The sequence below is a fragment of the Aegilops tauschii genome, chromosome 7 (assembly GCF_002575655.3).
Source record: "Aegilops tauschii subsp. strangulata cultivar AL8/78 chromosome 7, Aet v6.0, whole genome shotgun sequence".
In the NCBI taxonomy this organism is placed as follows: Eukaryota; Viridiplantae; Streptophyta; class Magnoliopsida; order Poales; family Poaceae; genus Aegilops; species Aegilops tauschii.
This window is the reverse complement of record NC_053041.3, coordinates 42,168,940-42,241,028: the sequence shown is the minus strand read 5'-3', so window position 1 is coordinate 42,241,028 and position 72,089 is coordinate 42,168,940. Positions and strand designations below refer to the sequence as shown.

General features: G+C 44.1%; 2 long non-coding RNA genes and 1 other non-coding gene across 3 annotated transcripts; all 3 read right to left on the bottom strand.

Annotated features, from left to right (window-relative positions):
* Nucleotides 1-36,951: 36,951 nt before the first annotated feature.
* On the bottom strand, nucleotides 36,952-37,023 carry TRNAG-UCC (transfer RNA glycine (anticodon UCC)). Its single transcript has one exon. It is a non-coding gene; the product is annotated as a tRNA-Gly (tRNA).
* A 19,732-nt stretch (nucleotides 37,024-56,755) lies between these two features.
* Nucleotides 56,756-57,512, bottom strand: LOC120968423 (uncharacterized). Its single transcript, XR_006666139.2, has 3 exons — nucleotides 57,380-57,512; nucleotides 57,201-57,293; nucleotides 56,756-56,903 (listed from the first exon to the last, which is right to left on the bottom strand). It is a non-coding gene; the product is annotated as an uncharacterized lncRNA (long non-coding RNA).
* Nucleotides 57,513-58,095: 583 nt separating this feature from the next.
* Nucleotides 58,096-58,735, bottom strand: LOC141026539 (uncharacterized). The gene is made up of 3 exons (XR_012188788.1): nucleotides 58,627-58,735; nucleotides 58,405-58,493; nucleotides 58,096-58,231 (listed from the first exon to the last, which is right to left on the bottom strand). It is a non-coding gene; the product is annotated as an uncharacterized lncRNA (long non-coding RNA).
* Between the last annotated feature and the right edge of the window lie 13,354 nt (nucleotides 58,736-72,089).

The following is a 72,089-nucleotide window of genomic DNA, read 5'->3' as shown; positions in this document are numbered from 1 at the left end:
CACTTGGAGGAGAGGCGAAATACGTGAACGTCTTGATCGGGGGGTCTGTAATATAGCATGGGCAAACAAATTTCCACGAGCGGCAGTAATCAACGAAGAACATGTTCATTCTGACCACCGCCCAATCGTACTGGATACAGATTACTTGGATGAAAAGATCTTTAAACGACCAGAGGGGCGGGTTAAACAGTTTGAGGCGAGGTGGTTGAAGGAAGAGACGGTCACTGAAATTGTTAAGGCATCTTGGGAGAAAGCAAGACTTGTAGGTATTGGACCGTCACTTGCTGATCGTACGAGAGCAGTACATGCCGATCTACATACCTGGGACCGGGAAACTCTAAAGGGACCAAAGGTGAGAATTAGGAAATTAAAAAAAGAATTGGAGAGACTAAGGCGGGGTCCATTAAATACGGAGTCTCAAGGTCGTCAGAAGGAAATTATTGTGCTAACTGAAAATATCTTGGATCAAGAGGAAATTTTCTGGTTACAAAGAGGACGGGCGAACTGGTTGATGCACGGGGATCGTAATACGTCTTTTTTCCATAATGCTGCCACGGCTAGGAAAAAGGAAATAATATAAAGAAACTATTAGATGAGTCTGTAAATAACAGAAAAGGATTTGACGAATCACATAACTGAATATTTCACAAAGCTTTTCACATCGGAAGTTCAGCATCCGAATCAAGAAGTTTTATCACTTGTGCGTAAGAGAGTGTCAAACGAAATGAACAATGCTCTACTTGCTCCTTATACCGCGGAAGATGTTCGCAAGGCTTTATTTGATATTGGAGACTTGAAAGCTCCAGGACCAGATGGACTCCACGCTATCTTCTATAAAAGGTTCTGGCCCATGCTAGGGGAAGACCTAATTGAGGAGGTTCTGAAAGCAATCAACACATGTACTATCCCCAATGTTTGGAATGATACTACAATCGTGATGATTCCTAAGATTAACACACCAGAAAAGGTATCCCAATTTAGGCCGATCAGCTTATGTAATGTGGTATACAAAATAATTGCAAAAATGCTGGCCTCTCGATTGAAGACCCTTCTACCAGAAATTATTAGTCCAACACAGAGTGCTTTTGTACCAGGTAGATTGATAACGGATAATATTTTAGTGGCCTACGAATGTTTTCACACAATCAAGAATAAAAGAGAGGGTAAAGAGGGCTTGTGTGCTATAAAACTTGACATGCACAAAGCCTACGATAGAGTCTAGTGGGCTTTTCTGAAGGAGATTATGCTGAAATTGGGTTTCCGACGAGAGTGGGTTAATTTGATTATGCAGTGCGTCACAACAGTAGAATACAAAGTAAGGATAAATGCAGATGAAAGTGAGAGTTTTAAGCCTAGTCGAGGGTTGAGACAGGGGGACCCGCTATCACCATACCTATTCTCGCTGTGCACAGAAGGGTTGAATGCCTTGCTCTCACATGCTAAGGAGAACGGGAACATATCAGGAGTTAAAGTCTGTAGAGACGCCCCACCAGTAACTAATCTACTCTTTGCGGATGACTCGTTGATCTTGATGAAAGCCAACCAACATAATGCGGCGGCCTTGAAATCAGCACTAGATTTATATTGTGCGGCGTCGGGACAGCTGGTAAGCGTGGAAAAGTCTAGTATTTTCTTTAGCCCAAATACAAAGGTAGAGGTCAGAGAACACTTGTGTACAACGCTCAATATAATGACGGAGGCCCTGAATGACAAATACTTGGGCTTGCCAGCAAATGTGGGCGTTGATAAAACAGACTGCTTTAAATTTCTGATTGAACGTATTGTTAAGAAAATTAGTGGTTGGAAAGAAAAACTACTATCTGCCGGGGGGAAGGAGATCCTGCTCAAAGCTGTGATCCAAGCCATACCTACCTATGCAATGTCGGTCTTTAAAATTCCTAAAAAAATTTGTAAAGGAATCATTGACGCGATAGCGCATTTCTGGTGGGGATACGAGGAGAACCGGAGGAGGATGCACTGGATGGCCTGGTGGAAAATGTGTGTACCAAAAACCAAAGGAGGAATGGGATTCCGTGATATCCACTGTTTCAACCTGGCTCTGCTGGCCAAACAGGCATGGCGTCTCCTTGATAATCCTGATTCCTTGTGTGCCACTATTCTAAGGGCCAAGTACTACCCTGATGGCGATTTGCTGAATTCCAAGTCAAAGCATGGTGCTTCCTTCACCTGGCAAAGCATTATGGCAGGCATTACTACTCTGAAACGTGGCTATATTTGGCGAGTGGGAAATGGACATAACATCAATATTTGGGAAGATGCATGGATCCCAAATTGTACCACTAGGAAGATTGTGACTCATAGGGGGGGACAATTGTTATCCAGAGTGGTCGATCTGATTGACCCTGTTTCCAATAATTGGGATGAGGACCTGATTATACAAACTATGTGGTCCATTGGCGCTCAACGGATTCTTTCAATCCCACTTTCGCAATATAACATGTCAGATTTCATTGCTTGGAGTTATACGAAAAATGGTATGTTCTCGGTACGGTCTGCTTATTCCGTGGAGTGGAATGATCAGTATGGGAGTAAACTAAAACACTCTAACGGGATGGGCCGGACCACACCTAACCCTATTTGGTGTCAGATATGGAAATTATCATGTCCGGCAAAAGTCAAAACGTTTATATGGCGTACGTTACATGGCACTCTCCCATGCCGGGCAACACTTGCTAACAGACACATGAAGGTCTCGCCCCTTTGTCCTACTTGTTCTCAGGGTGTAGAAGACACGAAGCACATGCTTTTCCTATGTACTAAAGCAAAGGAGGTTTGGAAGAGGCTAGGAATAGATGAGATTATTGATAGAGCTTGTGAGGTTGATCATGCTGGAGAGGCGATACTGGAATACCTTTTAGTTCTCCTAGATCAAGACTTGCGTATTATGGGGTACCAAAATGTACGAGAAATGATAGCTATTTCAGCTTGGTATCTATGGTGGGAGAGACAGAAATTAGTGCACAAGGAAACAACTCAGAATGCAACTCAGATATCAATGGGGATCATAGCCCTCACATACAATTTTGTAAATGCATCATCTTCAAAGGCGTCCATGAAAAAGGAGGGTTGGCATTGTCCCCCTAGGGGTTTTGTGAAACTCAATGTTGACGCCTCTTTTGACCAGGACATGCTAAAGGGTACGATGGGGGCGGTTTTGCGAGACGACAAAGGTAGGTTTATTGCAGGAGGAAATGGAAAGATTGACCATTGCGCGGATGTTTTGATGGCAAAAGCTTTAGCCCTCAAATTTGGACTAACACTAGCGCAAAGGGCAGGGTGCAATCGCCTAACATGCATGGTCTCAATCAACTCAGATAATCTAGAGGTGATTGAGACCATGCAGGACGGAGGACAGTCAACGGGTGCGGCGGCGGCAATTTTCGATGACTGCTTCCACTACGCATGTGATTTCATCATGACTAGATTCGAACATTGTAATAGAGAGGCAAATAAAGTAGCACATGAACTTGCTAGATTAGCTAGATTTTCTTCAACTTCAGATTGGTTCGAGGAGCCTATCAGTGAAATTGTACTCATCCTCATAAACGATGTATTGGTTATTTCTAATGAATAAAGCTTCGTTTTATTTCAAAAAAATAGTCTAGGTCCACATGTAGGCTCTTTACACTTTCTTTTATCCTTTTGGCACTATAATAATGTTCTACTCCCTCCGTCCGGAAATACTTGTCATCAAAATGAATTAAAGGAGATGTATCTAGACATATTTTAGTTCTAGATACATCTCTTTTTATCCATTTTGATGACAAGTATTTTCGGACGGAGGGAGTAATAAATAATGGCTACAAATGATCTATATCTGTGAGGGAGATATGGTTCTTGTCAGTGGCGGAGGACGGCGAAAGATTAAGGTGGGGCAAACTTAAATAAAATATCAAAATGAAAGTACAATACAATATCAAAGTAATATATACACTATTTAAAATTCAAAAAAAATCTATACACTATTTATTTTATTTTATTTTTTTGTGAGGAGAACTTTCGATCTATTATCATGGTTTAAAAACGTCACCGTGTTGCTGCCATCTGGGCGCCCACGCAATGCATGTGTGTTGTTTGGGGATGCCTTTGACCCACCGTCTGCATGTCGGCCGCACTGCTGCCTGGCTAATCCACATGGTTCGTGACTTTTTTTCCTTTTGATTGAGTAGAAATACATCGTTCGTGCCAATGTCATTGATATCGTTCTGGTCGGTGGCGCTAACAGATTCTATAGCTTTTTTTTTTTTTTTTTTTTTGAGAAACGTTTTCGCTATACTAGCGCCTAGCGAGAAGAGACTTTGGTCCAGTCTAACGAAGGACCCAAATAACACGGCCCACATGCACTGCAACACCGGCGGCTAGGCCCGTTCTATCTCGTTTAATTTTCCCATATGCTCAACACTTTATTTGTCCGTAGAATCCTCAGATGGATGGATTTACAGGCTATGGATCGATTCCACCGCATTGGACAAACAAAACCGGTTCATGTTTATCGGTTGGCAACATCGAATTCTGGTGAGATATGGTTAGGGCATGATCTTCAGGCTCTTGCTTGGCTGATTTTTGTGGCATCGGGGCTTATCTCCTGATTGTTGCACAAACGGATTATTAAGAGAGCTTGTGGACAGCTTCAACAAGATGCCACCAAGCCTAACGCCTTAGATGTAAAAAACTGATGTCCAGAATATAAAAGATTGCAAAAAATCATTACCTAAGTGGGCTGCCTCCTCCTCAAGAAAAATCTAGGGTTCCCCTGCCTCCCGCCGGCGCCCTCGGTGGTCCACCTCATCTCCGATGGCCTTAGGGCCATGGCGACGGGGTGGATCTCGGCCCTTACTGGTGGGAGGGCTCTGTTTTCAGTTATTTCTTCGTGTTTTGGTAGGGATTGTGTCCTCAGGAAGACGAGACAAATGGTGTGTGTAGCAAGCAGCTGCCGCCTAACATGGCTAGCATGAGTGGACGGTGCCGAGGTGTACGTCTTGCTGCCGGCCATCCAAGTGAGCGGTCGCCGCGTAGCAATACTGATCGATGCCAGTGGATGCACATGAGCTGCAAGAGTAGCTCGTGCGACGTATACCAACTCTCTGTGAGTCTGTCTATGTGAGATGGCCACATGAACGACAGCGGCGACACCAACATCAGCCGCTCTCCTCGTCGTGTGCACGCACCATGGCGGCGCGGCTGCCGGAGCACGACCCGGCGGCCTCCGATATGTCATGCGTGCATGCTGTGTGCTTGGCTGCTAGCGAGTGTGCGCATGCGTGTAGTGTGCGAGTGTCTGCATGCGTGGTGCGTGTTGTATTAATAACATCGCGCTCTAGTTATTCAGCGGTAACGTTCAGCTGGTTCAGTTGGGTAGCTCGCTTGGGCGCTAGCGACGAGTTTCCTATTCAGTTCTTCCTTCAACTCTATAAACAGGTGGGACCTGCATAAAGGTACAGAGAAGACTAGGCTGCTTATTTGCCACATAGGCAGTTTGACCGGTCAAAGTGTGCAAAATACGAATTTATATGGTGAGCAGTGATCGTATAGTCACCTTATGTCGTATTTAGTGACTGTATTGACCGTATTCGGAAGTACAGGGACCAAAGTGAACTATCGACACAAGTACAATGACCAGTGATGCTTTTTACTCCTCATGTTTTGGCGAGCTGTGTCCTAGCTTGTGCTCGTTCTTTCTTCCAAGCTAGAGCTAGGCAACCTATGGCATTGTTCTGCTGCTCTGTGATGCTATATCTTCCAGGTTTTGGTGTAGGACTGCTTAGCTTTATTAAGTATCAACACAGAAGAGGTTGTGCGTGACGATGATGAAATGCTGTTACTCCTGCTGTGCTGTGTTTCGTGGCAAGAATCTGGAGAGAGAATCCAGGGCAACTATTTTGATCGTTTGTTTTTATTTTTTCAGACTCGCCTAGTTAGAACTTCCTCCATGTCAAAATACAGTGCATATTAGTCTTCAGTCAAACTTCCATGAATTTTGATAAAGTTTATATAAAAATTATCAATAACTACAATATCAATTCAATACCCTTAGGTTCATCATGAAACGTACTTTCGTAACAAACGAGGACGGAGTTTGGTAAGAGTTGATGTGAAATAAATACATCACTGAAAGAACTCTATCATAAGTGATGGTTAAACCTACAAACTACCGATTCTAGAAGGGTTTTCTATGAGTTAAATACCAACTCCTTAGTTCTTTTTTAGGGAAAACACCAACTCTATAGTAGGGATCCTTCACAGTAAGCGGTGGCACTAACTAGTAGGAGTACTCTCTTTGTCTATATACTTAGCATATTAGCTTTGTCTCGGCTCAAACTTTTTGAACATTGATCAAGTTTATACAAAAAACAAATTACCTTTCAAAATACCAAATCAATACCACTAGAGTCATTATTTAACATATTTTCATATCATACATTTTTATTGTGAAATTTTAGATTGCTTTGATAGACTTGGTCAAACTTTATAAAGTTTGTTTAGGTCAAAGCTAATATGCAAATAAAAAAAGCAGCAATAAGCGAAGTAAATAAAAACAAAGGGAGCATTGAGGGAGCTACATGTCAGGAAAATGGGCCACGGCCTGACAAACCCATAACACACAGTGCATTATTGAGAGTAAACTGGGCCATGGGAGAAAAATAGTAGGCCTTCCTTTGTATTGGCCCGCTTAGTTTTGATTGTGTAGGCCTGCCACTGTAAGGGGGTACTATATTTTGGGGAGATCCCAGGCTTGGACGCACGCTTCTCAGTTAGCAATACCCTTCACTGTACATTGAACATCTAAACAAAGACTACACTCAGCCTAGCAGTGGCGGCGAGCAGGGGCCTGGCCCCCCCATCGAGCGATGCATGTAATTAGCGATACAAAAGCAGATATTCTCCACGTATATACATACTCGGCCCCCCTATCTCTCTCAACGCTAATTTTTAAACAAAGGGAAAAAGGCCCAAGTGAAGCCCACTAGCGGCCAGGTTGGCGATTGCAATCTCTCCTGGTTTGGGCGTTGCGTTCCCGCTTCCCATGTGAATAGCCTGTACGTGGATTAGAACGCAGAAAGTAGTACTAATTGATCAGATTTTGCCGTCACGCCGTACTGATCAGATCTACTAGTACTGTAATTAGTTCTGTGCCCTCGCCCGCCCGGCCGCCTCTGCTGTCCATAATGCCTCGCTGCTCCCGGCGGGACGCAGGCTTCTTCACTTGTCAAACCTTCCGGATCCAACCAACAGAAACTAGCCAGGACCAAGGTTTAACACTTCGGTACATCACACCCATTTACTAATCTCAATTCATCTTGTATCACTGTTGAACTTATACATCCATTTTTGTTGTTTAATTGTTTTGTTTGTGTGATTTGTGATGCTATGATTTGATGAATAATTCCTATCTTGTCCTAAAAATTATTGTGATCTTGACGCAAATTATTTTGTATGAGTTTTCCTATTTGTGATTGGAAATTTTCCTATGTCGAACTTATCCTATATAGCTAACTGAAAGATTGCAATTCAGCAGCTATGAAGAGAAAAGCGCTGCCAAACACCGTTAAGATTAATTCATTTTTAAGCCGGTTGCTTCAACTTCTCGAGCTACTGAAATTGTTAATGAGGCTAATGTGCAAGTTACAAATCCCGGTCCAATTGACACTCATGACCAGGATATGCCGGACCTGGCAAATGTTGCTGAACAAGCAAAAACATGTAAAATTAGGGATGCCACTGGACAATCAAGATGAAGCTCGAATTTTCTATATATTTGAGGGACCATATAAGCCAAGAAGTTCCCCCAAACACTCTAAATGTTAATTTATATTTTAAGCACCACCAAATGGGAGACGACTTACTTGGGTATTGCATGATCATATATGTTGAAGGCAATCTAGCGGTTAAGTTCTTTTTCCAATGAATTTTTCTTCATCTTATTGGCAGTTGTAGAGGTTAAATTTAAACTCATACAACCGTATCCATGTTTTGTAGCGTGCGGCGCATATTACTGTATGATAATAGTTATTTTTTCGATTTATAAAAAAAGTTATGAACTTGACTGGCCCCCCCTATACCAAAATCTGGCTCCGCCCCTGCAGCCTAGCATAGAACAACAATGGCTAAGGAGAAGAAGGACTGCACTAGGAAGCACACAACAAATTCCCCGCGTCTCTCAGTCCCACGGGATGCTGTTTGGCTCCCATCCAAAGGCCATCAGTAACATGGTAATTGACCTGCTTTATCTCTATTCGTTCATCTCGTCAACTTTGCAGCAAGCCAGCAACTATAGGTGCTACTCTCATGTTTGTTCTATGCTACCGCGTCTACCTTTTATAACATGGTTTGGCTAGGTCCACATGTAGGCTCTTTACACTTTCTTTTATCATTTTGGCACTATAATAATGTTCTACAATAACGGCTACATATGATTTATTGCATCTCTGAGGGAGCATCTGGTACTTATCAGGGGCGGAGGACATAGAAAAGTTAATGTGGGGCGAAGTTAAATAAAGTATCAAAATGAAAGTATGATATAACTTTAAAGTAATCTATTCACACTATATTTTTATAGAGAAAAGTATGTTTTTGGTCCCTTAAGTTTACAAAAAGTCGACGTCTAGTCCTTCATGTTTTTTTTGTCGACATTTAGTCCCTTATGTCTCAAACCAGATACATTTCATCCAAAACCAGAAATGTGGCAAAAACCGTTGACGTGTCACTTTTTTTCTCTCTCCTTCTCCCCTTTCTTCAAACATGCACCTTGTCTGCGTTCGCCCTGCACAGCCATGGCTATGTTGCCGAGGTCAAAGCCGCCAATCCCGCGCTGGTGGTCACTGCACCACGGCCACACGCGCACGAGGACGAGCCACACTTCACCCTCGTCCCTTGCCACCTCCACGTTGGCCCCCCTCTCCGCCATGACGCGCACGCCGAGGGGCTCGTCGTGGACGAACGGGAGCATCACAGCGGGTGCCCGAACACGAAGCTCTTCACGGTGGAGCCCCACCCGTAGTGCGCTAGGGACGCGTCCGTCACGCCTTGGGCGAGCTCCACCAGCCACCCTGGACCATGCCACAAGTTTGACGTCGAGGTGGGCATGCCGTGCTCCATCCAGCACCTCCTGAAGTCCTGAGTGATGGCATGTACGAGCAGCTGCATGGGCCGACCGTGCGGAAGCTGGGCGGGCTCTGGCGGCCGGAGCGCCACGGGGTGGTCGTGGGCGTCACGACGGCTAGATGGCAACGAGTGAGAAGTTGATTACGCTGCTGGATTGTGAGAAAGAGCACGCTGAAGAGGTACGGGTGCTTCGGGTTGCCGTGTTGTGCATGGGCCGCATGCCGGCCATGAGGCCATCGATGCAGTCCGTGGTTCCGATGTTCCTAGGAACGCGCAGAGCGGTGCAGCGAGCCCTTCCATGGCATTCGTTAGCTCGGGAGGCACGTCGACAGAGTCGGTGCCGTCCGGCAGTCCATCCATGCATAGCAGCAGCCGTGGCACGATAGCGGAGATGAGGCCACAGGTGTGAAGGCAACAGCGGGAGCCTCGCGAAGTCCTGCATCGTCGTTGATGTGCTGGGTGAGCGCGCACACATTACTAGGAAAAAGCCTATACACAGAATCTTACCAGCAACGCAGTAGTGCGCGCAAACAAAACTCGCTGCTGAAATAAATATAGCAGTAGCGCGCCCGCTTTAAGACGCGCTTGAAAGTGCATTATATCGACTAGAGGGGGAGGTGTGTGTGTGTGTGAATAGGCGATCTTTATGAATTCTTCACTGAGGAATTTGCCAGTGAGGAAATTCCTTAGCGAAGAACTACTTGCAGCGGAATAAGTACTCAAAAGTATGCATAGCAGAACACAAGCATGGTCATCATGATGAAATGAAGACAAGCACAGAGTACAGAAAGCGTAAACACAGGATAGCACAGGATGAAGACAAACAGACTGAAAAAATTGAACTGAGGAAATTAAGAAAGTCTTCAGTCAAAGTCTTCAAACACAGATATGAACAAGTGCACAACACAGTTATGAGGAAATGAAAGAGTTGAGAAAATAGAACCAGTTGGCTTGGTGAAGACAATGATTTGGTAGACCAGTTCCAACTGCTGTCTCAGTTGTACCTTTGGTTAGGGCGGCTAGGTATTTAAACCTGAGGACAAACAGTCCCGGACACCCAGTCCTGAACACCCAGTCCAGTACACCTAGTCCTCACCGTATTCCCCTTGAGCTAAGGTTACACAGACCTCGCCCAATCACTCATGGTAAGTCTTCAGGTGACTTCCAAACCTTCACAGACTCGGTCACTCGGCGATCCACAATTTCCTCTTGGATGCTCTAGACCATGACGCCTAACCATCTGGAAGAAGCATAGTCTTCAAAGGTAACAAGCGTCGGATCCACGCAGGATCAATCTCTTCAGTGATGCTCAATCACTTTGGGTTTGTAGGTGTTTGGGTTTGGGTTTTCCTCACTTGATGATTTTCGTTCAAAGTCCTCGGAGGATGGGATGCTCTCAAATGACAAGTGTCAGTTTCTCTCGGAGCAGCCAACCAGCTAGTGGTTGTAGGGGGCGGCTATTTATAGCCTAGGGAGCAGTCCGGCATGATAAGACATAAATGCCCTTAAATGATATGACCGTTAGGTGGGTAGATATTTTGGGACAGTTGGCGTATAGCACAGCAACGGTCGGAAATTTGAGTATCAAATTCCTCAGGGCTATCATGTTCCTCACTGTGTAGGCAATCCGCACTGGCGAATTCCTAACTCCTCAGTTAGAACAAATTCCTCAGAGACCAGAAGAACTTCGTCTCTGTCACTGAAGAATATGACTGAACTGTATGAGATTTCCAATGGCTTCACTCGAAGGGATTGATAGGTGTAGGATTTTGAGTTGAGCATCACATGGAAATTTTTCCTTAGTATTTCCTCGACCCCCTTTAACAGTACGGTGTTTCCTATGACTCAAGAAAGAGAAAATGAAACTACGTAAACAAAAGTCTTCACGCTTCATGCTCCTCAAATGAATACCAAGTCTTCAAGATCACACCAATTTCTTCACTTTCAAAGTCTTCAGAAAGTCTTCAAAAATCCAAAGTCTTCAGTCGAAGAACTTCATTTTTTAGGGGTCAACTTTCTCTGTAAATATTAAACTCCTCATAGACTTATAGACCTGTGTACACTCATAAACACATTAGTCCCTTAACCTATAAGTTTTCAATACACCAAAATCACTAAGGGGCACTAGATGCACTTACAATCTCCCCCTTTTTGGTGATTGATGACAATATAGGTTAAGTTTTCAACAGGGATAAACATATGAAGTGTAAATACTGATATTGAGGAATTTGATTGCAAGATATAGAAGAACTCCCCCTGAAGATGTGCATAGTGAGGAATTTGCTTTTGAAGCAATGCACACTTGAAGAGTTGAATCATGGAGATCTCCCCCTATATCTTGTAATTCATACACGCATTTGACATAATATATGAAGAATTTGAAATGCATGATGAAATATGGTGACTGATGTAATTCATCATGCGTGCAATGACATTAATGAGGAATAAGCATGCAGAAGAAACAACAAAAGTATCAGGCCACCATAGAGTTTAAGTTTACAACTCTATCCAACAAAGTCATCAGAAGAACGAGAGTTGTAACTTAGGAAAAAAACGCCCATATAATAGACCCGCTTGAAGACTAACTCAAATTTCTCCCCCTTTGTCATCGAATGACCAAAAGGTTCGAAAATGAGGACTAACGCCCCTGAAGAATATCAAGTTGATGAAGGAGCGTCAGCGTTGTCGGGGTCATTTGTTGTAGTAGGGCCTGCCGCAGTGTCGTCCAAGTCCTCATGTTCATCAGTGTCACGTGATGAAGAATAGGAGCTGGCCACCAAGGAAGGAACTTTGACCTTCTTGTACTTCTTCGGAGGAGGTGCAGCCCAGTCAAGATCTTCCTTGAGACCCATTTTCTTCAGATCTTCTTCACCATATATGTGCGACAGAACAGCCCAGGTGCGGTTGAGGGTTTCATGAAGGTAGTAGTGGTTTTTCTTCACTGCATTGTGGGTAGCAGTCATGTTGTGAAGAATTGAACCAAACTGACGTTTGACCCATTTATGATTGCGATCAACCTTCTGGTGAAGACTGAGGAGAAGCTCACGGCCAGTCATCACCCTGGGTGCTGTGCCTTGAGGATTTTGCTTGGGTGCGTTGCCGGCAGAGTCATGGGTGGCAGAGTCGTCATTGGTGGAGTAGGATGCAGCCTTGCGAAATTGACCATCCAATGGACGAATGCCTTCATCAATTACAGCCGTAGCCTTGCCCTTTTCATCAGCTGAAGAAAATGTCCGTTTGAGGACTTCAATCGGGGCAAGTAGCTGCAATGGTTCAGTGTATCAGCTTTGTAGTTGAGTGAAGACCTTGTTCTGATGAATCTCATAATCCACGGTGCATAAGGCTTGAACTCAAATGGTGACATTGCGACATTGGCCAGAGTCCTCATGAAGAAATCATGGAAGTTAACGGGAAAGCCATGAATGATATTGAAAAGCAGATTCTTCATGATGCCAACGACTTCTTCTTCATTCGAGTCGTGGCCCTTGATAGGACTCATTGTCTTCGTCAGAATGCGATAGACAGTCCGAGGCACATACAGCAATTCCTTCACAAGGAATTTTGTTCTTGGGGCCTGACCTGGCTTCAAAGGCTTCATCAGCACTTGCATATAGTGATCGGTAAGCTCAGGTTCATTGTAGATGCAACATGCACCTTCAAGGGGCGGACTGAGAGGCAAAGCACGAAGCAATTCAGTAGCTGGTGCTTTGTAGTGAGTGTTTTTAGACATCCAGTCCAGCACCCATGAATTCACATCTTCAGAGTTGCCGGTGATGTGCAGAGTTGCATAAAATTGAAGAATTAGCTCTTCATTCCAATCACATATGTCAGCGTCGTAGAGAACATTGAGGACTGGCCCGAAGCATGGCAGAGATTCCATATCCACGTGAGGAATGTGCTAATGATCTAAGACTTTGTCTTTGTTAAACAGCACTGAGGAATAGAAATTTGCCTGGCTGGCAGTCCAGAAACGCCTCTTCCTTATGCGAGCAGAGTCATAAGGGTTGTAATCAGTGAAGAATATGTGCTCGCCGAAGAAATCATCAGCCTTGAATTTTTGCTTCCTTGAGAATGGATCCTTTGGCTTGGGAAGAGGAGTGTCAGTCAGTTGCATGATGACCTCAGGAATCGCAATCTCAGGTTCTTCAGGCTGAGGAATTTCTGGTTCCTCTTCAGTGGCAGCCTGGTTCTTCAAATCTTCATTTTCATTTTCTTCAGCACTAGCGGCTGGAATGTCTTCATGAGCTTCATCAGATCCCATTTGAACTGTAGTGGCTGGGGACTGAGGAATTTGCTGCAGTGGAGTGAAGAGTGGAGAATTGGGTGCCGACTTTCCCAAAAGTCATCATTCATCACTGGTGTGGTACAGCCAATGTCCACATCTTCTTCTTCAATTTCTTCAACGCCAGCCTCTTCAGCAGTAAACTGAGGCATAGGCGAGGAAACTGTGGGGGTTGAAGGGATTTTATCCACTTCAATTTCTTCATCCATCTGCTCTGACGAAGCAACAGAAGGATTTTCTTCATCAGATCCGCTAGGGATCACATATTCTTCATCAAAATGGATGATTTCCTTTGATGGCATGGAGGAAACTGGAACAGCATCAATTGGATTAGCAAATGAGCTTGTCAATTTCTTCATCTTCTTCGATGCTGAAGAATCTGAAGGAGCTGATGCTTTCCTTTTCTTCACTGCTGCACACTCTGTAGCCTTGGTCTTCTTCACATCTGATGCAGATGGAAGGATTGGAGTTGGTGTAGGCACAGGAGGAGCAGAGGAATGTGGTTGATTTTCTTCAGGCACAACTGATGCAGTTGCCTTGACCTCTTCATTTTCTTCAGGCGCACCACTAGTGGGTGCCCTGACAGTTTCATCAGCGGCTGGAATGCAGTCATCAGCCCTGGAACTCACATTTTCTTCAGCAGCCTGATTGTCATCAGCGGTGCTGGCATGTTCTTCAGTTGGCTGAGCAGATGCTTCAGCCTGAGGAATTTCTTGTTGCGATGGGGCTGCAACATTTGAGGTGAACATCTTTGTCAGTTTGATAAACCTGACCTTGGCTCCTTTCCAATCAGCATAGTAAGCATTGAAATCATCGTTGAGGACTTTGATTTCAGACTGGATCTTCACAAGTTCATCAGTTGTCATAGAGACAACGTTGTTCTTCAGGAATTTCTCCTTCCTGTACTGTGCTTTCTTGAGCTGCCTGGCCTTCTCAAACTTCCATTTCTCTTCTTGTATGAAGGCAGTCAGCATATGACTTTGACCAGGAGTCAGCTTGAAGTCAGGCATAGGAGTGTTTGGGTCCTTGTGCCAGAGATCAATGTAATCGAGGATCAACTTTGGATCCAAAAGCAGAGGCACATTTGTGCCCTTGGCTCTAGCGGCCCTGACTTGCCTGTCTCTGATGATTTCAGCAAGTTCTTCATCATCAGCTTCGTCTTCTTCAGACGACACTTGGAAGGCGACCTGCTTCTTGTGAGGACTTGGGCGAGAGCCTCGTCCAGCAGTGGTCTTAGTCTCAGCAGAGAGGGTCCTGTTGAAGAATTTGGTGCAGCTGAGGAACTAGCTGAAGCTCCTGAGGCAATAGAGATGCCTGTAGTCCTTTGGCACGTGGCAAGATGCACAGGTGCAGAGGATTTTTTTGAGCAGCTGAGGACTTTGGAGGAGCAGGAGCAGCGTGAGGAATTGGCCGTGAGGGCTTAGCCGAGGAAATTGGCCGTGAGGGCATTGAAGAAGAGGCACTTGGCTTGTGCGCAGGCTTCTTTGCCATGGATTTCTTCGGCCTCACAGAGGCCTCAGCAGCAGCAGTAGTGGAATCTTCGTTGAATTTCTTCACTGCATCTTTTGCCTATTTGGCCAACTTGGCCTGTCGCTTGGCCCATTCTTCAGGAAACTCCTCACCGCGTTTGATGCTAGTGGGATCTGCTTCTTGGCCAGGTGCCAATGGTGGTCTTGAGCATGGAGGAGTAACAGCGAATTTCTTCATCTACTCTGGAGTCACATATCTGTACTCCCTCCACTCTCTTGCCCATCTCCTCTCAATCTTTTAAATGCGCACTTTGCGCTGATTTTTATCCTCCTCAGGGGGTGTGCAGTACCCAGCATAGATGTCCTCAGGGATTTCAAAAGCAGTGTTGACCTCAGGCCTCTTTCGTCCTTTCTGTGGCTTCTTACCGTCAACCATTTTCTTCAGATGAGGAATTTGAACAATGGAATTCTCTGAAGAAATATGCAACTTTTCTTCGAGGAACGCTGCAAATGGGTTAAGTTGATGAGAACCTAGTGATTCAGCAGCGGACATGAGTACCTGTGAACAGAGTATAGTTGCGAGGAATTTGGAGAGGTCATATGCGTTCTCAGAAGGTTTTTCAAAAAGAACAACTTTGAGGAATTTGACCAGATGAGTCTTGAAGAATTTCACTAAGCGTTCTTAGTCCTAGGTTTCAGAGTTGTACAGATCAGAAATCCGCACAATTGAGGAATCTTGAAGAAAAATTATTGCTTAGAGAAACGAATCAAGAACAGATGACATGTGATGTGTTTAGTGTGTGAAGAATTTGAAGAATAAACACCTTTTGAAGATTTTGCAGAAATCATTTGAATCAAAGAGGGCAGTAAAAGTAACTTTTAATTACCCTGAACGAAGAACACGACGAACTGTGAGGTGGAGAAGTGAAGTTCGTCTGTGCAGATCTTCCACGCCCTAACTCGGCGGAGGAAGACGGCTACGGCGGCGGCGGAGTGAAGATTTCCGCGGCCGGCGCGAGTACGACGGCGACGAGGTCGAGGCAGTGAAGCTCTTCCTCACCGGCGACGATGAAGTAGCGGCAGCGCTAGGGTTTGAGAAGCTTGAGCTGGAGAGAGGTCGAGCGAAGTAAAGGAAGTGAGGAAGGGAGAGGGGGTATTTATAGCCACGGTGAAAAATGGTTCGCCTGAAGAAATTGGACGAACGTGCCCCTGACCCTTCTCATTCGCTTGACATGTGTCACCCACGTACTGAGAAGTGGAGATCGTGTTAGATCGTGGGTGAATAGATAAGTATTTCGTGGGATGCGGAACGGTTTGAGCGGCAAAGCCGAAAATTTGGATAAGATAAGTTAAAAGTTCCGTTCGCAAATTCTTCAGCTGACAAGGACACAGTGAAGTTTTTGAACGAGTTTCAAATAGAACGCACATGAAGAATTTGTGAATAGATTGGGTTGAGTATAGCATAGAGGGGGAAGGGTCCGATCACATTCACTTAGCAGAAATAGCAACTTGAAGAAATAACAATAAGTGAATGCTGTAGAGGACATAAACTCATATATATATATATATATATATATATATATATATATATATATATATATATATATATATATATATATATATATAGCCAATGAAGAAAAACGATGGAAACAGTGAAGATTTTGCAAAGTTGAAGATTTTGAACAACTGAGGAATTTCAAAACTGAGGAAAAACTCAAATTGAAGATTTTCAACTTTTGCTGGTGGCGTGACCCACCGTATAAGAATGATGATTTCAGACACCGCGTACAATTGTCGTAGGGTTCTGAGAATCAAATTCTTCGTTAATTTTTTCACACTTAGAGTGTTATTCTTCATTGATTGAGGAAAAATGTTTCTTCATGTGTTGCACATCTAAGTCATCAATTTTGCATAAGTGTTAGGATGACTGTCCTTTTCAAAGAACATTCGAAGATTCTAGGATATTTAGCTCACACCGCAACTTGCTAAATCTCTTCTCATCCAAGGGCTTAGTGAAGATATCGGCTAGCTGTTCTTCGGTCTTCACATGCTCAATAGAAATGTCGCCCTTCAACACATGATCACGAAGAAAATGATGACGACTCTGAATGTGCTTTGTCTTCGAGTGCTGAACTGGGTTGTGAGCAATCTTGATGGCACTCTCATTGTCACAAAAGAGAGGCACATTCTTCACATTGATGCCGTAGTCCTTGAGAGTTTGCTTCATCCACAACAATTAAGCACAGCAAGAGCCAGCAGCAATGTACTCAGCTTCAGCAGTAGACAGTGATACGCAGTTCTGTTTCTTCGAGGACCAACAGACCAGAGATCGTCCGAGGTAATGACATGTACCAGATGTTGACTTGCGGTCCACACGATCACCAGCATAGTCAGAGTCAGAATATCCAATGAGATCAAAAGCCGAGCCCTTGGGGTACCATAATCCAAGTGTTGGTGTGTGAGCTAGATATCGAAGAATATGTTTCACAGCCTTATGGTGTGATTCCTTCGGTGTAGCTTGAAATCGAGCACACATGCAAACACTAAGCATAATATCTGGCCTAGATGCACATAAATACAATAAAGAACCAATCATGGAGCGGTATACCTTTTGATCGAAGTCAATACCATTTTCATCAGTGCACAGATGGCCATTTGTGGGCATCGGAATTTTGACGCCTTTGCAATCTTGCATACCGAATTTCCTCAGTACATCCTTGAGGTATTTCTCCTGAGATATGAATATGCCATTGCGCTGTTGACGAATTTGAAGACCTAAGAAGAATTTCAACTCTCCCATCATAGACATTTGATATTCTTCACTCATCATATAGGCAAATTCATCACTATAACGTTGGTCAGTACAACCAAAGATGATATCATCAACATATATTTGGCACACAAACAATTCATCATCATATGATTTAGTGAAAAGTGTAGGGTCGAGTGAACCGGGTTTGAAGCCTCTCCTCATGAGGAATTCCTTCAAAGTATCATACCACGCCCGAGGGGCCTGCTTGAGGTCATAGAGGGCCTTATTTAGTCTGAAGACTTTGTCAGGATGCTTAGGATCTTCAAAACCTGGGGGTTGAGCAACACATACTTCTTCCTCAAGCTTACCATTGAGGAATGCACTTTTCACATACATTTGATATAAAGTGATATCATGATGGTTAGCATAAGCGAGTAATATGTGAATAGCTTCAAGTCTAGCAACAGGTGCAAAAGTTTCATCGAAATCAATTCCTTCAACCTGTGTGTAGCCTTGAGCTACTAGCCGTGCCTTATTCCTCACCACCAGGCCATTTTCATCTTGCTTGTTGCGGTAGATCCACTTTGTGCCAATGATATTGTGTTTGCGAGGATCTGGACGATTGACCAGTTCCCAAACGTTGTTGAGCTCGAACTAATGTAATTCTTCTTGCATGGACTGAATCCACTCAGGCTCCAGAAATGCTTCATCTACCTTAGTGGGCTCTGTGATAGAGACAAAAGCATAGTGCCCACAAAAGTTAGATAAATGTGAAGCTTTTGAGCGTGTGAGAGGACCTTGTGCTTCAATGTCATCGATGATCTTTTCAACTTGCACTTCTTTTGCAACGCGAGGATGAGTTGGTTGTCGTCGAGGAATTTGATCAGCATTTTCTTCAGCACCATTTTCTTCAGGTGCATTAGCTCAACGTTCAGGAATGAATTCTTCAGCAGATTCTTCGATAGGAATGACATCCTCAGTAGCCTTGAACTTGATAGATTCCTCAGGTGCTGGTTCATCTATCACAAAAGGTAGGTGCTCTCTTTGCGAGCCATTAGTCTCATCGAACTGCACATCTACAGTTTCAACAACCTTGTGAAGAACGTTGTTGAAGACTCTGTAGGTGTGCGAGTCCTTTCCGTAACCAAGCATAAAACCTTCATGTGCTTTCGGTGCAAATTTAGCATTGTGATGAGGATCTCTAATCCAACATTTAGCACCGAAGACTTTGAAATAACTCACATTGGGTTTCTTGTCAGTGAGGAGTTCATAGGCAGTCTTCTTGAAGAATTTGTGAAGATATACCATGTTGATGATGTGGCACGCAGTATAAATTGCCTCAATCCAGAAGTAACGAGGCGTCTTGTACTCATCAAGCATAGTGCGAGCCATCTCAACAAGAGTTCTGTTCTTGCGCTCCACTACGCCATTTTGCTGAGGAGTGTAAGGAGCAGATAACTCATGAGTAATACCAAGTTCATCAAGATAGTCATCAAGACCAGAATTCTTGAACTCAGTTCCATTGTCACTTCTGATGTGCTTGATCTTCACACCAAAGTTGGTTGAAGCCCTCGAGGAAAATCGTTTGAAGACTTCCTGCACTTCATGTTTGTAAGTGACAATATGTACCCATGTGTAACGAGAGTAATCATCAACAATAACAAAGCCATGGAGAGATGCATCATTTGTGACTGCTGAGTAATGGTTAGGACCGAAGAGATCCATATGAAGCAATTCAAATGGTCGAGTAGTGGTCATGATAGTCTTCGCTGGATGCGTAGCCTTGGTCATCTTTTCAGCTTCACAAGCTCCACACAAGTGATCCTTGAGGAATTTGACATTCTCAATGCCAATGACATGCTTCTTCTTCGCAAGTGTGTGCAAATTCCTCATGCCTGCATGACCAAGTCGTCGATGCCATAGCCAGCCTTCTGAAGCTTTTGCAAGTAGGCACACGGCTGGTTGCGGTCCTGTAGAGAAATCAACAATATACAAGTCTCCTCTCCTAAAGCCTTCGAAGACTTTGGAATTGTCAGCTTCCATAACCACAACACAACGATACTTGCCAAAGACAACAACCATATCAAGATCACAAAGCATTGAGACAGACATGAGGTTGTATCCTAAGGACTCGACAAGCATGACTTTGTCCATGTGTCGATCCTTTGTGATCGCAACCTTACCTAGACCCAATACCTGACTTTTGCCTTTGTCAGCGAAGATGATATGCTTCAGATGCGATGGTGATAAGGGAGCATCCATCAATAGATTCTTGTCACCAGTCATATGATTTGTACATCCACTATCGAGGACCCACTCAGTGGCTTTGGGTTGATCATCCTGCAGATGAATTAGTGCAGCTTGCGAACTTCATATACTTCATCAATGAAGAATATGACATCACAATTCATCATACCAATTTCATCAAGCAATGCAATAGTTAAAGCAGTATGAGGACGTGAGAAATGAAAGTTCATTTCTTCATGATTAGCCTGCGTCCTTTCAGGCACTTTTCAGGTCTCCAGCAAATTCATCAGACGTTTAAGTACGTCTGGAGACCTGACCCTACATAAAAGATTAGTTCTTTTTCTTCACCACCCACATCTGAAGGGGTGGCAAAGAGTCCATCACTCTGCGAGCTCCATACGAGAAAGGTGGCATAGAAGCCAATCCATTTCGTTTCACATAAGAGGAGTTAGGGTAAGCATATGAATAAGCAGAGAAATTCTTTGAGGACTTATGAACATAATGATTAGAAGAATAATGCTCATATTCATAGCCCTTAGCTCTTCCTTGCGAAACGGAGTTGTTAGCACGATGATGTTCATATGAGGACTTTGATCCTTTTGAGGAATTTGATCCACGTGAGGAATTTGGTCCGTATGAGGACTTGGATCCATATGAAGAATTTGGTCCATATGAAGAATTTGATCTATATGAAGAATTTGATCCGGGGTTCCTATTCTTCACAGGTGGTGTCATGAGGACATTCACCTGAAGACTTTCAAGGCACCTTTTGGGAACCCAGATTTTCTTCATAGGAGAACTGTTACTGCAGTTAGTGCCAACATATCTAGCAAATACTTCACCATTCTGATTTTTAAACAGTTTATAGTTGGAGTCAAATGACTCATCAGAAGAATGAGAAGATTCACATGTAAAGCCAGATAAATTAGATGGATCAACTGGAGGTCCCTTTGCAGCAACCCATGAGGTTTTGGGGTACCGCTCAGGCTTCCAATATGTACCATCAGCATTGAGTTTCCTCTCAAAGGCAATACCCTCTTTCCTCGGGTTCCTGTTGAGGATCTGCGTTTTAAGCACATCACAAAGAGTCTGATGCCCTTTGAGGCTTTTGTACATGCCTGTCATGTACAATTCCTTCAGCCCTGCATCCTCAGTGATACTAGCAATGTCCTCAGATGAGGAATTAGTGATAGCAGAGACAGTTGAAGAATTTGTAGCATTAGAAGCATTTGAACATTCAGGTGAAGAATTAGCAGATTCAAGTTCAATGCATTTCAAACATGGAGGAACAAATTCTGCCTGAGCAGCGCTGATTTGTTGAGCAAGTAATGAATCGCGCTCCTTCTGAAGATCTTCATAACTCACTCTTAGCTTTTCAAGATCTTGCTTTCTCTGAAGAAATTCATAAGAAAGCTTCTCATGATCAGATAAGAGAGTGTTATGATGACCTTGAAGGTTGTCAAATCTAGACTGAAGTCTCTGAAGATTTTCATTCAAGATTTTAGTGCGATCCATTTCTTCACCCAACATATCGTCACTTTTATCTAGCATCTTTTGAACCTTTTCCAAGGCCTTTTGTTGTTTAGTGGCAATACAAACAAGCTTGGTATAGCTAGGTCCAAAATCATCATCAGATTCATCATCACTAGACTCGGATGAGGAACATTCGGTTACCTTGGCACCTTTTGCCATGAGGCATGGTGCAGAAGATGATGGTTCAGGTTCGAAAGTCATCATTTTGAGTGATTCCTTGAAATCCTCAAACCAGGGATCATGAAGAGTTCGATGACCTTCATAGACGTCAGAGATTCGGTCCCAGATAAGCTTCGCATTGCAAAGACGCATAATGCGCCTGAATTCATCTCTGGATAGGCAGGAACAGATGATATCCTTCGCCATGATGCCAAGTCGAGTGTACTTGCGAATATCATCAGTGTCCGCCATCTTGCATAGATTGGTAAGACTAATCTCAGTGACAGTCCAAAGCTCGCTGTTCATTGCCATGAGGCGTTTCCTCATCATGGCCTTCCACTTGGGATAATCATGACCGTCAAAGATGGGGCATGTCACTTTCTTCATACCTGCGGTCGACATAACTAAAACTCCAGGCGGTTAAACCAAAATCACACAGAACAAGGGAGTACCTTGCTCTGATACCAATTGAAAGTGCGTTATATCGACTAGAGGGGGGTGAATAGGCGATTTTTATGAATTCTTCACTGAGGAATTTGCCAGTGAGGAAATTCCTTAGCGAAGAACTACTTGCAGCGGAATAAGTACTCAAAAGTATGCATAGCAGAACACAAGCATGGTCATCATGATGAAATGAAGACAAGCACAGAGTACAGAAAGCGTAAACACAGGATAGCACAGGATGAAGACAAACAGACTGAAGAAATTAAACTGAGGAAATTGAGAAAGTCTTCAGTCAAAGTCTTCAAACACAGATATGAACAAGTGCACACCACAGTTATGAGGAAATCAAAGAGTTGAGGAAATAGAACCAGTTGGCTTGGTGAAGACAATGATTTGGTAGACCAGTTCCAACTACTGTCTCAGCTGTACCTCTCGTTAGGGCGGCTAGGTATTTAAACCTGAGGACACACAGTCCCGGACACCCAGTCCTGAACACCCAGTCCAGGACACCTAGTCCTCACTGTATTTCCCTTGAGCTAAGGTCACACAGACCTCGCCCAATCACTCGTGGTAAGTCTTCAGGTGACTTCCAAACCTTCACAGACTCGGTCACTCGGCGATCCACAATTTCCTCTTGGATGCTCTAGACCATGACGCCTAACTGTCTGGAAGAAGCACAGTCTTCAAAGGTAACAAGCGTCGGATCCACGCATGATTAATCTCTTCAGTGATGCTCAATCACTTTGGGTTTGTAGGTGTTTGGGTTTGGGTTTTCCTCACTTGATGATTTTCGCTCAAAGTCTTCGGAGGATGGGATGCTCTCAAATGACAAGTGTCAGTTTCTCTCGGAGCAGCCAACCAGCTAGTGGTTGTAGGGGGCGGCTATTTATAGCCTAGGGAGCAGCCCGACATGATAAGACATAAATGCCCTTAAATTATATGACCGTTAGGTGGGTAGATATTTTGGGACAGCTGGCGTATAGCACAGCAACGGTCGGAAATTTGAGTATCAAATTCCTCAGAGCTATCATGTTCCTCACTGTATAGGCAATCCGCACTGGCGAATTCCTAACTCCTCAGTCAGAACAAATTCCTCAGAGACCAGAAGAACTTCGTCTCTGTCACTGAAGAATATGGCTGAACTGTATGAGATTTCCAATGGCTTCACTTGAAGGGATTGGTAGGTGTAGGATTTTGAGTTGAGCATCACATGGAAAATTTTCCTTAGTATTTTCTCGACCCCCTTTAACAGTACGGTGTTTCCTATGACTCAAGAAAGAGAAAATGAAACTACGTAAACAAAAGTCTTCACGCTTCATGTTCCTCAAATGAATACCAAGTCTTCAAGGTCACACCAATTTCTTCACTTTCAAAGTCTTCAGAAATCCAAAGTCTTCAGTCGAAAAACTTCATTTTTTAGGGGTCGACTATCTCTGTAAATATCAAACTCCTCATAGACTTATAGACCTGTGTACACTCATAAACACATTAGTCCCTTAACCTATAAGTCTTCAATACACCAAAATCACTAAGGGGCACTAGATGCACTTACAGCGCTACTGCTATAATTCCCACGCCGCCGCCGCGAGGCTTGTTCTAGCAGCAACGCGTTATCACGAAGAGCGCTACTGCTACGGATCATAGCAACAGCGCATTTCCGCAATAAGCGCTACTGCTAAGTTTACTACAAAATTTTAGTCCCACCTCGCTCCGTGAAGAGAGTTTCTACCACCTTAAATATTTTACTTCTCAAACTTTGACAAGCACTTGGTCTTCATTGAACTTTATGTGTAGAATTTGTGGCTGCAATATGAGTCTTCACCGGTTCCTAAACCGGTGAGGACTCATATTGACAAATCAGATTGTACACAAAAAGATCGTTCATGATCAATGTATTTTTTATGTCTATTTTGACATGCTGACACATAGCAGTAGCGCGTTCTTTGTGAAAGGCGCTACTGCTAGGTAGTTTAGCAGTAGCGCCTTTCTCTATAGCGCGCTACTGCTAAGCCATTCCATCTCCCACCCCACTCTCCTCTATCTGATCCACTCACGCTCACACACTCACTGGATCTCCCCCTCAACCCCCCGCGCCGGTCCTCCCCCACCGCCCCTCCTCCCACTGCGCCGCCGTCACCTACTCTTCCTCGCTGGACTCGGTACCGGCCTCCTGCTCCGTCCTCCCTCCACTCGCCGCTGGCCGGCCCCTCCTCGCTCTGCCTTCCTCCTCCGTCCTCCCTCCACTCGCCGCCGGCCGGCCCCTCCTCGCTCCGCCTTCCTCCTCCGTCCTACTCTCTTCTCCCTCCTCGGGTCGCCCCTCCTTCTCCCTCCTCCCTGCTACATTTTGATTTAGTAGGCTAGTTCATATGCAACATTTTGATTTAGTTGATATGATTTAGTTGATTTAGTAAGCTAGTTGATTTAGAACATGCATTTTGATTTAGTTGATTTAGTAGGCTAGTTGATTTAGTATGCACCATTTTATTGTTATTTTTTCTGTACATGGATAGGTAGATGCTTTTGTTTTTTTGTAATAAGTTATTTTTTGGCAAAATGTAGGTGGTACCTTGTCATCTAATATGTTACTAGATCTTAGGATTATAATTATCCATCAAATTGCTTCACGCGGAAGAACCAAAAATATCACATGCTACTGTTTTTCTTTCCTGTGAAGTGGATCGTTAATCCTTTGCTCATATTGCTTTAGGAAAATGGCGCCACCACCACCACCACTATGTCGACTGTGCAAGTCAAGGTGCGCCAGCAGCCTTGCAACTGGCAAGCTGTTCGGCATCTACTTCCAGCCGAGTTTTCGTCATGCGGCGGTAAGAAATTAGATGAAATGTAACAACTATTTTTTTTTTAGTGTTGGCATTACTGCATTGTGTCATTTTGCTTTTTTTACACAGATCGTCCCATGCAATGTGAGGCTGAAATTCAACAAGCTGACAGGAGACACTGTGACATTTGAGGCTCCTGGAGGGCCATACACTATGGAGGTCGAGAAAGGACGCAATATGTCGCAGATTGAAGGAGATGGATGGGCCTGTTTCCTCGCCCGCACGCGTCTTACTGGTGGTGAGTTGATCAGCTTCTCCTTGAGAGCAGAAAGACCCAAGCTGACTGTCATTTATCTCAACCTGGTGGAAGATGATGAAGATGACGAAGATGATGAAGATGACGAAGATGATGAAGATAATGAGGACTCATTCGATGAAGATGATGAGAACCCACTTCATGAAGCCATCGTAGCTCAAAGAATGAGGCTGAGCGAGGAGGAGGTGTGCAACCTATGGGACATAATTCCGCCACGTGATGACTTTGTCGGGGAGCCATTCATGACCTGCCTGACAAGTACCATGGTCGACCGTCATGAAATGGTATGTTATACTGACTGTAGTAATTTGATGATATATATATATGCTTTATTGTTATACTTACAAATGCAAATTATCCGATGATATGCTTAGTGAATCCGATGATATGCTTAGTGTAGAGTCCAATGATATGATTTGTGGAATCTAGTCGATGATATGCTTTAGTGTAGAGTCTGATCACATGCTTATTAGTGTAGAATTCAAGGAACTATTAATAGTGTAGATAATCCATATATACTTATTAGTAGAATTCATGATTAATTAGTACAAATGCGTAGTACTGTGTCTTTTGATAGTGTAGAAATCTGACTTAATAGAAATATATTTGCAAGAGTATGTGCGAGGCTATTTATTAATTGATATGTTTTTCTTATTCAGAAATTGCCAAAGAACCTATCTGTGAGTTGTGGTATCGAGCCTGATGAAGAAGGCTCAGCTGGACTACGCCTTACCGCAAGGGGCTCCATCACTACCTGTACTTGGGAAAGTATCTAGTGCTCCCAGGCTTGGGGTGCTCCCGGTGCTCCAAATGTCCGAAAAACATTTTTAAAATGTTCAAAAAATTCTGAAAAAAATGCAGCACATCGACGGAACATCAATGTCTCTTGTCACAAAAATTCAAATCAAAATTCGAAACATTGCTCGAGATACAAAAATGACAAATTTAGCTGTTGTACTTGCGCGCATTTTTCAGATTCTATGTGGGCTTTCTTGCAAAAATGTTCACCATCTCACATGAGCTGTTGGATTTGAGATCCAACGGCTGAGGTCGCACGGGAGCACCTAAGCTTAGGTGCTCCCGGAGCACCAGATATTTTCCCACCTGTACTTACCGCATGGACACAGACGGTCGCACACGCTTAAAATCGGTTGGGTGGAAGAGATCCCTCGTTGGAAAAATCTTCGTGTTGGACAGGCCATCCTAATTACTATCAGGAACACCCACCACCCAGGCTTGAGGATGATGATCGTCGTCGATATCATCTAGAACTACATATGTGTGTGTGGCTATATCATCTAGAACTGCATATGATGATTGTCGTCGATATCATGTAGAACTACATATGATGATCGTCGTCGATATCATCTAGAACTACATATGATGATCGTCGTCGATATCACCTAGTACTGCTTGAGGATGCATGTTGAGTATATATGAAATTGTTATCTAGTACTCCCTCCGTTCCAAATTACTCGTCGTGGTTTTTGTTACCTAGTACCAATAATGCTTTATGAAATTGTTATCTAGTAGTACCTATTATCTGGAAATTGCAGTTTCTTGAAGCTGAAACGGGTAGGAAGCCGAGGGGAAATGATGAAAGATATAGCAGCAACGCGGGGCTAGAAAATCGCTACAGCTAATTAATAGTAGCGCGTTCTGGAAAAGCGCTGCTGATATAGTCAATAGTAGTAGCGCGGGTACAGACCGTGCTACTACTAACAGTTAGATGTAGCGCCTTATTGGTAGCGCGGCTGACCGCGCTGCTGATAGCCTCAAAACCCACGCTACTACTAGGGTTTCCCCAGTAGTGACAAGTTGCTCGAGAAAATGCCGCCACTGTGTGATAGAGAGGGGGGAAGGAGGAAAAATCCAGTGGCACGTCAGCCGTTTTCCACACATTTCTGGTTTTGGACGGAATGTCTCTGGTTTTGAGACATGAGGGACTAAATATCGACCAAAAAAAGAAATAGGACTAGATGTCGAATTTTTGTAAATTTAAGGGACCAAAAACATACTTTTCTCATTTCTATATGATGCTAAGCCGAATCACTAATTTCTATAGGAATATAAAAGCATATTTAGATTGAACTTTTAATAGTAATTGCTCAGCTTTTTAATATTTTGCCTAAATTAGTTGATCAAGAATTTTACCCACACAATGGTGATTTACCCTTCCTCTGTCCACCGACAACCCAGAAACGTCGCCACGCTGCTGCGCTCCCAGCGCCCGGGCAATGCATGCGCATGTGCGCCATGCGGTCTTAATCCTGCGCGCTGTGTCTTCGCATTTTAGCCTCTGACCCATTGTCTTCCTACCGGCCATTGTTGCTGCCTGGCTAATCCATCAGTCGTGCCTTTTTTTTAGTATAGAATGCATCGTTCGTGCCTACGTCATTGATATCATTTTGGTCCAATCCAACAAGTGGCCCAAATAACACTGCCCACATGCACTACAACACCAGGTAGCTAGGCCCGTCCTATCTCGGCTTTATTTCCCCATATGCTAAACTCCTTAGGCAAATCCTATTCGGCGCTTCAGGGCACAAGAATTCGAACCCCCGACACCTTCGTTACGAGCGGTCAACTCCAACCACCAGACCAAGACCACGCCGGTGTACATGTACTTCATTTTTTTTTCTTTTAGTTTGTTCTTCGGTTCGGTTTATTCTTTTTCTCTTTTCTCATCCTTTTTTGTTTTCTTTAATGCATGGTTCTTTTTAAATTTGTGAACCATTTTTAAATAGATGAACTTTTTTCAATTTCAATGAACTTTTTTAAAATTTGGTTACCTTTTTTTCGAAATGAATGAACTTTTTTTAACATGTTCGGTGAACTGTTTACAAAAATCAATAAACTTATTTTTAAGTCCGATGATTTTTTTCAAATCCGATGATTTTTTTTTCAATTCGGTAAACTTTTTTCGAACCCAATGAACTCTTTGTCAAAATGGATGAACTTTTTGCAAATCCAGTGAAATTTTTTCAATTCAGTGAACTTTTTTTCAAATCCGATGAACTTTTTTCAGATTTGTCAACTTTTTCCTCAAAATCAATGAACCTTTTTTTACTTTTATAACAAATCTATGATTTTTTTTATTTTTCACGAATATATACAAAATTGTAAAAAACCGGAGGCCGGTCTTTTCCTGAAGTAGCAGCGCAGCACAGGAAAAAAAATGCCAGCGAGGCGACCGAAGGCGAACCTGAAGCAAACGAGGGAGCAATTGTTTTTAATGGGCCGTAGCCCGCTGGTGGTCGCTGTAGGCGCCACTTCTCCAACGGGCGCTTACAGCGCCCAATAGGAGCTCCCAACTTCTTATGGTATTTCCTATATCATGCTTAAGGCGCAGCTTAAAGGCCATCCGGTACAGGGCGCACCATTGTGTACTCTAGGTCTTTTAGTGGGCTGGCCCATTGCTTTCTCTGTTCCTTTTTTCAGCGTGTACGTGTTGTCCACTTGGGTTACTACATTTTCCTTTTTTATTTTATTTTTTGGTCTTTGTTTCATTTTTCTTTTCTTAAATGTTTGAACTTTTTTTCAAAATCAATGTTTTTTTTTCAGATTTGATGAACATTTGTTCAAAATTGATGAACTTTTTTTAAATTTGACGAACTTTTTTCAATATTTATGAACTTTTTAAATTTGATGAACTTTTTATCAAATTTGTGAACTTTTTCCTTCAAAATCAGTGTATATTTTTGAATTCACGTAATTTTACAATTTTTTGCAAACTTTCCTCAAATGCATAAAATTTTGTCAAATTGGTGATTATATTTTGAAACTGATGAACTTTTGAAAATTCTATGAACTTTTTCAAAAAAGATGAAGTTTTTTCAAATTCGTGAAATTTTTAAAATTTGGGCAACTTTTTTAATTCACAAAATTTTGTTTTTGCGAATTGTTTCATTTTTTAGTTTTTGTGTATTTTTTCTAAAGTCAATGGTAGACTAGTCAACTGGTCACTGGTCAACCGCGACCGGTCAAAGTGCGATCGAGCGACCAGAAGAGAAACCTGTCAAATGCGATTGAGTGGCTCATTTTCTACATGGGCTGGCCTATGAGGGGGCACACGTGGGCGTCGGTTCCTCCAAGTAGCACTTAAGGTGCCACATAGGAGCTCCCACTTCCTATTTGTTTTGCAGAATCCTCAGATGGATTTACATGCTATGGATCAATGCCACCGCATTGGTCGAACAAATCTGGTTCATGTTTATCGGCCGGCAACATCGAATTCTATTGAGGTATGGTTAGGGAATGATCTTCGGACTCTTGCTTGGCTAATTTTTGTGGCATCGAGGCTCATCTCCTCTTTGTCACATGACCTGATTATTAAGAGAGCTTTTGGAAACTGAAGCTAGAGCATGTGATGATTGGGAAGGGACAATTTCAACAAGATGCCGCCAAGCCTAACGCCTTGGAAGTAAAAATTTCTGTCAGAAATATAGAAGATTGTGTATTGTGTACCGTGTAAATTGTATCTTCAGGGGTCATTAAATGCTTGCATGATTGTTGATGTGTTTCTTCTTTTTGTTGAGAACTGCAGGGGGCGGAGCTGCTAGCGCCGATGAGGGACGAGCAGGGCGAGGAAGACAGATGATCCAAATGAATATCAGCGATGATAACCTTCTGAAGATGATGGACCAGAGTGACCTCAGTGGCCCTGCCGTGGCTGCCACTACCCGCCCCTCTTGTACCCCTAAAAGAGTGGAGGTGGTGCTGGCCTCGAAGAGTGGAGGTGGCATGCTCTCAACACTCGCCAGTTAAGTCATCCTAGCAACGGTGATGCCTCCGTATTTTGATGCTTCTTGTTCGCGGCCTTAACGGTCAACAACAGTGCATTTGTGCCCCTAGGGTTAGGAGCTGATGTTTGGGCGGGATGTGTTCTAAGCTCATGGTTGTGCCTTCTTCCAAGCTAGCTAGGAAACCTATGTAAGACTGTCATGGTAGTTAGTTTGATAATGGCATTGTTCTACTGCTCTGCAATGCTAGATCTTTCAGGTTTTTGTATAGGACCGCCGAGCTCTATTAAGTATTACTCCCTCCATCCTGGATTACTTGCCACAAAATGAATAGAAATAGATGTATCTAGAATTAAAAAAACGTCTAGATACATCCTTTTGTACGACAAGTAATTCACGACAGAGAGAGTATAACACAGAAACTTGAAGAGGTTGTGTGTGATGATGATGAAATGCGGTTACTCCCCTGTGTTGCGTTTTGTGGAGATGCAGGGGAACTTTCCTAATCGTTTGTTTTAAATTTTCAAACTCGACTAATTAGTACTCCCTCCATGTAAAAATACAGTGCATATTTATTTTTTAGTCCAACTTTGTGAATCTTGATAAAAGTTTGTAGAGAAATTATCAATAGCTACAATATGAATTCAATACCATTAGGCTCATCATCTAACGCACTTTGGTGTGCAACGTATATGGTGTCCCGTATCGTGAGTGTAAATGCCTCACTTGGAGTTGTGTGATCTTTCCCTGTAAGAAATTCATGAGATGTATGCATAACTCTATTAAGATTGCAATATTGCAACCCTCTAAGACATATATTTTTAAAGCATAACAAGGAATATCAGCTGAAATGGACAGGATTGCAGCTCACTCGAAATCATACACTAGAAAATCATGGTAGCTACATTGTTGGACAAAAGTTCAAAGGAAGCCTGGTATTTCTGCATTGACCTCGGCAATAGCTTAAGCACAGTATGAGCGGGGTGTAGTGTGGTGGCAAATATCTTAAACAAAGATGGGCAATGCCTGGGCCAAGTCCCAACACATGGTCTGCCCAAAACGATGACCTCACGCACGTCGATCTCCAGAACAAGAGGCTACACTCAGCCTAGCATGAAACACAAATGGCTAAGGAGAAGAATGCACAGACCTGGAAGCACACAACAAGTTTCCCGTGTCTCTCAATCCCACGGGATGCTATTGGGCTCCCATCCAAACACCAGATCAGAAACATGGTAATCAACCTGCTTTGTCTCTATTCTCTCCTCTCTTCAACTTTGCAACAACTGTAGGTGCTACTGTCATGTTTTCTCTATGCTAGTGCATCTACCTTTTATAAGACTGTTTGGCTAGGTGCACATGTAGGCTCTTTACACTTTATTTTATCATTTTGGCACTATAATAATGTTCTAGTAAAAATGTGTACATATGATTTATTGCCTCTGTGAGGGAGCATGTGGTCCTTATAGAAGATTACATTTATTTTCTCTCAAGAACCTTTGGTGGCTGTGTTTATGAATCTTTGGTGCTAGGAAATGAGGTTATCTTGATCTTACAAAATTTAAGCTGATAGTGCATTTTAGTACTTGCATTACAGACCTAATACTACTCTGTAAGGATTCCATAGAAAATGACGTTGGTTTAGACACACTAGTCATCAACCCATGCACCACATGGGCTTGCTTAATTTCCAATAGCTCACGATGTATTGTGCTGAGTTAATTGCATATAAGTACCACAATTGGGGTTAGGGTAGAGAATTGGTACCACTTTACGTTTTTTTTGCAGATCACTACCAAGTCTGGGGCAAGCCGCAACTAATCGAGCTGATTCGTGTTTAAACCGTTTTTGATAGGGAAACTGACCAGCGAGGCCCGCTTGTTAGGTGCCTACATGGCGAGGAGGCATGTGCTGGCTGCTGACTAAGACGAGTTAATTGCTTATAAGTACCACATTTGTGGCTAGAGTAACGAATTTGCACTGGGTTTCATTTGTGTAGATCAGTATCAAGATAAGGGCAGACCGCAACAAATTGCACTGACACGTGTTTAAACCGGTTTTGACAACGGAACTGACGAGCGAGGCCGGCTTGTCAGGGTCCAGTCCGACGGGGTGAGTCGTGTGTGTGTGTTCTTTTGCAGAAAATCCCCTCGTTTGCGAAAAAGAAGGCTCTGAGTCAACCACAAATATGTGGTAGCCTTTGTTCGTTTTATATTACATTTTTCCCGCCTCTCAGCCACCAGTACAAACTATGAGTAATTATTTTTATTTTTCTTTGTTCACTGTTTCGATCACTTGCAACTTCTTTGGGTGATTCCAATTGGTCTCGTCTTCGTGGTAATTATACATTCGATGCCAGCTAATCTTGGCGTGGTGACAGGTCAGAGGCATATATAGCCATATGGAATTAATGATACGGCTATTGTACTGATTCCTAAAGTTCCACATCCAAAGGAACTGAAGGATTTTTGCACTGGTTTATGTAATGTGATTTATAAGATTGTTTCAAAGTGCTTGGTCAATCGCTTACGTCTGTTGTTGTCAAGTCTTATTTCTGAAAGTCAGAGTGCTTTTATCCCTGGTCGGCTTATTTCTAATAATTCTACAATTGCCTTCGAGCGTATCCACAATATTCAATCTTTGAAACACAGTGGCCCAGCTGCATGCACTTATAAATTGGATCTTTTGAAGGCATATGATCATGTTGATTGGGAGTTTTTGGAGCAAGCTTTGATTAAATGGGATTTCTCTGTGGAGTGGATTTCATGGATTATGGCGTGTCAGATCTGTTAAATACTCAGTGAAGTTCAATGGAAAATTGTTGGACTCTTTTACCCCATCTAGGTCTTCGCCAAGGTGACCCTTTGTCTCCTTTTTTATTCTTGTTTGTTGCTCACGCATTATCTGCTTTCATTAGCAAGTCAGTAGCGGAGGAAGAGTTACATGGTCTTATTATATGCCGAGGGGCTCCTATTATCTCTCATCTTTTGTTTGCGGATGATATGATGTTGTTGTTTGAAGCTTCGGGTCAGCAAGCAAGTATTGTCAAAGGTTTGTTGAACACTTATACGTCAGCTATGGGTCAACTAATTAATCCATCAAAGTGTTCCATCCTGTTCTCTGATAATTGCTTGAGCTCGGTGGCTATTGAAGTGAAAGACACACTTCAGATTTCACAACAAGTTTTTGATTCAAAATACTTGGGGTTACCAGTACCGGAAAGCAGAATTCAAAAGGGACAATTCGAGACCTTACATGCCAGCCTGACAAAGAGGCTGGTAGATTGGAGTGAGAAGTATCTTTACTCTCGTAATAAGGAAATTTTGATCAAATCCGTTGCTCAAGCCATTCCCACGTATATTATGATTGTCTTCAAATTACCAGCGTAAGTTTGTGACGATCTGACACGAACGATGAGACAGTACTGGTGGGGGTGGAAAAAGGTAAACGAAAGATGGCTTGCCTTAGCTGGGAGAAGATGATGCTCCCCAAGTCTATGGGTGGCACGGGGTTCAGGGATATGCGAGCATTTAACCAGGCTTTGTTGGCGAAACAAACCTGGCGTTTATTGGATACCCCTGAGAGTTTATGTGCGTAGTTGCTAAGGGCAAAATATTTTCCGAATGGCAACATGTTGGACACTGTATTTCCATCATCCAATACTTTTGCGGTATGGAATTGTGCATGGTCTGGAACTATTGAAGCAAGGCATTATTTGGAGGGTGGGTAATGGGTCGTTAACTAAAACCTGGCGGGACCCTTAGATACTGCAAGGCCATGACTTCCGGCCCATTATGCCAAAGCGCAATTGCAGGTTTAAATGGGTAGCTGATTTCTTGGATGAACATGGCGCATGGAACTTACAACTGCTACATGCTCATTTTTGGGAGATGGGTGTAAGGGAGATCATTAAAATTAGAACGTCCCCGAGAAATAGGCAAGACTTCTTAGCATGGTTCCTGGAAAAGTCGGGCTGTTTTACGGTGAGGAGTGCCTACCAATTGGCTACCAGCAACACAAACATGGCGGTTGCAGGAGGGGCTTCGAGCAGTAACCCGACTGGGAGATGACCAGTTTGGCAGTGCATATGGGGGTCGCATGTACCTCAAAAGATGAAGATTCTAGCATGGAAAGTTGCCTCTGGAGCATTCGCTACCAATGTTTGCAAGAAGTATAGGCATATTTCAAAAAGATCAATGTGCCCACTTTGTGGCAGAGTGGAAGAATCAACCTACCATGCTTTGATCGCATGTGAACATGCAAGAGAATTGTGGGAACCTATGAGAGAAAGGTGGCCATTACCTAATGATTCTGCACTTAGTGATACAGGGAATGAATGGCTTCTAGACCAACTCGCTTGCCGTGGACAGTATGAGCGGGACTGTATCATTATGCTAGTCTGGAGGATTTGGTCCTTGAGAACGGACAATACACATGGGAAATATGTCCCATCAGCTTAAGTATCTAGTGATTATCTTCAAAGCTATATGTTATCACTTGAACTGTCTAGGAGATACAGTATAGAGGAGCTTATGAAAGGGAAGATGCCTTTGGTGGAAGTGACGCCGGAAATAGAAAGGAAGAAAGCAACAAAAACTTTGCCGTGGCCAGCGCCTACAGCGAACCGTGTTGCTCTGTCTGTGGATGGATCTTTCGTAGGAGTGGACGGCACGGCGGCGGCCGGCATGATCTCGAGACGACATGACGGTGGGGTTATCTTCTCCGCATATCGATATATTTTTTAATTGCAATGATGCTCTTGAGGCGGAGTTACATGCTATCGTGCAAGGTATGGCATTGGCATTGCAACATACTGAAGATCATGTTATTGTCCAATCGGACTCCGCGAAAGCATTGTTAGCTTTGTCCGAAGAAGGCCTCTCAAGATCGGCATATAGTCATTTGGTCGTAGAGATAAAGTTCCTTATGCAAGGGAGAGAGTTTATTCCCATGAAAATCAAGCGTGAGCAAAATAGGGTCGCAGGTCGGTTGGCATCGTATAGTCGAGTAGAAAGTAGTACTGTTGTATCGCTACGTAGCACACAACCATGTATAGAGGATCTTTTGCCTCTCGATTGTAACCCTATTATGATGGAGTAAAACTCTTTTCAGGTCGCAATCTATTTTTGTCATGCACATGATACACTTAACTAATTAGATTTGTGTCAATGTGCATCAACTAAACAGAGAGACACCTCGCGGAGCTGTGCAAGTCAGATTATCCTGTATGGGTCAAAATCTGCTTATGGTTACTTGCAGAGGTGGCTTGATTACGTGTGTGCGCCCATGCGTTGTGCCGTTGCGTTTTATCCCCTGACCCACTGTCTGCGTGCAAGCACTGCTGCCTGCCTAATATATCGTTCGTTCTTTTCTTTTACCAGACTAGAAATTTCATGTACGTTGCAACAGAGAGAGAAATGATGACCAACTGTGATTGATTTCTTTTGTTGAATTTATTATGTTACCAAATAATTACCGATCTTGATTGATTCCCTCCCATGAATTTAAAATTAGTTGTGTTACCAAATAATTATTGGATATGATTGATTCCTCCCCGTGTATTACCACGTTACCATATGTTAATCTGATTTGACCGATCAGATTAAGAACCATTATAAAGAATGTCAGGAGGGATGAAAAACCAATGGAAGGTGAAGGTAGCGTACGTGGGAGGTTGGACCAAGGGTTCTTTTTAAGTGTATATATAGAACAATGTACGTGCGTTCCAATGGAATATAAATATTTTAGTGCGTTAGCTTATTATTTACCTGCTCATATTAACGCGTTTGTGTAGATATAAATGTTTATCAAATCACGTTCAAGATTTACCATATATTTTGATGAGAAGTTTGATAATTAAAATAAACTAAAATTGGTTCAGAAGGTAAGTAATTAAGATGATTGATTTTCATATAGTGAATGTTGGACGAAGGGGTGGGGAGAAAAAAAGTGAAACATGATATCTTACAGCCTTTTTAAGTAAGTAGAGATAGAGAGCAGAGACTAGGAAAATTGCCCGTAAGTTGCAATGTAATGAAAAAATCACACGCCGATAGTCTATGCTTCGCTACGTATTAAAGAGCAGTTGCGATAAACGAGGCGACAGAGAACAATGCGGCTAATTGAACTAAACAGATAATTAAGTCAGCGAATGTCAACTATGATCAATGGAACCTTAGAGAATGTCAACTATGTTCTCGATGCACTACAAGACTGCGATTTAGTCAGCGACATTGCAGCGAGCGGCCACATACATTCATGATGCTGACCTTCATCTCCATAGTGTCGAAGCATATGAGCATGGATCCCATCGCAGCGCCAGCTAAAGCCATCCATGATATTGGCCTCCATCTGGGTAGGTAATAGTTTGCTCTTAAAGTCGCCACCAACACCAATATCTCATGGTGCTCAATTAATATTCATGATTGTCTGGCAAGAAGCGCCTGATTGAAATCCCTCATGCCCCTAAAGCCTATACCACTCATGGACTTTGGAAATATCATCTTATCCCATGCAAGCTACACCATTTTTCCTTTTACCTTATTTTTATGATGAAAATTAGGAAAAAAAACCTTTACCGTATTTTTAATAATATATTGCATTTGATCCACTATTTCCGCTATATTGTTTCGGATCACATATTGCACACCATAAGCATCCAGGCGAAGCACAAGCGAAATGGGGAACGTTGAGAAGAAGAACAAGAGAGAAGAGACGTATGGGCCGTCTGGCCGATGGATCGACTCTCGAGTCTTCACAACAAGGTGCAGCCGCAGCAGAGGAGGAAGGCGCAGGCAATGGCCGCCAGGCACCAGTGCGACGGACTTGGCGGCGGTGACAACGCCCTGGAGCATCGACGAGCAGCAGTCCGGGCCAGCCGTGGAGGAGGTCATAAGTCGTAAGGCGAGCGCAGCGCGGCACGAACCCAGCCGCACCACCTACGCTCGAAGTTTGAGGTGGCTTCGTAGAGATCTCTCCTTGTCCAGGGTGATGCGCAGAGAACCGTGCTCGTCTGGCGCACATCGGCACATGTCTAGGCGAACAGGTAGAAAGTACGTCTTCGATGATGGAAGAAAGAGATGCAAAAAAATGACAAAGAAAAAGTGCGTCTGCCGGGAGTCGAACCCGGGTCTATTGCTTGGAAGGCAATTATCCTAACCGTTGGACTACAGACGCTTTGACATGCTAATTTTCATAATACATTTCATTAATAAGAACATTTGTACAATAAGGATGCAAGTTACAGGCATTACACCATGCCCCTTCATCATCATGAAGAAAGGGCACAGTACGAAGCTGCAGGTGTTAAGCATATCGTACCGTCTCTCCCATCAACTTAGTCTTTCTTCTAGGCAACTCAAAAAGAAAAAAAAGCTTAGTCTTCTAGGGCTCGACTTGATTAAAGTACTAACATGAACATGTTAGAGCTTAGCATCTTTTGCCGGTAATCAGACCGCATAATCATTGGCCACATCAAGGTGCTAATTGGCGCTGCAAATGAGCATCGCCATGCAGAGGCTTCAATTGTTCTTATTGTAACGCACCGTAGTTGATTAATCAGTATATGGCAACAAACAGAAGTACCCATGAGTAATAAAGGATCCAGCCATCCAGGGCACGTTTGGTTCGTGACTAATTTTGAAACAATTTTTCAATATCTCGTTGATAGAGTTTGTCAACGCCTGAAAGGATGGAAACAAAAGGTACTATCCATGCAAGGTAAGGAGGTTTTGTTTAAGTCTGTAGCTCAAGCAATTCCTTCATATGCCATGTCAGTGTTTAAATTGCCAAAAGGAATTTGTAAATTAATTACTAATGAAATGTCAAGTTTTTGGTGGGGAGACAGTGAAAGAAGAAGATGCATTGGTGTGCATGGTGGAAAATGCGTATTCAGAAGAAAAGTGGGGGCATGGGTTTTAGAGATGTACAAAGCTTTAATCTTGCTATGTTAGCAAAGCGGTGTTGGCGTCTAATTCAGAACCCTGATTCTTTGTGTGCGCGTGTGTGTTAAGTGCAAAGTATTATCCTAATAGAAACATATTGAACACGGGTCCAAGAAGGGCTCTACATTTACTTGGCAAAGTATTGCTTCAGGGATTATTTTGCAAGATCCTTGGATACGGTCCAATGTTTCGGAAAGTAATCATTTTCTGCGGAGGAAAACTTTATTGTCAAAGGTAGAAGACTTGGTTGACCCCTACTCTGGTCAATGGGATGCATAACTTTTACGGTCTGTTTTCAACCTAGTTGATGTTGCTGGAATCCTACAAACCCCTCTCCCCGTGGATGTGGTAGAGGATTTTGTAGCATGGAACAACACAAGGTATGGTACACTCTCGGTGCGATCTTCATATAATGTTGAGCTTGATCACCATATGCCGCATGATTGGTATATCCTAATGGTCAAGGTAATATTCAGGTAAATGGAATCTGGATGGACACTTGACGCCCGTGAGGCCCTGGCAAATAAAACACTTTACATGGAAGATGCTGAGAGGAGTCTTGTCGTGTTACGGTGTGCTTGCTGGGCGTCAGATTCCAGTCACGGCTACATATCCGTTGTGCAAAAGTGGGCTAGAAGACATACAATACTGCCGATTCATGTGTCGTTGTGCGTTGGCAATTTGGGCTGCACTGGGATCGGAAGGTGTTATCCAGAAAGCTATATTGGTAGATCGCCCGGGATCTGTTACAATAGAGATTCTAGAGAGAACTCAAGCAAATGTTGGGGAGCTGCCAACGGCGGAATTGATAGTAGTAGCAGCGCGGTACATGTTGTGGCAACGGCGCCAGTTCATGGAAGGTGAAGCAGTCCAATCTCATGATCGTGTTGCTATCTCTATCAAAGTGTTGGCCACAAACTTCGTAAGAGCATGATCATATGTGGAAAAGGCCTAATCAGGGATGTGTAAAGGTAAATGTAGATGCTTCATTTCAATCTGAAATGCTGCCGGGCGCCATGGGAGTTGTTCAGGCGATGACAGAGTTAACTTTCTGACAGCAGCAAGCTGGTTTGCGCCTCATGTCAAGAATGTCGATTCTGTAGAATTGAGTGATTCCTAATGGGTTTTCTTGCTGAAAATATTAGATGTAATCACGTGATCATTGGATGTAATCACGTAATGGGTTTTCTTGATGTACCTTCACAGTGGAAGTGGTGAACTAGCAGGACGCTTACTTTGCCCCAGAAGTGGTGATGTTTATGGAATGCAATACTCTGGCTTCTGATTTTCTGAAAGTCGCAAATGTCCATTGCTTCCGAGAAGCAAACGAGATATGAAACTACCTAGCTAAATGTTTCTTTAAATCTAGACCCTCTTGTGTTCGGGATTCCACCCCTAACTCTATTTCTTATATGCTTGTAAATGTTATGGCTATCATCCGAGAAATGAGTCCTATTACTATAAAAAAACCTTAAGGCAAGTTATGACTGCCAAAAAAGTGTGGTGGACAAAATTGTCACCAAAAGTGTGGCAAGATGTAGCAAAAAGCCCTATGACATATGGACCATGTAGATAGAAAAGTTGGCAAAGTACTAGTGTGTCAATGATTCAAACACATGCCTAAGATAGTGTGACATGACTAAGATTAAGTGTGGCAACCATAGGCTACAAACCAAACATGCCCCTAGTAAGAATTACATTCGTGAGAGAGCGATATGAATGACAATGGCTACCAAGGTTCGGCTATTGTACCTCAACAATTACATTATGAATGCTGTCATCTCTTAGCTCACGCTCTAGCAGCGACTAATTAGTAAAGGTCACGGTCATTGCGCCCATAGTCAGTTCCGAACAATGTTTTCATCTAGGTTGCCATCATTTTTTTGGCAAAGACTGGATTTTATGGAGTCGAAATGAAGCATAAAGGAGATACAACTAACAAGTACATCCCCGACCTTTGCATTATTAGGATGAACACAACCAACATTAAGTCGCACACACAAGGAATCATGCCAACATTAAGGCGCATACACAAGAAAATATACCTCGGCCAAAGAAAAATAAGGAAAAAACACCAAAAGTGATCAAAACAACAATCAATGAACTACAACGAGGACCTTCCACACCAACCATCCGTTGGCCTCACAAGGACAACGAGAAATGCCAATCAATTCTGCTGTTAAACTTAGTACTGAAATTGCAAATATGTTTGGTTGTAACACTTATTCAATGCCATTCATATATTTAGGGCTTCCTCTGGGTACAACTAAACCCTTCGTCCAGGACCGGGCAATGCTACATCTACGTAAACACAGCTAAGTGTTCTACGTAGACTGCTAGATGGACTATTGTGACCGGAGAAGGGAGAGGAAGGGGCCCCACCCACACGAAATTCAGGGGGGGCGAGAGAGTTTTTAGTTAGTTTATGTAAAAGCTTTCATAAAGCTAAGTAGATGTAGGATATCGGTCCAGGACATAATGCCCCTTGTGTGCAACGTGGAATGAAGACTCTCTGACACTCTGACAATGATGTCATATGCATGGGGCCAAGCTCTCTCTTGTTAACTCAGTGATCACTTCCTCAACTATTTTTGTGATTTTCACACTTAAGTTCCCATCAAAGTACTTGATCTCTTTGATAAACATCTAGAACATGCCTCGGAAGCATGATAACATATCAAGGCGACAAGTGCAACTTACTGAGGGCATGGGACATGGTTTGCTGCCCCAAAGATAGCGGTGGACTTGGTATTATCAACCTAAAAATCCAAAGTGATCCTTTGTGTAGGATCGAAAGTATGTCTAGAGGGGGGGGGGGGGGGGGGTGATTAGACTACTTGACCAAATAAAAATCTAGCCTTTTCCCAATTTTAGTTCTTGGCAGATTTTAACAACTTAGCACAAGTCAAGCAATCAACCTACACATGCAATTCTAAGAGTATAGCAGCGGAATGTAAAACAATTGCATATGAAGGTAAAGGGAGGAGTTTGAAGGAGCAAACGCAATGTTGACACGGAGATTTTTTATCCGTGGTTCCGATAGGTGGTGCTATCGTACATCCACGTTGATGGAGACTTCAACCCACGAAGGGTAACGGTTGCGCGAGTCCACGGAGGGCTCCACCCACGAAGGGTCCACGAAGAAGCAACCTTGTCTATCCCACCATGGCCGTCTCCCACGAAGGACTTGGCTCACTAGGGTAGATCTTCACGAAGTAGGCGATCTCCTTGCCCTTACAAACTCCTTGGTTCAACTCCACAATCTTGTCGGAGGCTCCCAAGTGACACCTAGCCAATCTAGGAGACACCACTCTCCAAGAAGTAACAAATGGTGTGTTGATGATGAACTCCTTGCTCTTGTGCTTCAAATGATAGTCTCCCCAACACTCAACTCTCTCTCATAGGATTGGATTTGTAGAAGGAAGATTTGAGTGGAAAGCAACTTGGAGAAGGATAGACATCAAGATTTATGTGGTTGGAATGGAATATCTTGACCTCAACACAAGTGTAGGTGGTTCTCTCTCAGAAAATATGTATTGGAAGTGTAGGCATGTTCTGATGGCTCTCTCCACGAATGAAGAGTGGGTGGAGGGGTATATATAGCCTCCACACAAAATCTAACCGTTACACACAAATCACCAAACTCGGTGGGACCGAATCAGAGAACTCGGTCAGACCGAATTGGTTCATAATGTGACCGTTAGGTGTTTCGGTGGGACCGACATGTCAACTCGGTGGGACCGATATCATTAGGGTTAGGGCATAACGTAATCTCGGTGAGACCGATTACACAAACTCGGTGTGACCGATTTTGGTAATAGACTAACAAAGAGTTGGTCAGGCAAACTCGGTGGGACCGATTCGCTCATCTCGGTTGGACTGAAATGTTACGAAAAGGAAACAGAGAGTTTACATTGCAATCTCGGTGGGACCGATCGCTCATCTCGGTTGGACCGAAACGTTACGAAGGGAAACAGAGAGATACAATCCCATCTCGGTGAGACCGAGATCCCTATCGGTGAGACCGAAAAGACTAGGGTTTCTGGCAGTCGCTATGTCAAGTGAACTCGGTGGCTCCGGATAGAAAGAACCGGTGGGGCCGAGTTGGACTTTTGGTTTGGGACATATGTGGATATGAGAAAGTAGTGGAGGGTTTTGGAGCATATCACTAAGCATTTTGAGCAAGCACCTCATTAAGCAACACCTGATCCCTTCTTAATAGTATTGGCTTTTCCTATAGACTCAATGTGATCTTGGATCACTAAAATATAAAATGTAGAGTCTTGTGCTTCGAGCTTGAGCCAATCTTTTGTCCTTAGCATTTTGAAGGGTCCACTTTCTAATCCATGCCATGCCAATCATTGAGCTTTCCTGAAATATCTATCTTGAAATAGCATTAGCTCAATGAGCTATATGTTGTTAGGAATTACCAAAACCACCCAGGGATAGTTGCACTTTCAATCTCCCCCTTTTTGGTAATTGATGACAACATATAGATCAAAGCTTCGACAAATGATAAATAGTATTGAAAAAACATCGTCGCTTTGAGAAGTATGTGATAAGCAAGAGCTCCCCCTAAATTTGTGCATTATTTAAAGTTTTCTTTTGAATGCAAATGCACAATCGATGAGGATCATGGGTTACTCTTCCATGTCACATACATCTTGGTGGAGCGCTCAAAATGATATAAGTTAAAACACATGCACTCATCACCAAGAAAAGTGAATGATCATAAGAGAATATAAAGATAATATCATCCAACAAGCATTAAGGGTAGCATATGATCAAACACATGATCAACAAGAACATAAAGTAGCATCACAAGCACACAATAAACCAAACCAAATAAGTGCAAAGAGAGATAAAAAACCAACAATCTCTCTCTCTCGAAGCCTATGATCTATACATTTTTCTCCCCCTTTGGCAACAAGTTACCAAAAAGTTCAAAAATGCATAGTGCTAATCGACTCTCAGGCTTGATCTTCGGTAGGAGGTGTTGAGAGAACTCCAAGGACGAAGGCTTCTGATGAAGTAGCTGGAGCTGGTGGAGTAGCTGCTGGAGGTGGAACTGGAGCTGTAGCTGCTGGTGCTGATGCTGTGGCTCTAGTGTTTGTCACTGGAACTGCAGCAGATCTCTGTCCTCTGGGCACTCTGGCAAAAGCATCTGTGGTAGACTTGCCCTTCTTCTCCTCTGCTTCCTCCTGAAGTTGCTCAACTGCAGTTTGGATCTCTGTTACCTTGACATCAAGGTCATAGAATTTTGTCTCAATAATCCTTTCCAAGCTCTCCTGGTTCTTGGTCAGGGTGGCCAAGCCCTTCTCAATCCTCAGGGTGGATTGGATCAGATATCCAAGCTGGTCTTGCTTGCTCTTCAAGAATACCTGAGATGCCTCTTCCATAGTTGGCATCTTTGCAGCCTTCTCTGCCTTAGCCTTGTCTCTCTTTTCATGTGCTTGAGCTGAAGATGGTTCATTCTCATTCATCACAACAGTGTTATCTTCAAATTCAGGATAGATGGGCAGATGCTCCTTATTCAAGATGTACTTCCCTTTGCCCATCTTTGAGTTGATGAGCTCCTGAATGTGTGGGGCATACCCACAACTTCTCTTCTGATTAGCTGCAGTCCTCTTGATTGTTTCAACAATCAGGAATGACTTTGAACTTCTGTGGGACATCAAATATGTGTAGCAAGTTGATGGCATGTCCTCTGATCATCTTGTGATCACCTGACTTGGGTAGCAGTGTGTGCCTTAAGATCCAGTTGATAGTTGGCAGACCAGACAACAGATAGTGTACAGATCCAAACTTGTGTGTATCCAAGGCAGCATCTGGGATCTCCTTGTACATGTTGGCCATACTGTTGTGGCCTTTCTTCTTCTCTGCATAAATGTCCAAGTCATCCTCATGTTCCTCATGAGCATTTATGAGCTTGGCCCACTCATCAACTGTAGATTGGTACCTAGTACCCTCAGACATCCACACAATTCTTCCATCTGGATAGAAGTGGGCAGTGGAGTAAAACTGCATGATGAGCTCATCATTCCACTTGGTGGGCTTCTGGGCAACAAAAGTGTCCACTCCACATGCCTTGAAGCTATCAAGCACACCAGGGAAGTGATCTTCATTCTCCTTGATGAACTCCTAGTCAACCCATCTCATGTCACACACAATGGGTTTCTTGTCAAGCAGAATAGTCTCATAGAAGTCCTGCTGTTCCTTAGTGTGGAATCTGTAGTCCACAGCAGTCCTTCTCCTGATAGCATAGGGATCAGACTCTCTCCATAGTCTCAATCCTGCATCCTTCCTAATTTTCATATTCTCTGCAACTGGGTGTGCATCAGTGTGGTCAGGGATCTTGGGCTTTAGCTTCCTCAGCACAACAGAATCATCTTCTTCTTCTTCAGCAGCTTGAGGCACTGGGGCCTTGTTCTTCTCTTCAGCATGTATGTTCCTAGTGCTTCTCTTGGGTTTTGGCTTTGGAGCTGGAGCAGCAGCCTTGGGAGCAGCTTTGGGCTTTGATGGAGCAGCCCCTGATTTAATTGCATCTCCCATAAGCTTTTGTGCTTTGGGTGCTGGTGCAGCATCCTCTTCCCCTTCCTCTTCTTCTGAATATCTCCTCATTGAGGGCTTTCCAAGAACTTTGGCAGTATTGGTTCTGGCCCTCTTCTTCTTTCCATCACCTACTACTTCACCATCATCAGATTCAATGGTAAACTTCATGGTTTCCCCTGTGGCAACTTTCCTTGGCTTTGACATTGGCTGTCTTCTTGCTAGAGCCTTTGTTTTCAGACCTGGCTTTGTTGTAGCAGCTGTGCCATACTCTTTCTTTAGCACCTTCTTCTTTGAAGTGGCTTCATCCTCAACAGCCACATAATCTTCATCCTCAGAGTCAGAATTCCTCTTCTTCCTTGTCCTTGTGGCAGCCTTTGGCAGATTGCTTGGTGTGCTCCTGCCGCCATCATCATAGCTGCTAGAGGGATCTGAACCCTCACTCAACTGCACATGTTCTTCTGACTTGTTTTGACTATCACTTTCATCAGACATCTCTACAAATACTCTAATAGCAGACCCTGTGAATAGGTTATAGATGAGGTAGAGTGGATGAGCATCACAAAGTATAGGAGTTTTGCAAAAAGGATGACTTAAAAACTTAGTTTTAGTTCTTCACAGAAAGCATTTCGGATCTACCGATTTGTAAACTCGGTGACACCGAAGCAGCTTTTGGGACCTAAACTAGTGAACTCGGTCAGACCGAGTCACAGTTCGGTGGTACCGAGACCGCTAGGGTTTCACAAAGAATCGAACTCGGTCACACCGATTTGCAGTTTTCGGTTAGACCGAAAACGCGTGTGCTTTGGCCTAGGCCAAAATCGGTGAGACCGATTTCTACAACTCGGTCGGTCCGAGATGAATTCGGCGGAGACCTAACCCTAAATTTTCAAATCAAAACTGATCTACGGGATGTTTTCGCTGGACAGGATTATTTCAATCGTGTCAAAGATCATGGCAAAGCAATGTGCTAAGAATCGGAGTTAGGGATTAGCACAAAGGTCAAGTTCGTACCGTAGTTCGGCGACGAACTTGCTACGGCGGCAACGGCGGTGAGGATTTCCATTGACGGCGGCGAAGACCAGCGGTGGGAGGTCGCTGGCGATGAGAGGACGATCCGGAGACCCGAAGAGGCAGAGCAGGTTATGCGCAGGCGAGAGGGTTCGGAAAATTTTCTAAAATTTGGCCCGTCGGTATATATAACCTGACCCTGTCGGTGTGACCGAGTGGAACGACTCGGTGGCACCGAGATGCAAAACTGCAAGCAGTTACTGCAACTCGGTGTGACCGAAAAGTTCTAATCGGTTGCACCGAGATTGAAAACCCTAGATCAACTTAGTGACTCGGTAGGACCGAAAATAATGAATCGATCAGACCGAGATGCACAAAGAGGTTTTGGAGGTTTAAGTCTATGACGAATCGGGACCTCCGAGTGCTCCTCACACAGAGTGGTTCGAATCTGAGTTGATCAAACTTTGTGATGTAGCATGAATAGAATTTGAGATGAGAAAAACATAGATAGCTAGAGGGAGTTCTTAGGCATTCTTGTCCATCCATTTGGCAAAAGAGAAAGAGCCAAACAATCAAAACAACAAATGGATGTCCTCGAATGAGTGAAATATGCAACCAACATGCTCACACAATAAAATGGCAAATGAAATATGTGACAAAGCATGCACAAACACTCTAGCATCTATCAAGCAATTTGGCGATGACTAGGTCATCTATATATGAGTATATTGACTCAGGAGTCAAATGAGAACATTTGATCATAGGTCATACTCATCGTTTAAGCTCAAGTGGGGTTACCACTTTTACATAAAGCATTGATGTGTTCACACCATTAGAGTTGCTTTGACTCAATTGATTAGAGTAAAGCTCCCCCTAGATGTGGTATCCCCCCTTGGAGGGATGAACTAACCTTGGGTTTTGTCGAAGATGACTTCATGTAGGTGTTGAAGATGTAGATGCTCAATGTTGATGTGGATCATTTGGAGCAATCCTTTGGAGTGAGTTGCACTTTCAATACCTACACGGGTTAGTCCCACAAGGAACAAACACTACTAGGGAAAACCTTATACACAGAATCTTAGCAGCAACGCGGTTTAAAAACAGGCGCTGCTGCTAATTAGCAGCAGCGAGCTTCCGAAAACCGCGCTACTAATAAAACTGTAGCATTAGCGATCTAGGTGAAACAAGCGCTACTACTATAATTGCCACGATGCCGCCGCGAGGCTAGTTCTAGCAGCAGCGCTTTAACATGAAGAGCGCTACTTTTGCCCAATAATCGCTACTGCTAAGTTTACTACAAAAGTTTAGTCCCACCTCGCTCCTTAAGAGAGTTTGTACCACCTTAAATATGTTACTTCTACAACTTTCACAAGCACTTGGTCTTCATTGAACTCTATGTGTAGGATCTGTGGCCGCAATAGGAATCCTCGCCAGTTCTTAAACCAACCGGTGAGGATTCCTATTGACAAATCAGATTGTACACAAAAAGATCATTGATGATCAATGTATTTTTTTGTCTATTTTTACATGACACATAGCAGTAGCGCATTCTTTGTGAAAGGCGCTACTGATAGGTCGTTTAGAAGTAGCGCCTTTTGCTATAGAACGCTACTGCTAATCCATTCCATCTCCCACCCCCACTCTCCTCTATCCGATCCAGATCACACTCACACTCACTCGATCCCCCGCGCCGGTCCTCCCCCGTCGCCCCTCCTCCGATCTACGCCACCGTCACCTCCTCCTCCTCCTCGCTGGACTCGGTACCGGCCTCCTCCTCCGTCCTCCCTCCACTGGCCGGCCCCTCCTCGCTCAGCCTTCCTCCTCCGTCCTCCCTCCACTCGCCGCTGGCCAGCCCCTTCTCGCTCCGCCTTCGTCCTCCGTCCTACTCTCTTCTCCCTCCTCCCTCCTCCCTGCTATATTTTGATTTAGTAGGCTAGTTCATATGCAACATTTTGATTTAGTTGATTTAGAACATGATTTAGTTGATTTAGTTGATTTAGAACATCTTGATTTAGTTGATTTAGTAGGCTAGTTGATTCAGTTGATTTAGAAAATTTTGATTTAGTCGATTTAGTATGCTAGTGGATTTAGTAGGCTAGTTGATTTAGTTGATTTAGTATGCACCATTTTATTGTTATTTTTTCTATACATGGATAGGTAGATGCTTTTGTTTTTTTGTAATAAGATATTTTTTGGCAAAATGTAGGTGCCAATTTATTTAAATTTGCCACTTGTTTTTTTAATCAATTATCTTAGGCAATAGGGGCCAAATGAGATGAAATGTCTTGGTAGGTGGTACCCTTATTTGGTACATATTTGTGAAAAGTTTTTTCAGCAATAGGTGCCACCGAAATGCTTTGTCCATAAAATTGCTTCTCGTGGAAGAACCAAAAATATCACATGCTACTGTTTTTCTTTCCTGTGAAGTGAATCGTTAATCCTTTGCTCATATTGCTTTAGGAAAATGGCGCCACCACCACCACCACCACTATGTCGACTGTGCAAGTCAAGGTGCGCCAGCAGCCTTGCAACTGGCAAGCTGTTTGGCATCTACTTCCAGTCGAGTTTTCGTCATGCGGCGGTAAGAAATTAGATGAAATGTAACAACTATTTTATTTTTAGTGTTGGCATTACTACATTGTGTCATTTTGCTTTTTTTACACAGATCGTCCCATGCAATGTGAGGTTGAAATTCAACAAGCTGACAGGAGACACTGTGACATTTGAGGCTCCTGGGGGGCCGTACACTATGGAGGTCGAGAAAGGACGCAATATGTCGCAGATTGGAGGAGATGGATGGGCCCGTTTCCTTGCCCACATGTGTCTTACTGGTGGTGAGCTGATCAGCTTCTCCTTCAGAGCAGAAAGACCCAAGCTGGCTGTCATTTATCTCAACCTGGTGGAAGATGACGAAGATGATGAAGATAATGAGGACCCACTCGATGAAGATGATGAGAACCCACTTCATGAAGCCATCATATCTCAAAGAATGAGGCTGAGCGAGGAGGAGGTGTGCAACCTATGGGACATAATTCCGCCACGTGATGACTTTGTCGGGGTGCCATTCGTGACCCGCCTGACAAGTACCATGGTCGATCGGCATAAAATGGTATGTTATACGTACTGCCTGTAGTAATTTGATGATATATATATGCTTTATTGTTATACTTACAAATGCAAATTATTCGATGATATGCTTAGTGAATCCGATGATATGCTTAGTGTAGAGTCCAATGATATGCTTTGTGGAATCTAGTCGATGATATGCTTTAGTGTAGAGTCTGATCACATGCTCTTAGTAGTGTAGAATCCAAGGAACTATTAATAGTGTAGATAATCCATATATATTTATTAGTAGAATTCATGATTAGTTAGTACAAATGTGTAGTACTGTGTCTTTTGATAGTGTAGAAATCTAGACTTAATAGAAATATATTTGCAAGAGTATGTGCGAGGCTATTTATTAATTGATATGTTTTTCTTATTCAGAAATTGCCAAAGAACCTATCTGAGAGTTGTGGTATCGAGCCTGATGAAGAAGACTCAGCTGGACTACGCCTTACCGAAAGGGGCTCCGTCACCACCTGTACTTACCGCATAGACACAGACGGTCGCACACACTTAAACTTGGTTGGGTGGAAGAGATTCCTCGTTGGCAAGAATCTTCGTGTTGGACAGGCCATCCTAATTACTATCAGGAACACCCATCGCCCAAGCTTGAGAATGATCATCGTCGTCGATATCATCTAGAACTATATATGTGTGTGTGGCTATATCATCTAGAACTACATATGATGATCGTCATCGATATCATGTAGAACTACATATGATGATTGTCGTCGATATTATCTAGAACTACATATGATGATCGTCGTCGATATCACCTTGTACTGCTTGAGGATGCATGTTGAGTATATATGAAATTATTATCTAGTACTCCCTCCGTTCCAAATTACTCGTCATGGTTTTAGTTCAAATTTGAACTAAAACCACGACGAGTAATTTGGAATCAAGGGAGTACTACCTAGTACCGATAATGCTTTATGAAATTGATATCTAGTAGTACCTAGTATCTGGAAATTGCTGTTTATTGAAGCTGAAACGGGGTAGGAAGCCGGGGGGGAATGATGAAAGATATAGCAGTAGCGCGGGGCCAGGAAATCGCTGCAGCTAATTAATAGTAGCGCGTTCCGAAAAAGCGCTGCTGATACAGTCCATAGTAGTAGCGCGGGTACAGACCGCGCTACTACTAACAGTTAGCTGTAGCGCCTTATTGGTAGCGCGGCTGACCGTGCTGCTGATAGCCTCAAAACCCGCGCTACTACTAGGGTTTTCCCTAGTAGTGAAACAAGGATATCCATAGACATAGAGTGATGCATACACAAGATGATGTCCATGAAAGCATTAGGTTACCTTGTCCCTTGTCTTACCAACAAGAGGGTTTGTGACTCCTTGAACTAGTGCAAGATATGGAAGTAGTTTGCACTTGTTCTTGCCAAAATGATAAGAGTGAAGTATGTTGGCGGAGTCACCCTCAAGAACTCTCTAGTTCTTCTTCTTCTAGATCCACATCATCTTGATGGGAATCCTAGGAGTTGTAGTTGTACTTGATGAAGTAGAACTCGATGTAGTCTTGGGAACCCACTTGACCAAGGCCTTAGGTGCTTCTTCAAATGCATCAATTTCCTCTTGAAGCTTGTCCTTGCCTTTTTGTTTGTGGTCTTGTGGTGGAAGATCATCTTGAGCTTGTGTCCCTTTGAAAGAAGTAGGATCATACTTCTCTGTTGAGGAACAAACTTCGTCTTGGGGTATTGATCTTCTTCCCACTCAACTCCATTGGCATTGAACTTTCGTTCAAAACCAACACCTTGATTCTTCCGGTGTCTTCCTTGCTTGCGCACAATTTCCTCCAATTGCTTACTTTCCGGCAAGGCTTTAGTAAACACCTTTCTCTATAATTCCCTTCAATAAGCTATTTTCTTGCTCAAGTGTAATTTGGCTAAGAGAATCATTAGTGGAATCAAGAAAATTACTAGAAGCAACAATATTGGATTTAGCATGATTGTTGTTACTACTAGATGAAGCATCTTTCTTGTTCTTGTTGCTAGATTTAACTTGTGGCATGTAAGTAGACAAGAGTAAACGCTTGGCAATGTAAGAAGAACTTTTCTCGCGAAGATCATCATTGATTGCCTTTAAAAACTCATGCTCTTGCTCAAGGTTGAGCTTTTCAAAGCATAGCTTATCATGAGTCTTTAAAAGTTCTCGATGATTTTCCAAGGTAGTTTCATGAGCTAACTTAAGAGTGTTTAGTTCTTTAGTTAGACGCTCAATCTCCTTCTTATCATCGTCATTCGTTTTATCTTGATTAGCATGATTAATTGACGTTTCATCATAGTCTTCATTACTAGAGTTGTCAACAAGTAAATCATCATCACCTAGCAAATCATCTTCATCACTATTGAAATCAACATACTCGGGATGTGTTACCTTTGGACCTTTGGCCATGAAGCATCTTCCAATTCCTTCATTTGGTGAGTCAAATATGTCATAGGAGTTGGTTGACACAAGTGCTAGACTGGCAACACCTTCATCTTGAGTATATTCGGAGTCGGAGTGATAACTTCTTTTGGAGTGATTGTCGGAGTCGGAGCCAGATACCCATTCACCAACATGAGCTTGATGTCTTCTTTTTGTGTAGCTCCTTGATGACTTTTCCTTCCTTTCCGAATCCTTGCTTCTCCGAGAGGGTCTTCGTTCATGACGATCATCTCTATTCCTCCTTTCTCTTGGTGGTGATTCTTCTCTTCTACTTCTTCTTTTGGGAGAATCTTCTCTTCTTTTGTAGGGTGCCGTACACTCATTTGAGTAGTGTCCGGGCCTTCCACAATTGTAGCAATTACGCTCACGACTAGAAGATCTTTTGTCATTGTAGGACCTTGACTTGGAACTTCTTTCTTTGCTTCTACTCTTGTAGAACTTGTTGAAGTTCTTGACCATTAGGCTCAATTCTTCATTGAAGGTTTGTTTCTCACTTGATGATGTGGGAGAATCACATGAGGCTTTGTAAGCACCACTAGACTTGTTGTGAAGCTCTTCCTTATCCTTGAGTGACATCTCATGAGCAACAATTCTTCCAATGACTTCCGTTGGCTTGAGATCTTTGTAATTTGGCATCATTTGGATCAATGTGCACACGGTATCATATTTTCCATCCAAGACTCTTAGGATCTTCTTGATGATGAATTTGTCGGTCATCTCTTCACTTCCTAAGCCGGCAATCTTATTTGTGATGAGAGCGAGCCTAGAGTACATTTCGGCGACACCTTCACCATCCTTCATTTTGAACTTGTCAAGTTGACTTTGAAGCACATCCAATTTGGATTCCTTGACGGAGTCGGTACCTTCGTGCATATCAATCAAAGTATCCCAAATTTCCTTTGCATTCTCAAGACGGCTGATTTTGTTGAATTCTTCGAGGCACAATCCATTGAAGAGAATATCACAAGCTTGAGCATTGTATTGTAGCATCTTCAACTCTTCCGCGGTAGCTTCACGGTTTGGTTCTCTCCCGTCAAAGAATTCACCTTGCAAGCCAATACACACAATAGCCCAAACGGCGGGGTTATGTCCAAGAATATGCATTCTCATCTTATGCTTCCAACTAGCAAAATTTGTACCATCAAAGTAAGGACCTCTACGGTGGTAATTTCCCTCGCTAGACTCCATACTCTCCTAGGTTGTGAAACCAAGGCTATGACCACCAAAAGCTATGGAAATCAAAGCAAATGGAGATCAAAGCTCTGATACCACTTGTAGGATCGAAAGTATGTCTAGAGGGGGGGTGATTAGACTACTTGACCAAATAAAAATCTAGCCTTTTCCCAATTTTAGTTCTTGGCAGATTTTAACAACTTAGCACAAGTCAAGCAATCAACCTACACATGCAATTCTAAGAGTATAGCAGCGGAATGTAAAACCATTGCATATGAAGGTAAAGGGAGGAGTTTGAAGGAGCAAACGCAATGTTGACACGGAGATTTTTTATCCGTGGTTCCGATAGGTGGTGCTATCGTACATCCACGTTGATGGAGACTTCAACCCACGAAGGGTAACGGTTGCGCGAGTCCACGGAGGGCTCCACCCACGAAGGGTCCACGAAGAAGCAACCTTGTCTATCCCACCATGGCCGTCGCCCACGAAGGACTTGCCTCACTAGGGTAGATCTTCACGAAGTAGGCGATCTCCTTGCCCTTACAAACTCCTTGGTTCAACTCCACAATCTTGTCGGAGGCTCCCAAGTGACACCTAGCCAATCTAGGAGACACCACTCTCCAAGAAGTAACAAATGGTGTGTTGATGATGAACTCCTTGCTCTTGTGCTTCAAATGATAGTCTCCCCAACACTCAACTCTCTCTCATAGGATTGGATTTGGTAGAAGGAAGATTTGAGTGGAAAGCAACTTGGAGAAGGCTAGAGATCAAGATTTATGTGGTTGGAATGGAATATCTTGACCTCAACACAAGTGTAGGTGGTTCTCTCTCAGAAAATATGTATTGGAAGTGTAGGCATGTTTTGATGGCTCTCTCCACGAATGAAGAGTGGGTGGAGGGGTATATATAGCCTCCACACAAAATCTAACCGTTACACACAAATCACCAAACTCGGTGGGACCGAATCAGAGAACTCGGTCAGACCGAATTGGTTCATAATGTGACCGTTAGGTGTTTCGGTGGGACCGACATGTCAACTCGGTGGGACCGATATCATTAGGGTTAGGGCATAACGTAATCTCGGTGAGACCGATTACACAAACTCGGTGTGACCGATTTTGGTAATAGACTAACAGAGAGTTGGTCAGGCAAACTCGGTGGGACCGATTCGCTCATCTCGGTTGGACCGAAACGTTACGAAAAGGAAATGGAGAGTTTACATTGCAATCTCGGTGGGACCGATCGCTCATCTCGGTTGGACCGAAATGTTACGAAGGGAAACAAAGAGATTACAATCCCATCTCGGTGAGACCGAGATCCCTATCGGTGAGACCGAAAAGACTAGGGTTTCTGGCAGTGGCTATGTCAAGTGAACTCGGTGGCTCCGGATAGAAAGAACCGGTGGGGCCGAGTTGGACTTTTGGTTTGGGACATATGTGGATATGAGAAAGTAGTGGAGGGTTTTGGAGCATATCACTAAGCATTTTGAGCAAGCACCTCATTAAGCAACACCTGATCCCTTCTTAATAGTATTGGCTTTTCCTATAGACTCAATGTGATCTTGGATCACTAAAATAGAAAATGTTGAGTCTTGTGCTTTGAGCTTGAGCCAATCTTTTGTCCTTAGCATTTTGAAGGGTCCACTTTCTAATCCATGCCATGCCAATCATTGAGCTTTCCTGAAATATCTATCTTGAAATAGCATTAGCTCAATGAGCTATATGTTGTTAGGAATTACCAAAACCACCCAGGGATAGTTGCACTTTCACTTTGCTTCTTAAATACCTACACAAATTCTATAATCGATATGATCTTCCATGGGTTGAACTTATTTGGTCCACGTACTACAACACAAAAATCAGACATGCTTCGCAGCCTTGTGGCTCATTCTGCTAGAGACATCCTAAAGCTCACCCGCCGTGTGTACCGTGGCAATTCAAAGGTTGAAGTGAGACCAATGTTGAGGAAATTGTTATCTGGTAGCTACTCGCTCGGCTTGGGAGTAGTGATTAATCAGTTCGGATTAATCGGTTGACAACTAATCGATGAAATTTTGAACTCAATAGGCAAAATATTTGTATGGAGGAATTTGTTCAATAGAACTTGAATGTATAAAAAAAATTCTACATTGCAAATATGAAGAAAATGGCACCATTTTCTTTTCTTAATAGATCAATCATCTCCAAACATCCATGGGAAGAAGGGGAGTAGCGGCGCATAGAGGGAGGAGAGGAAGAGGCAACACACATGGGAGGGGGGAGCGGCGACACACCGACGAGGACCTAAACAACCACCATCTAGGTCGGGAGGGGATGAGAGAAGCGAGAGGGGTGGGAGGAGGTCCAAACCTACCTATTTAGGAGCATGAGGGGGCTGGGAGGGGTTACGGTCCAAATAATTGGGCTTTGTTTGCCCACAAGTTAACGGGCCAGAACGATTAATCGGCCCGGCAACTAATTAATCGGTCTGACAACACATTTAATCGGCGTGGCAAGTTAACGCGGCGAATAGGTGCTATTTGATTCGGCCACCTACAAGTAGCGATTAATTGGCCCGTTAATTGATTAATCAGATGAATTCTTGAAAAGTGTGAGACATGGATACAACGTCCTCATGTGGAAAGATCTTTGGACATGAGAAATTTTAGCAGACTCACATCCAAGGGCGTTCTCATTTGCTCGTGATGAGGACATCTCGGTTCGGGCTTTCTTGGGCATCACGTCACTTGCTAAGGCGTTTCACCTCCCCCTCTCCATGCAGGCACATGATGAGGTACGTCACCTCCTGGAAATCACTGCTCATGTGGGCACGGCTACTGTGCTGGAGACAATAGATCTTTGGTCCTATGTTTGGGGATCAACTGATTACACCTCTCGTAGATACTACAAATTTTATTTTAGAGATGTCAAGGCCCACAAAACATACAAATAGTTTTGGAAATCAAAGGTGACTATGAACATCAAAGTTTTTGGTTGGTTACTCCTCTCTTACCACCCTAACACCGGAAATATGCTCATACGACGACATTATGATATTAGGGACGATCATGATTGCCTCTTGCGTGGAGAACCAATTGAAGAAACGATTGACCACGTGATCTTCCATTGTCAATTCAGTGGTACTTGTTGGCCAAAGCTGGGTATTTGATCGAATCTGCGAAAGAAGCGTGAGGTGGACCTATGTTCATGGAGATATTCTTGCAGGCAGCATGGAATCTTTGGAAAGAAGGAAAAAACAAGCATTTCAAGGGACCTCCTCCCCCACTCCTAGGGCCCGACTCCGAAGATTCGAAGAGGACTTTGTCTTGCTCTAATATAGGGTTAGTGAGGACAAGAGAGCCTTCATCAGTTAATCTATACCTTCGTAGACTCTCTCCCATCTAACTAGTGTTTAATTTGTCACCTCCTTGCTCTATCCTGCTACCCCCAACCCACAAAGTGGGGTGGCTGTTAATATGGCTTGTACAGTGTAACTGCAACCCTGTTAATATGTTCATAGTAGGAGGCTCTCCTACTGTTTCCATGTAAAAAATACAATGATAAAAGTTCTGCAGCAGCAACGCCTCCTGAACAAGCACCACCATCGCAGGATCTATTCACCAAAGCTCATATGTCACATGCTAAAGTTTCACCTTGAAGAAATGTTTGAGAAAATGAGATCAATGGCTTTAACAAGGTATCAACAAGTTGCCAGCGATTTAGTTGACCACCATAACTAATGCAATCAATGTCCCCCCGCCACCCCCCCCCCCCCCCCCCCCCGCCCCCCCCAACCCAAAAGAATGCATGCGCTAACTATACTCAGTCCGTGTAATGCAATTTCTTGATTGGTACTAGTAATGCTAATGTTATTTATGATTTACCGTGCATATACGAAAAGGGATTTTGGAGCTATTTTTTTCTAGACTGGTGGGAGGAAGCGAACTTCCCCACTGCTTTTTGTACCAACTCGAATGCTACTAGGGTGGTTGAGGAACAATTACAGCGTCATGCGACATCATAGAGGGGCATAAAAAGAAATAACAGTGAGGAAAAAAACATTAGGCATTTTAATGTCTGCTTCTATGACAAAGACGACGCGATCCAACATTGTTTTCACCATGCCTTTTCGTGGGTATGTTAAGGGGGTGGAATGAATAGGAAAGTTAAGTCTCAAATCCGACTGGGAGTATCACTCTTATGTTGGAAAATTTGGAACTGTCACGATTACATTGTCCTAGAAAAGGTGAATGTTTCTAGTTTTGCCCAGGTTATCCACATGGCTATACACTTTACCAGTACCTGGTGCTTCCTTCACTGTGCGGAAGCCTAGGATCTTCTAGACTGTACAATAATTTGGAGATGGTTGCACATGGGGCTTTGTTCAGTTAATTGGGATGGCAGTCGAACAATAAGATGAGCATTGCAGAAGTGCATTGTGTTTTTTTTAATACTAGATGACCCGTTGCGCCCATGGCGCAAAAAGCGAGAGCGAGCCAAGCAAGTAAGAATAGTTTAAAGATTGATAATAAAATCCTTGATGCATAAGGAAATCGATGACCCATCACGCCCTTGGCGCAAAAAACCGAAGCAGTCCAAGAATTAGTACCATGTAAGATATTTCATAGATAGCATGCATTCTTAAACATAATGGTTGTATTCCAGTCCATGGCAGCATGATAGTCTAAAAGCATCAAGAAGCAAGAAAAAAGGTTTAAAGATAGTTCAAGTCCAAGAAAATCCTTAGGGTTATTTACAATAATTTATTTAGGTTGCTTTCATAAAGCATAGTGCGACACATGCAGTTAACTATATGAAGTGGATAGCCATCTCGATTCCTTGCTTCATGCGATGAACAAATCTGTGTAAGAATACACAGTGTTAACTTTGTCAAACTTCACATACTTTGACTTTTCAAAAATAATATAGGCCTTATTCGTTGGAATGGAGGAAGTATATGGATACAATGTGTTGGAAAGTTGGTAAAAAATGGTAGGTTATGCGAGTCATCACTGCATGTTCCATTGGTATCGAATATTACCTCGTCATCTAAGCAACTTTAAGGTTGAATCAAGCACATCAGTGCAACATCAGTTCAGTACTGAAATGTTAACTGCCTCTGAATTTTAACAGAAAATATAACAGTGAAGAAAGTTACCTGCAACGCATATGTCAGACAGATGTTCTCTTCGATGATGTCTTGTCTATAGGCTAAAGCTTTCGATGCAGCATCAACCGAATCTTGTTTCTGCTGATATGCCCGAAAACAATGCGTTATAGAATTAGTCTGGGGTACTCCAAGATAGTATTTTAACCTGATAAGATAAAGATACTTACCATTCGCATAAATGTAATGCGCCTTTCCAAAAAAAAGCTCATTAAGTATTTTGGCTTCGGAACACTAAGACATCAGACCAAAGACAGTCCAGTTAGATTTTGTGGACGCATACCGAAAAGCGAAAACAGAGGACGTGGAAGGGGGTAAAAGAGGTAATGTAATATTTTCGACATGGTACTTCACTGAATAGTCAGCAAGATGTCTTCTTAAATGTGCAATCTCTTCTTCATGTTCTTTAACCTTAGCAAAAAGCCTGTGGAAGGAGGGAAATATCTTCATCAGGAAAATCAAATCCCATATGCCTGCGAGTACAGAGCAAGTGAATTATACATACCTGCTTCCAGATGATGTTTGAGCTCATCTCTCCATACCTTGCCTAGCTAAGTTAATCCCGCTATCATACTCTTCTTTGCCGTGCCTGAAAGGAAAGGCCCTTTTCTGTATCACACAGCTCTTCATGCAAAAAGATGCATACATACAGGATGGAACATGTTCAGGTGGCCTTAACACGTGGTGGAGGTACCTAGTTGGCGAGAGGGAGCGAGACGGCAGGGTAGAGAACTGAGAGCGCACACCAGCCTCAGCAGCGATCTGCTCCCCTGATGGCTTTCTAGACATTCCACTGGATTGATCGTGCAACGTCTGCTCTCCACATTCGGCAGCTCCATTCTGATGACCAGGCAGAGCGCCTTGAGAACTCGGCAACGAAGAGTCACTACTGAGCAACCTTGGGTCCTCTGCCATCTTATTCCTGACCGACACGGTTGAGTAAGAGTTTCTGCAGGCCTCGACGGTGTGGTCCTGAATCCTGATCCAGTCTGGAGGAAGAAGATTGGGTTGTAGCCTCGAACCTTTGGTAGCAGAATAAAACATTATTATTTCTATCTGATGATAAGAAAGTAGAGTAATATGTAGATGTAGTTGTGCGACATGGATGTGGTAACAATTTAATAATGTCTATTCTCGTTTCGATGTGCAAAAGAGGAAAACCATGGAAAGCAAAGGATAAGAAAATCAGTCTTACCTATTCTGAATTTCTATCATCTCAAATCTGTAAAGAACACATTTTTTGAACTTCATGAGCCGCCATTGTAACAAATGACCACATGAGTCCTGCCATAATGCCATTAACAAATTATGTCATCACCTGATGTAATATATATATAGGAGAAAATGTATTCAGACTTGAACATTGCTGAAACGGAAGAGGGATTAGTTAAAAATAGAAATCTAATTAAGTGGTTACTTTTGGCATAGCCACAACATATGTACTGACAGTGCAGGTCGCGCCCAGGCAGAGGCCGAGGAAGAGTTCCTTTCAAAAGTACTGATCAAGGGCAAGAGCTAAATGTCAGGAATAAAAAGGAGCAGATAATGAATCATAAATTAGTTGTCACACGGTCCTCTAGTGGTTGTCAAAAGCACAGAGATTACCATGCATATACTAATCATTTGAATTTATGCCTCGAAGGTAAATAAAGAACAAAAGCTTAAGCACAACCACTGATTTCTCCCTCTTTCCCAAAACAAAGCATCTGAAGCTATATTAATCTGCAAGCCTAGATTTTCATGTACTTTATTATGGTGAAAACAACCATATCGAAGATGAACATGAATCATCATATTCCGTGGAAAAATATTCACTACTGGAATTCTGGGCTACGCCGAGTGCCACGGACACTCGGCAAAGGGCCGAAAACCGCCGGCAAAGCCTTTGCCGAGTGTCACCCTCGGCGAAAGCCACCCGGCGTACACCTCTTCGGCAAACAGGAGTTTGCCGAGAGCCAGAACACGGGCACTCGGCAAAGACTTTGCCGAGAGCCAAACAGTACCAATCATCAAAATAAAGTGGCTAACGGATAGCAGACGGTGCCGGCGGTTCCTGACACGTGGGACCAGGGGAACAGGCCGAGGGCCTTCTTTGCCGAGTGCCACTTTCGGCAAAGAGAGCCAGTAGGTGGCTGACACGTGCCAGCTCCTGACATGTGGGACCAGGCGAACAGGCCGAGGGCCAACTTTGCCGAGAGCCACTCTCGGCAAAGCCACCCAGTAGGTGGCTGACACGTGTTAGCTCCTGACATGTGGGACCAGGCGAACAGGCCGAGGGCTAGCTTTGCCGAGAGCCACTCTCGGCAAAACCACCCAGTAGGTGGCTGACACGTGTCAGCTCCTGACACGTGGGACCAGGCGAACAGGCCGAGGGCCAGCTTTGCCGAGAGCCACTCTCGGCAAAGCCACCATGTAGGTGGCTGACACGTGTCAACTCCTGACATGTGGGACCAGGCGAACAGGCCGAGGGCCAACTTTGCCGAGAGCCACTCTCGGCAAGGCCACCCAGTAGGTGGCTGACACGTGTCAGCTCCTGACATGTGGGACCACGAGAGCAGGTCGAGGTCCATCTTTGCCGAGAGCCCCTCTCGGCAAAGAGAACCACTAGGAGGCTGACACGTGTCACCTCCTGACATGTGGGACCACGAGAGCAGGCCGAGGTCCAACTTTGCCGAGAGCCACCCTCGGCAATCCTTTTCCCTTTACCGAGAGCCCTCTCGGTAAAGTTGTCAGGTTCTACTGGTTGGTACATGTTTACCGAGAGGCCTCTCGGTAAAGGGTGCATTATGGTCCGGTTTCACAGTTATTACCGAGAGCCACCCTCGGTAATGGTGTGCCCAGGAGCCTCTTTTTCCTGTTTCTGTTTCTTTCCTGCAGCGAAACATATACAGCAGCAGCATATAGTTCATCACACATAGAACATGTCACATATAGGCATCATTGAACAAAAGAAGCAATGATTCTGAAAAGCATTGCACATAAAAGCAATAGTGCATAAAAGGTAAAATAGTAGTGAAGACACTCAACTACCACAGTTTACAAGTCTCGAGATGCAAGAGTTCTCAACATACAAGGAACAGTTTCAAACATAACATAACATGAAGTTCACGCGATTTTGGAGATCGGAGTGATAACATCAACATTAGAAGGCATCATTCCGTTTGCTGCCCCAACTCCACCAACTTGAGGTGGAACTACGGGAACATTGTTCGACCCTTGTGGTGGGTTGAGCTGTGATGGATTAACCCAATAGTGAGATGAATGCATATGGTAATGCCGAAAATGGTGGTAGAAATAGTTTGAACGAAACTCACAATGTTCCACTCTGGCGTTGGTGGCATCTCTGGCACTGGTTGGCCTTGCATGGAATAAAGATTGGCCACCATATGTTGTAAAGACTTCACTAGATCATCTTGTGCCTTCAGCTTGGCCCTGTTTTCATCTCGTTCTTTCTCGGTGTCAATCAGTCGAGTCTACAATATGGCAATGCAAATGTCATTCATGTTGAAATGCAAATATGCAGGACCATGAAGGATCAATGAAGAAGCACTGACCTGAATATCCTCAATAATGCTCACGGAATGTGGTACGTGACACTCTACGGTAGGAGTAGAGCCAGTACTCATAGCACGGAGCGTGTTGACTCTCGGAAGGCAGGAGGTTATGACAGAATCGAGGTGAACCGCCATCCGGCCATTCGGTCTACCGCCTGCCGCGGCAATGGCCACAAGAGGGTCAAACGGTAGCACGTGAGGATCAGCGTCAGGCCCGTACGTCTCCTTCAATTTTTTGGTGTAGTTCTCTCCATCTGACCGGGCTTTAGAGCTGATCCAGTCCCTCTCCGGGTGGAGAGGGTCCTTGTCCTTCTCATCTTTGGTACGTTTGATGGTCCATGCCTCGAAGTAAGTGATATCCTTGCCAGTGTCTTCTTTCTGCAAAAGAAAGCGATCCAAACAATCAAGGGAATGCTCACAAATGAAAGAGAACATGATGAAAAGGATGTGGTTGCCTACATGTTTTGAGACGACACCTAGGATGGTGAGGTTTCCTTGACGGTGTCCTCGACCCCCCATCAACTTACACCGTTCAGATATTACTTTGTGTTCATCCTGCCACCCTGGATCTGTCCACCGTTCGACGATCTTCTGCCAGCACGGACGTTTGTCAGCGCACCACCGAGGAATCACCTGTAAATTAAACAAATACATCTTAGTAAGGATTCTAATTTTGCGGTAATGTAGGGAATAGCAAGCATCCATCGTCACTTGCCTTGAAGTAATTGTCCCGTGAAAGATGCGTCCCTCGAGCCTCCTGTTTGGAAATCCTATGGTTGAGATAGTCCGCGTGATACTTGACCACTAACCGGACATGCTCCTCATAGTGCATGTCGTGGAATAGTTTCTTGGCAATATTCTCGACCACCACATTTGCACGATCCTTCTGACCCTCAACGCATGTATAGAAATCCTACAAACATGCATACATGTGAGAAGGGTTAAATCATGACTATGGCAAATTTAAACCTTTTGGTATTGACATTTAGGTGTTTGAAAGGACTTACCCAGAAATCGTTCACCACTCGCATGGCTCTGTTATCATAAACCCTCTGACGCATATCCGGGAAATCCGGTGCAAGTTTGTAGTGATCCCATGACCAAGCTGGCTCAATGATACCGTTCGACAAAGTGACCAGTCCAGGATAATTTAACCTACAAAGACCCCCAATGATGCCACTCGACGACCGTGGCAGACGCCTCTCACCACCTTTTACTAAGCTTCTGCATTTCGAAGAGTGAAGTCATATTATATGTGAGGAAATGGCAAAAGGTACAATTTATATGGGATGAGTCGAGATAACCACTTACTTCTCTCCCATTGGTTTAATCAACACGTCTCTATGCACATATGGACGTCTTGGAAGCTTTGAAGGACCACGCAACCACACTTTCCCTCCGGAAGTAGTGATGATAGTCGAACCGCTCTGTTGCGAACCGCTCACCTCGTGGTGCTCTGTCACCCATGAGGGTCCACCCCCACCCTCAGAAACCTGACGAACAATCAGCCTCCTCTCGGCGGCGTCGTCCTCCACCACCTCCTCCTCCTCATCCTCCACCACCTCCTCCGCAAAATCCTCCTCGTCCTCCTCCTCACACGCCTCATCCCCATCCTCTGTTTCCTCCTCCTGAGCACGGTGAAGCACTGCATCAGAGGGTCGAGGACAAGAAACAGGTGCTCTACTCTGGGCTGCTTTACGTACTCCTCCTCCTGCCTCACATACTCCCCCTCCTCGTCCGCCTCCTCGTCTGCCTCCTCCTCCTGCCTCACCTACTCCCCCTCCTCGTCCGCCTCCTCCTCCTGCCTCAACTACTCCCCCTCCTCGTCCGCCTCCTCCTCCTGTCTCACCTACTCCCCTCCTCGTCCGCCTCCTCGTCCGCCTCCTCCTCCTGCCGCACCTACTCCCCTCCTCGTCCGCCTCCTCCTCCTGCCTCACCTACTCCCCCTCCTCGTCCGCCTCCTCCTCCTGCCTCACCTACTCCCCCTCCTCATCCGCCTCCTCGTCCGCCTCCTCCTCCTGCCTCACCTACTCCCCCTCCTCGTCCGCCTCCTCGTTCGCCTCCTCCTCCTGCCTCACCTACTCCCCCTCCTCGTCCGCCTCCTCGTCCGCCTCCTCCACCTGCCTCACCTACTGCCCCTCCTCGTCCGCCTCCTACTCCTCCCCCGCATGGTACTCGACCTTGTTTCACACGTTTTGCCGGACGGGTGTCTAGACCCGCCAATCCTTTGGCCTTCTTGGCGGTTGTGGCAACCGATGAAGGAGCGGCCACCTCTTTCACCGGTCGAGCAGGTTGATCATTGTACAAATCATTCACTTTTTTCAAACTTTCCTTTGGAATCTTCTTGCTACCTGTCATGTTTCAATCACCTGATACAAAGAAGAACAAACCAGTTAGTACAGATGGTACAACTTGATGTAAATACAATAAATATATCACATATGAAGAATAAATGGAATTGTCACAATAATACATATAGTTGTTACACACACAAATACATAGAGTTGTTGCACACACGAATACATAGAGTTGTTACACACACGAATACATAGAGTTGTGACACACATACATAGAGTTCTCACACGATTACATGGAGTTGTTAGAAATAAGGGTCAATATTAGGTGCAACATTTGGATCAGGGCTTTCATCATCGCTATCACGCCCGTTCATACATTCATCCTCGAAGTCTTCAGGGGGGCCCTCATCCTCATCTAGCCCCATGTGCCATCGCATAAGTAATGCCAAATCTCGAGGGTCAGAACCATCCTCGTATTCGTCCTCTGCATTATCTACTTCCATGTCATCCATGGCCTCATGTTCCATAGCATCATGTTCGTGATGCACGCCATCATCTTCCTTTGCATCATCTTCGTCTTCGTCAGTGTCTGCTTCTTGAAAGAACTCTCCCTCGTATGTGTTAGGGTTTATATGGTAATCGTCCTTGTTTGGGGTAGGTACCTTGATACGCGGGGGTACCTTGTACACGACATCCCACTTCAAGAGATCGATATATTCCATAGATGTGCACGCGTATGGGAGAAAAAACACTTGTGTAGCCTGTTGAGCCATAATATAGACATCATTTCCTGCATATTTTGATGCTCATTCAACTTCGACAAAGACAATACTAGGGGTTCGTCTCACTTTCTCAGGATTGAGCCAGCTGCATCTGAATACGATGGGCTTCACTCCTTGTAAACCACAATACTGCAACTCATAAATTTCTTCGATGGTTCCATAGTAGTGACGTCCATCTGTCCCTAGACAATAGCCTGCACTATTTATTGACCTTCGGTTGGGCCTCTCACGCGTGTGTTTATCAGTGTGGAAGCGATACCCATTCATGTCGTAAGCCTTAAATGACTTGGCCTCGTATTCAAAAACTTTGGCTACTTCTCTCACTTTGGCGTCCATATCAACCTCCTGATATGCCTACAAGATTAATAGGAGATTGTCTGGTTCATTAGTGGAAGCATTACAGGCAAGTAAGATCAACTTGAAGTAACATAAAGTTAGAAAAGTTACTTTTCTTGAGAACCAAGAAATGAAACCGCCATCAGCATTGGTATCTTCAATAAGTTCTGCTGATTCTTCGTCGCTAGGAGGCCGTGGTAGCTTCGAGAATTCGTTCTGGAATTCCTTAGCAATAGGAAGAATTCGAGTTAGAACTCAAGACTAGTGAGTAGTTGTCACTAAAGGTGTTCTACACTTACTTTATGTACGGTTGCACTTCTTCCATGTTGGTCAAGACATAGATCATAATAGTCGACCACTCAGTAGGTGAAAAGTTCTTGGGCTTCGGTCCACTTGCTTTGCCACCTTGGCCTTCGAAGAGGCTAAGGTCGGAAACATTACTGGTGGGTTCTTCATTGTAACGAGGAGCTGGATTTAACCTAGTCTGAATACTGTCATGATAGTACTTTGTCGTGGTCGTGGCCACCTCCTCGTTCAGGTATGCCTCGGCTATGGAGGCTTCAATGCGGGCTTTATTCTTACATTTCCCATGAAGATGCTTGAACTCCCGTTCAGGTGCATACTGCCATCGGAACTGCACAGGTCCTCCCATTCTAGCCTCATACGCGAGATGTAAGATCATATGTTGCATTGGATTAAAGAAACCTGGCAGAAATATCATCTCTAACTTGCATAGCAACTCAGGTGCTTGTTCCTCCAACTTTGCAACCACTCCATAATCTAGTTCTTTGGCACAAAGCTGACGGAAGAGGTAGCTCAACTCCGCCAGCACTCACCAAATATCCTCTCTGACATACCCTCGAATCATCACAGGCATTATCCGCTCAAGCCATACATGGTAGTCATGACTCTTGAGGCCTCCTATTCGCTTTGTAGCCATATTCACTCCCCTCATGATATTAGCTGCATATCCATCAGGGAAGTACAAGTTGTTCACAATCCATTGGAGAATTTCCTTCCTTTGGGGCATTGAAGGGGTGAAAGGGGCTGGTGGCTTCTTCCAAGAATTACCTTTTGCACGAGGCACCAAATTTAATTTTGGCCTGTTGCATAGTTTGGCTTGATCGATCCTAGGCTGAATGTTATCCTTTGACTTCTCGGTGTCGAGGAGCGTGCCGAGTAAGGCCTCCGCAATATTCTATTCAGTGTGCATTACATCAATGTTGTGTGGAAGTAGAAGATCTTTAAAGTAAGGGAGCCTCCATAAGCTTGGAATGTGAGTCCACTGGTGTGTCTCTCCATATCCCACAAAACCTTTCCCATCGAGCTTTTCCTCGAGAGCATCTAACTCATCCTTAAGCTGGGCACCGGTCATAATAGGTGGTGGCGGGTCATCAACAATAACACATTTTTGGAAGTGCATAGCGTCTTGCCTGTATGGGTGATCAAGACGAAGGAACTGCCGATGTTGGTCAAAGCATACATACTTGTGACCCTTAGCCAGCCAAATGAAAGTCACACGCTGTCGACACACTGGGCAAGGCCACTTGCCCTTTACACACCAACCACAAAATATCGCACATGCCGGTAGGTCATGTAGCGATGTGTGGTACCAGATATGCATATTGAAGTGCTTCTTTGAAACGGCATCGTATGTCCGGACCCCGTTGTTCCAAGCAACAAGTAAGTCGTCCACCAATTGCTCCATATACACACTCATATGCTTCCTGGGATAGTTAGGACCTGGAATTATCAACGTCAGGAACACGTGATGTCGTTGCATGCAAACGCCAGGGGGCAGATTCAGGGGGATAACATATACTGGCCAACAACTGTATATGGCAGCCATCAAACCATATGGATTGAACCTGTCGGTTGTTATCCCAACAGCTACACTCTTCCAGTCATCTGTTTTCTTATGAATTTCAACAAATTTCTTCCATGCTTCACCAGCCCGTGGATGTTGCATCTTTTTTGTATTGTACATCTTCCCTTCGGCGGCCCATCTCATATATTGGGCAGTTTCCTCGGTCATATAAAGCCTCTGGATCCTTTCTGTGAATGAAAGATATCGAAGGATATTGATGGCAATTGTGAGCTGCCTCTTGCTACCATCATCATCTATTACCTCAATATACCTAGAGGATTTGCACTTGACACAATAATTCGTATCTTTATGTTCATTTCTAAATAACATGCATCCGTTTGGACAAGCATGTATTTGCTCATACGGCATCTTAAGTGAACCGAGGATTTTGTTCGACTCGTACATGTTCTTTGGCAATATATTTTCTTTAGGCAACAGGCTAGCAATAACTGACAACAAATCATTGAAGCAAAATATGCTCATGTTATGGTTTGCCTTCAGGGCCATTGGGCCTGCAATGCCATCTAGTTGAGTAACCTCTGTATGGGCGTGAAGGGGTTTTTGTGCCGCAAACAAAGCTGCATGATACTCTTCAGGGCTTTCCGGCGGCTCCTCGGAGTTCAGGTCCTCCCGCGGATCCGCACGGCGGATGTCATCTAACAGGTTTTCAATCCGAGTATCATATTCGCCGGTGCGGTGTCGCACCACCTCCGCCCTGGACTGTTCTGTCTCATCGTGAAAGATCCACCGGTAATAGCCTGGCGTAAACCCATATTTGCCTAAGTGTTTACTCACAGTAATCTTATCTCTTTCAGTCTGGTTATCACACTCCGTGCATGGGCGCCAAATTCCACGAACTGGCGTTTCTCCAGCAAATACTAATTCCAGGAAATCATTGGTCTTCGACCACCACTCAGGGGTCATACCCTCCATGCTGGGATGTCCGGTGTACATCCACTCACGTTCTTCCATCCTCTGATATGAAGTGAAACACACACATAATTTTTTTATGTAACAAGTGGTTCCATCAAGTTTTACGACATGCACTGAGCTATGTAATAGGTAAAGATAGGTCCTAATCCCACACGAGAATGTGTAGGCTGGGTCCGCTTTCATGACGTACTCCGACCCGAGACAAAATTTCGGCAGCACCCCCGCTGTTCTCCAAATACACGTCTCAGCAATAGGCCAAGAGGATGTGTATCTAGAGAACAACAAGGAGACACTATCGAAATTCTGTCTCGGATCTAAGTACATCATGAAAACGACCCGCCTACACATCCTCGGGTTGTCCATGGAAAACGTGGACAATTCAAAAGAGCTGAGGTTATAAATATGCAAAGACTTGCATATTTATAGATACAACCCTTCCGAACGGGAGACACCTAGGTTACGCGACTATTTAGGTGATCTACAAATAATGAAAACCTACACATGAACGGGAAGAGATTACCCTTGAAGCGTGCAACGGAATTCACTCTCTCTATTGTCAAAATAGATGCATGTCCTGCATGAAAGAATGAAGTTGTGTCAATCATATGTCAAACACACAAACATCATATGTCCTGCATGAAACACTCACTCACACACCCCCCACACACACAAACACACTCACATATCCATACACACACATCACACACTCACTCGCACATGCGCACACACACACACACATCAATATAGCACCCCTCTCCCACACACACACACTCACATACACCATTCATTATATATGCACATATATACACACCTAAATATAAAAAAACCATTCATTATATATGCACACATACACCAACATCACTCACTGACACACACACATACAAAGCACACACTCACACACATTATTCACTATGCATATATATACACCTTTTGTTGTAATGGAGAGGGGGGAAACCCCTTTTATTTATAAAAAACGAGACTGAGTAGGGGCTCACCAACGGGGCGGGGGCGGCGGGGGAGGTGGATGCCGGACGAGGTAGAGCTCAGTGGAGGGGATGCCGCGCCGGTGGTGCTCGGTGAAGCTTGGCCGAGATGGTGGTGGTGGACGAGCTCGGTGGAGGTGGCGGTGGGGGGGGGGGCTCGGTGGAGGTGGAGGGTGTTGGAAATATGCCCTAGAGGCAATAATAAATGGTTATTATTATATTTCTTTGTTCATGGTAATTGTCTATTGTTCATGCTATAATTGTGTTATCCGGAAATCGTAATACATGTGTGAATACATAGACCACAACGTGTCCCTAGTAAGCCTCTAGTTGACTAGCTCGTTGATCAACAGATAGTCATGGTTTCCTGACTATGGACATTGGATGTCATTGATAACGGGATCACATCATTAGGAGAATGATGTGATGGACAAGACCCAATCCTAAGCATAGCTCAAAGATCGTGTAGTTCGTTTGCTAGAGCTTTTCCAATGTCTAGTATCTCCTCCTTAGACCATGAGATCGTGCAACTCCCGGATACCGTAGGAGTACTTTCGGTGTGCCAAACGTCACAACGTAACTGGGTGACTATAAAGGTACACTACGGGTATCTCCGAAAGTGTCTGTTGGGTTGGCACGGATCGAGACTGGGATTTGTCACTCCGTATGACGGAGAGGTATCTCTGGGCCCACTCGGTAATGCATCATCATAATGAGCTCAATGTGACTAAGGAGTTAGTCACGGGATCATGCATTACGGTACGAGTAAAGAGACTTGCCGGTAACGAGATTGAACAAGGTATTGGGATACCGACGATCGAATCTCGGGCAAGTAACATACCGATTGACAAAGGGAATTGTATACGGGATTTATTGAATCCTCGACATCGTGGTTCATCCGATGAGATCATCGTGGAGCATGTGGGAGCCAACATGGGTATCCAGATCCCGCTGTTGGTTATTGACCGGAGAGGCGTCTCGGTCATGTCTGCATGTCTCCCGAACCCGTAGGGTCTACACACTTAAGGTTCGGTGACGCTAGGGTTGTAGAGATATGAGTATGCGGAAACCCGAAAGTTGTTCGGAGTCCCGGATGAGATCCCGGACGTCACGAGGAGTTCTGGAATGGTCCGGAGGTGAAGAATTATATATAGGAAGTCCAGTTTCGGCCACCGAGAAAGTTTTGGGGGTTATCGGTATTGTACCAGGACCACCGGAAGGGTCCCGGGGGTCCACCGGGTGGGGCCACCTGTCCCGGAGGGCCCCATGGGCTGAAGTGGGAAGGGAGCCAGCCCATAGTGGGCTGGGGCGCCCCCCATGGGCCTCCCCCTGCGCCTAGGGTTGGAAACCCTAGGGTGGGGGGCGCCCCACTTGACTTGGGGGGTAAGTTACCCCCCTGGCCGCCGCCCCCCCCATCCAGATGGGTTCTGGCCGGCGCCCCCCTCCCAGGGGGCCTATATAAAGGGGGGAGGGAGGGCAGTAGGATTACAGCCTTGGGCGCCACCCTCCTCCCCTGCTACACCTCTCTCTCTCGCAGACGCTCGGCGAAGCCCTGCCGGCATCCCGCTACATCCACCACCACGCCGTCGTGCTGCTGGATCTCCATCAACCTCTCCTTTCCCCTTGCTGGATCAAGAAGGAGGAGACGTCGCTGCACCGTACGTGTGTTGAACGCGGAGGTGCCGTCCGTTCGGCACTCGGTCATTGGTGATTTGGATCACGGCGAGTACGACTCCATCAACCACGTTCATTGGAACGCTTCCGCTCGCGATCTACAAGGGTATGTAGATGCACTCCTTTCCCCTCGTTGCTAGTATACTCCATAGATGGATCTTGGTGATCGTAGGAAAATTTTAAAATTCTGCTACGATTCCCAACAGTGGCATCATGAGCCAAGCCTATGCGTAGTTACTATGCACGAGTAGAACACAAAGCAGTTGTGGGCGTTGATGTTGCCAATTCTTCTTGCCGCTACTAGTCGTATCTTGTTTCGGCGGTATTGTAGGATGAAGCGGCCCGGACCGACCTTACACGTAGGCTTACGTGAGACAGGTTCCACCGACTGACATGCACTAGTTGCATAAGGTGGCTAGCGGGTGTCTGTCTCTCCTACTTTAGTCGGAACGGATTCGATGAAAAGGGTCCTTATGAAGGGTAAATAGAAATTGGCAAATCACGTTGTGGTCATACGTAGGTAAGAAACGTTCTTGCTAGAAACCTACAAGCCACGTAAAAACTTGCAACAACAATTAGAGGACGTCTAACTTGTTTTTGCAGCAAGTGCTATGTGATGTGATATGGCCAGAAGATGTGATGAATGATATATGTGATGTATGAGATTGATCATATTCTTGTAATAGGAATCACGACTTGCATGTCGATGAGTATGACAACCGGCAGGAGCCATAGGAGTTGTCTTTATTATTTTGTATGACCTGCGTGTCATTGAATAACGCCATGTAAATTACTTTACTTTATAGCTAAACGTGTTAGCCGTAGAAGTAGAAGTAATCGTTGGCGTGACAACTTCATGAAGACACAATGATGGAGATCATGATGATGGAGATCATGGTGTCATGCCGGTGACGAAGATGATCATGGTGCCCCGAAGATGGAGATCAAAGGAGCAAAATGATATTGGCCATATCATGTCACTATTTGATTGCATGTGATGTTTATCATGTTTTGCATCTTATTTGCTTAGAACGACGGTAGTAAGTAAGATGATCCCTTATAATAATTTCAAGAAAGGGTTCACCCTAACTGTGCACCGTTGCGAAGGATCGTTGTTTCGAAGCACCATGTGATGATCGGGTGTGATAGATTCTAACGTTCGCATACAACGGGTGTTGACGAGCCTAGCATGTACAGACATGGCCTCGGAACACACGCAATACACTTAGGTTGACTTGACGAGCCTAGCATGTACAGACATGGCCTCGGAACACGGAGGACCGAAAGGTCGAGCATGAGTCGTATAGAAGATACGATCAACATGGAGATGTTCATCGATCTTGACTAGTCCGTCTCACGTGATGATCGGACACGGCCTAGTTAACTCGGATCATGTTTCACTTAGATGACTGGAGGGATGACTATCTGAGTGGGAGTTCATTAAATAATTTAATTATATGAACTTAATTATCATGAACTTAGTCTAAAATCTTTACAATATGTCTTGTAGATCAAATGGCCCACGTTGTCCTCAACTTCAACGCGTTCCTAGAGAAAACCAAGCTGAAAGATGATGGCAGCAACTATACGGACTGGGTCCGGAACCTGAGGATCATCCTCATAGCTGCCAAGAAAGATTATGTCCTAGAAGCACCGCTAGGTGATGCACCCATCCCAGAGAACCAAGACGTTATGAACGCTTGGCAATCACGTGCTGATGATTACTCCCTCGTTCAGTGCGGCATGCTTTACAGCTTAGAACCGGGTCTCCAAAAGCGTTTTGAGAAACATGGAGCATATGAGATGTTCGAGGAGCTGAAAATGGTTTTCCAAGCTCATGCCCGGGTCGAGAGATATGAAGTCTCCGACAAGTTCTTCAGCTGTAAAATGGAGGAAAATAGTTCTGTTAGTGAGCACATACTCAGAATGTCTGGGTTGCACAACCGCTTGTCTCAGCTGGGAGTTAATCTCCCGGATGACGCGGTCATTGACAGAATCCTTCAGTCGCTTCCACCAAGCTACAAGAGCTTTGTGATGAACTTCAATATGCAGGGGATGGAAAAGACCATTCCCGAGGTATATTCAATGCTGAAATCAGCGGAGGTGGAGATCAGAAAAGAACATCAAGTGTTGATGGTGAATAAAACCACTAAGTTCAAGAAAGGCAAGGGTAAGAAGAACTTCAAGAAAGACGGCAAGGGAGTTGCCGCGCCCGGTAAGCCAGTTGCCGGGAAGAAGCCAAGGAATGGACCCAAGCCTGAGACTGAGTGCTTTTATTGCAAGGGAAGTGGTCACTGGAAGCGGAACTGCCCCAAATACTTAGCGGACAAGAAGGCCGGCAACACCAAAGGTATATGTGATATACATGTAATTGATGTGTACCTTACCAGTACTCGTAGTAGCTCCTGGGTATTTGATACCGGTGCGGTTGCTCATATTTGTAACTCAAAACAG